The following is a 72,089-nucleotide window of genomic DNA, read 5'->3' on the forward strand; positions in this document are numbered from 1 at the left end:
ATCTAACTAAGTAAACCACAGGAAATACAGAAAACAAAGGATTCTACAGGAATTAAATCAGGAAAACCCAGACTTTGGGAAAAGCTACAGGAAAAAAAAAAACTGATTATTAAGCAAATAATTTCAAGGGAATAAAAGAGAATGAGAGAGAATGGGAAACCTCCAGATTAAAAGAAACTTAGGAGACATGGCAAGCAATTGCAATGTATGGACCTTATTTTGATTTGGATTCAAACAAATACAGTATACATTTTTTTTTTAAAGACAATTGGGGAAATGTGTATATTGACCAGATGATAATAACTTTGATAAGAAGTTATTGTTAATTTTGAGGTAGAATAATGGTATTATGATTTTTTTTAAAAAAAGAATCCTTATCTTTTAGTGATACATGCTGAAATATAAAGATATATATATATGGAGTGATAAATCTTTGATTTCCTTCAAAATAATCCAGAGGGTTTTGGTGAAATGGGTGGTAGTGTAGAATACCAGATTGGCTGCAAGTTGATAATTCTTTAAGCTGGGTCATAGGTACATGTGAGTTCATTATACTACTTACATTATTTTTGTATATGATTGAAAACGTCCACAACGAAACTATAAAAAATTTGTAAGATAATTACTGGAAGAATGGGCATAGAATGTTTAACTTCCAATCATTAGGGGGGTAAAAAGTGAATAAGAAAATAATTAATTGAATAAAAACCAGGAAAAGGTAGAAAAGGGAAGGGAAAACCTTAGAATACATTTTAAGTAGAAAACACAAAATAAAATGGCAGTAATATGTTCAAGTATGTCAGTAATGATAATAAACAGAAAAGGCTTAAATTCACCTGCTAAAAGACAGATTGGGTAAAAAAATAAAATTTAGCTGTATACTCTTTTACAAGGAAAACCCATAAAACAGAACAAAAGGAAGAAAATGAAGAGAAAAACCAGTCTACTAGTTGTTTGTTAATGGGTTATAAGTATCACAACTGTATTGAAGGCTAATAGGAATGAAAGGGGTTGTTTAAAGGCATGTTTCCCACAGATCAGCACCATAAATATAGATAGGTGCTTGCATAATATACTTCTAAGGATTACACTGGCACAGATTGTTGACAACAGAAGGGTACATGGGAAAAATCTACACATTGTGTACTAGGGACTATAATTAAGAGGAATACCATACTCTATAAAAGTTTCACTCATTAAGTTTATTCGTCAGAAACTTAAATCCTTCAGAGTGTGCCTACGCCAGCTAAGTCCTGAAACCCAGAGGCAACAGCCTCTTCAAGAACATCAACAAGATATGTCCCCTTTGCTCATAAAGTTGGCAGCCCTTTTCAACATGAACAGGTTAGGGTGGTCTCTGCCTCGATATTCCTGAAGAACAGGAAAATGAGTAAACTAGAGGAAGGGGTAGCAACAGACAAGATGAAATTTAACAAAGGATTATGAATACTGAATCTTTACATAATTTTCTTTTCCTTAGTTGCTAGGGTATTAGAATAGTTAGAAGGAAAAAATTGAAATGGTGGAACTGTAATCCATTTCATCCTTTGAAATTTGTTATATAGCTACTTGTTAAATTGTAATTTGAAAGCTGCACCTTTTTTGTGTATATGTTAGATTTCACAATAAGGAAATGACTGAAACTATGGTACTATAGCTCATAATAACTTTGGAAATTTCCTATATATCTATTAGTTAAATCATACTTTGAAAGATGTTACCTTTTTGTATATAGTTATATTTCATAATAAGGAAATAACTGAAAATGTGGAGTTGTAACCCATATCCTTTGAAATTTGTTCTCTAACTACTTGTTAATTGCGTTTGGAAAGTTATCACTTTTATGTGTATATCGTACAAAAAAAATGATAAATATAGAAACAATCTACTAGACTTGACAAATGATGATATATAGAAATTAGGTAAAACAGTTCAATAAAATAAGAGCTGAGAAGTATCTAATGGTATTAGGAAGAAAATGATCACTGGTTGACCTTGACAAGAACAATTTCAGTGGCAATTTCAATGGCAGTGGGGGCTGAAATCAGAAGGCATTGCTGTGAGCAGTGATTGGAAGAAAAAGAAATGGAAAGGAAGAGGAGGTAGCAGAAAAAGCAAGTGAAGGGAAAGCATTCCCAGTTAGGGAAGGCTGCTCACTTATTTATCATTGATTTATTTACTGAGTCTGTACAAATGCTGATGGGATAAAGCCAGAGAGGAGGGAGAAGTAGAAAAAATGGGAGCAAGAAGAAAAATCAATCCAGGAGAGGGGAGAAGGCTCAAGACGATGAGACCCAGAGCACCAGGGGAGACATTAGCAGGAGACAAGAAGGAAACACTTTGTTTTACTTTATTTCTGATTTATTAACTTGTCATTACACAGACAATACATGAACATCAAACATTACAGTTAAAGCTAATGCACTCCACCAAACTACAGTTAACAGTTTGGTTACTATCCTTCCAGACCTTTTCTATACATTTGTATAATACACAAATATGTACTTAGAGAAGTACAGTATATCGTGTTGTGTGTGTATTATGTGTGAATGTGTGTGGTGTGTTTTTTAGCTTCAGTGGTATATGTATTTTGTATATTGTCTTCAACTTTTCTTTTCAAACCTTTAAGAAACATTATTTCTTAGAGATCTTTTCATGTCAGTAAATGTAGGACTCTCATTCTTTTCCATATTAGTATGTATATCATACTCCATCTTCTTAATGAATATTTTGGCTGTCCCAATTTTATGCTGTTTTGATTAAGGTGCAATTGACATCACTGTAATAAGCCACCTTGTGAACACATGTGGGATTCTTTAGGGTATATATTAAATATCAGAATTGCTGAGTTACAGGGCATGCAAATTAAAAATTTTAATGGATACTATTTAATTGCCTTTAAAAGTGGTTGTGCCAATCTATAGGCTCAACAGCAATGTAGGATTCTGTTTTCCCACACTCTTACCAGCACTTGGTTTGGAAAGTTTTAATATTTGCCAATTGCTCTGAGATTTATGTTTTAATGTGCATTTCCCTTATTTTGCTGATTGCACATCTCTTCATAACTTATCTATGATACTGTTTAGCTCATGTGCATCTTCACAGGAAGAGGATGTTCAACCTTTCAATTTCTAAAAGGGATATGTGACCCAAAAAGTTTGACTCACTGTTAGTTTAGCTGGAACTAACTTGTGAGTTAGAGATCTAAATTTATTTTTTCCCAAATGGTTATGTGGTTGGTCCCAATACTATTTGTTGAATAATTTCTTCTTCCCCTATTGATTTGAAATGCCACTTTTATCATTTACTAAATATACATTTGTGTCTGTTTCTGGATTCTCAGCTCTATTAGAGATTTATTTTTGGCCTCAGGCACCTATGTTATTCTTAACTTGATTCTTTGAATGGTAGCTGATTTTGTCAGCCAAGAGCATGAGCATGTTGCTTATGAGACTATATAATTCACCACACACAAATCCTATTCTAGTTTGGTTTTATTTAAATCAGTTCTGTTATCTACAAACTTAGAATATTAAAAAATGTGCAAATGTCTCCATCAGAAAAGACAGTTCCTCTTTTTTAGGGGACATCTACCAGCTCAATGTAGAGGTACAGTGGACCTAACCTCTGGTCCCCAGGAGGTACACTGCACCTCTACATTGAGCCTGTGAGATGTCCCCTCAAAAAAGCAGAGACCCCATGTTGGCCCAGTGGGAGGTTTTTCACCAGTTCCTCTCTTTCCTTGTCTCTCTTTCTTTTTCCTTTAAAGTTTTAAAATTTTTATTGTAGTAACATATATTGCCCTCTCTTTCTAAAAGTATTATTTGATGTTAAAAGTTTTTGGTAATTTAAAGTGGTTTCTTGGCAATGCCATAGGGTTTTTCATGTATGGCAATATTACTGTTGGTTTATGTGAACCTAACTTCATTCAACAAGTGATGTGAGGTCTACAAGCTATGACACATACTCAGTAAACAACATGGCACTTCAGCTTTTACTTTTATACTGGACCACGAGCTCCTGGAGGGCACAAATCATGTTCCAGTTACCTCTCTATCCCCAAAGATCTAGTACAGGGTACAGAACCTGAATGGAAATAGAATTGAATTGCATTTCACAATGTTTCCATAAAATAAATAAAATTCAAATTTCTAAAAAACGTCACTTTAGGAGCTTTACAAAGTTACACTATTTGTATTTTTCTGTCCATTCAAGTCTGCCACCTGATCAAATGAATATATATATATTTAATTTTTCAAGTAGGAAATCTAGAATTAGACACGGACCTGGTGTTATTTCATGCCCAAGTGTGGGGAAAAATGTTCCCTTGCTGTCTGTGGACTTCTTCAGGTATGATCTATCTATAGATGCATTGCGTGCCTGTGAAATGACAGCAAGAACTGTGATCTGGAGAACATTTTGGAATGCAGTGGGCAAGAATACTTTATGGTTATTAATTAGAGATCTTTCAGGCATGTGAAAGAATGATATGAAAAGGTGAACTAAACTTTTCTAGTGTGGCATTTGCCTCGTTCTAACATTCAGTTATTTTAATGATCGAATTTAGCTCACCTATATTTCCCCCTTCAAAGGGTAATTATGACTTCTTTGGGCAATCATTGTGTTAGTCCATAAACTCAGACCCTTTGCTTTATAGCTGGACCCATGAATCAGACTGTGGGAAAACTCCCAAAACTGCTTAATCTAGATTCCCTGGTGAGGAATAGGGGAAAAAAAAGAAAAAAAGCTGACTCACCATCCAGGTATGTTAAACAAATTCAGCAACCAAGTGGACTATGCCAGTGCAAAATACCAGCTTCTTACTTTACTCTCCCCAATCCTGAAAGGCTTTTTCTTTTTTATGATGATTCCATAAAAAGGAAAAAAAGAAAAAGAGCAAGAAATGTTTGTGAACCTTTAACTTGCTTTTTATAGTGCCTAACTTAGCATCTGTGAGCCCAGCATATCACACTAATTGTACCCCACTAGGGAAATAATTACAATAGCACTTTTACAGTAATCCTTTCACTGAGAAAGGGAATACAAGCATTTAAAGAGTGGATCTTGCTATAGAAATTTTGTGACCTGCTGCAGAAATATATGAGACAGAGACGCATTCTAGAATGTCAAAAAGGGGAAAAGAGGATGTAAATGTATATCGCTAAATAATGAACAATTAGTATTGCTAGAAAATAGAAATATAGATCACCAGGAGGCTTGACGTAGAAGGAGTTGGGGTGAGGTCGGGCCAGTTCTGCTTAGGCAGGGGACTTAAGGGGAAAAAAGAAGTCTGCTGGATTGACCTGTGTCAAAGAAGGGAAGGCCAGCAAATGGAAGACCTAGATAACCTCTTCTGATGTGGGCTTATTATCTGCAATGGGGCCAGACCTCATTTTATCCTTCCTAGGGAACAAGGAATAGCTCTGAAGGATAGGCTATAATCCTAGTCACCATAAAAGGGCTAAATTTGGTTTACCTTTAGGGCCCAATTTAGAGGCATAATGTGAAAGCCAAAGCTTCTCTATTACCCCCATTGTTTTGCTAAATTCTTGAAATACCTTTAAAGGAAATAAAAACTTTCATTTTATAAGGATATATGGCTGTTGGAAGGAAAACACTGACCCAAAGATTCAAGTATGAGTTGGGGCTCTCTCCTCTTTCCTCGGAGGAGCATAAAAGAGCAGGGACCTGATGCTGGAAAGGGAGTGCGCTTTGTGGAGGGAAAAATCTATGTACAGAAAGACCCAAAGACAAGCTTCCATTAAGTACTTCACAAGATTGCCCTATAACTGACTATTCATTATTTCTCTTCTAGTTCATTGTTTCTCCTAAATTATTTCTCAGCTTCCAGTTTTGGCCCCCTTTTTTCTCCCTCCCATCTGCCACTGGAGTGACTTCATTTTTCTGAAAGATAATCACACTGCTTCATTCTTGCTTTTTGAATAGATGCCAAGCTACTAAGGTGGGTGGGGTAGTCATTGCCGGCTTTTCCTCCTCCAGTGAACAACTCTGGGGTTGCCCTAAGGAACCTCTTTGTTCCTGCTCTTCTCTAAGCCTTGGAGCAGTTTTTCTTGCTTGGAATGCCCTTCTCCTTGGCTAACTCTTGTGTCCTTCCACTAAGGCAACACCCCTTTGAGGAAATCTTCCCTGAAAAAGCCGTCCTTGCTTGTATATACTAACAAGTATCTATTGTTGCATTGTATCCGTTTGTCTGTGTCCTCATCTAGACTGTGAATCTTGAGGCTGGAATTTAACAGGATCATTGAAGAGGACAGTCATGTCACAAAATGCCTGTCACTGAGCTATGAAGTTTCCTTTAAAAAAATACTTGACTCATACCATCATAAAAATGTTAACACAATACTACCTGATATTCTATTTTAGTTACTACACAAATAAATTTCTTTGAAGAGTAGGGGTATTCTGGTTAATCTTATTGTCTTCATTTTTGTTTTTTTAAAATGGTCCAGCAGTGACTAGATTTGGAACTTGGAGAAATGCCACAATCTCTGACGTGAGGATTCTTTGTGCACAATGGCAGTTGTGATCACCAGCCACTGGGGGCTTGATGGTAAGGTACTCTTGTCTCAATACTTCTACTAATTATTCCAGAACATTGGAAAAAGAATTTGAAATACACAGCTATTTTGGACATGCGCTTATTAATTAAAAGCATAATTAATGCTCCCCTCCCCCTTTATTTTGGGGGTATGGCAAGCAGTAATATCACTACCTAAAATAAATCCTTTGAGGTAACTTAGGTTTGTATTGTGGACCCCATCAGAAACAAAATTTTCTATGATTTCCTGGTTGGCTAAATTGAACCAGCAGAAAGTGCATGTCACACCTTGGTCTATGGGCATTGCACACAGATGGCTTTCTTAAAAGACTGTGCACAAAAATTGGGTTCTCAGTTAAGATTCCAGCTATGTGGAGCAGAAGACTCTAAAATCTCCAGGGTAGAACTGAAAAATCTTGTAAGATCTAAAATGAACTAATTAATTGGGAGAATGCTTGATTTGTTTCCAAGTGCAATAGATCTGATGCTGAAAAACTTAATAGCTTCCACATGCTTATTACGTTTGTCCCTGACTTGTGTGGGGGTGTGACTCATGGGAGCAGGTTTGGATATGAAGTCTTCCTTCCACAGCTTTTTTTTTTTCCTTTTTCCCCAGAGAGGAGGGGTTGGGTCCAAAGGGAGGGAAGGGGTGATGGGAGAGCAAAGGACAAGCACTCTAATAATTTTACATTTGTTTTTGAACATTGCACCATGAGTTGAGTATCTGCTTATGCCAGTAAACTGAAAAGTTTATTCTTAAACAGCTGTTTAATATTCCATGTTATGGATGTACTTGTTCTGAGTTAGCACCTTATTTTTGGACACCCAAGTTTCAATTTTTCAAACATCCTACTTACAGTAACCTAGTTACTTACAGTAACTTGTAAGTAACTAGGTTAAATTCTTGTAAGTAAATAGGTTAAATTCTTGGAAATATTACTGAATTAAAAGTAACTAGGTTAAATTCTTGGAAATATTACTGAATTAAATATTAACATTTAAGGCTCTTGATACATACATATTGCCGAATTTCCAGAAGTACACAAGAGAACCTACTTATCTAGGAAGAGTCCTGTTATTTACAAGACACAACAATTTGTTGAAAATATTAATTTGCATTTCTTAAGTTACTAGAAGTTGAATCTTCAGAAACTGCCATTTATTTCTTCTATAAACTATCCATGTTTTGTCCCCTTTTCTATTGTGGTGTTAGCTTTTGTTTTGTTTTAATGGCAGTAATTGCCATTACTATTTCAGACTTTAACATACTAATCATTTCGTTGGTGACTATTTTTATGCTTATAAAATGTTTCTCTACCACCTGAACCAAAATTTATGTTATTTTCACAAAAATTCCAAACCTTTCTTAATACTAACTTTTCTCTGCCTGTGTTAAAATTCCCTGCAATTCCCGAGGGGCATACGCAGAGAACCTTTTGGTTAACATTCCAACAAAGTTTCACATATCTCACCTCTATTTAAATTATCACTCCACATCCTTAGGGTTGTTTACTCAAGCCTATGAACTTATTTTAATTGTTTATGCTATTCATTAAAATTAAAAGTTTGTCTACTAACCAATATATCCTGCAGCACAACTAGAATATAAAATAGCTGGTAATTTTCCATTCATGCCCCAATTTTATGCCCTTTGTTTGTGGCTAATCTGAGTAAGTTTTTATTTCAAATAAAGTAAACTATTTATCCTCCTTTAATTGAGAGCTAACAATCCAGTCTCATTAACTCCTGCTTGGCTAACTGGCTTATAGATACAGAGCATGTTAATTTCTACAGACATCTTTCTGAATTCAAGATCTGGTAGACAAGGATTTCCTACTTAAGCGTCATCAACATAACAAGAATATTGAGTACAAATATTGTGCACCAATCCTGCATTCCTTTAAATTAGTTTACTTTGAAAATTTAAAAACTATTAAGAAGTCATTAATAATATAGGTTTTCATTTATGGAATCTTTTGAACTGTGAAAATACAAATCTCATCAAATTAAATTTTGAACACATATAGAGCCAAATATTTCAACAAAACTGCAGTTTAATTTCAGAAAATGTGTTAAAATATATATTTATACATCAATTTCTGACATACACTTAATGTGTTAGTATACACAAAATGATGCTTGCTCTTGAAACTGTATTTATGAAATGTACATTTTAATTTAAATACTCAGTATACACTGCACTTTATCTGCATGTTGCATTTATTAAATACATTAAAATCTGCAATGTAACAAAACGTTTTCTGCATATGAAATTCAAAACACCATTTTAAATGAACAAAAGATGGCTCACTTCATTTTTTTTTTTTTACAACTAGTGTACAGAACACTAGCTCAGTTCCACCACATACCACCTGTTCGTTCTTTTTTATTTGACATTGTTCACAGACTATTACATATTACAATAAGAGTGCTGGATAAAAACATGAGGTATGAGAGTGGTTCAAAGATTATAGATCATGCAGATCATGCTAGACAGCAAAGAAAACTGTGACCAAGAAAACACTAAATAAAAATACATAAAGAATGTGCATTATAAAAAAAAAACTCCATTACACAGCTTTGCTTCTTTGGTTACAAAGTAGGTTGAACAATTTCACAGCTTTTTATTCCCACCCGAAAAAAAAAGTAATACGAAATGTTGAAAAGCAGAGGAATCGTGGCAATTTCTCCATTAGAAAGTAGAAACAAATGAACAAAGTTTTCTTCATCAAAATAGCCAAATTATTTATTATATCACAATAACTGGTGACTACCTGTACAGTTGCACTATGGTCTTCATACTTACACTATACAAAATTTACATTCAAGCTGGGTCTTTACTACTGAAAATAAATACCAAAGGTTAATTGCCATTAGTGTTAGAAATATGCCAGGATTCTTTTGTTCAATTATTGCCCAAACGTTTTACCTATTAAACGCAATCCTGTCTTTCAATTCCTTTACTGATACTTATATTTATTTTAAAAAATTAAAAAAGTTCTGTGACATTGTTCATGTACATTATGAAAATAGCAGCCCTGTAATAAATAAAACACAAATAAATGAAAATTTATGTAGGCAAATGTTATTGATATTGAGAGAAAAGTGGCTCTTTAGATGAACTGTTATTGATAATGTGATAGGAAGGCTCAGGGTAATCCATGGATAACAGGAAACATGGGTGAGCCACCAAAGCTCTTAAAGACCCCACTCATGCGCACCAGGAAAACTGCAGATTTTGCTCACTTTAATAAACCCCATCTATATTATTCTCCTTGTGTACTGATAACATAGAACTGGACATCAACAGCGCTGCATGACATCTCAAAGAGAGGAAAAACTCTTGTAGAATGATTGTCTAATACTGAAAAGGCCAAACACACAACCGAAGCATGGCTACTTGCTTTCGTATAAAGTGGAAAGAACACCAGTGGCACACAAGGATAGATTGCTTTCAGTTTTTTCTTAATGAGGCAAGAAAGCTTTATGCTGAGGAGACATTCGGCTGCTGTGGAGGTTGCGTTGGCTGCGGAGGCTGTGCTATCACTGCTTGCTGTTGAGAAGTGCTACCAGGATTGGCCTGTTGGACTGGGAGTTGGGATAACTGATCATTGTTTGAAAGAGATTTTAACAGTGCATTTTCTCGTTCAAGTAAAGAGTTTCTTTCAACTAATTCTTTTATTTGTTCCTTTAGAACTTCCACTTCTTCTCTTACTGCATACATCAAATGGCTTTTCACCAGATCCTGTGAAAAACAAAATTAGGAATGTCAAAAAAGAGTGAAAGGAAAAGGTGAAGCTACTTGGTTTTAGCCTACTTGGTGCCTTGTAAACACGAGGCATTTTAAAATTGGTTTTCCTGCTCTTGTTTTTTAAACATTTCTGGTATATTTTAGCTAGTCCTATAGGAGATGGGGTGGTAAAAATCCAGTTTCCAACTACAGCAGCAAGCCCAGGGTTTTCTTTTCAAAATTTGGAGTGATTTCCAAAAGTACTAGCTCCCTAAATTATCAATTGTATGAGTTTAGAATTCAGAAAGTTTAAAATCACATGCTTTGATATTAGAGCAAGAGAACAAGGTAAAAGAAATCCAGTGGAAGGCTGTCTGTGATATTAAACTAGCCATAATACTGCTTTATAGATAGTGACTTGCAATTTACAACTTTAAAACCTTAAGATTTATTATTTTTAAACAGTTTGAGACTAACATACCAGTACTTAACAATAAAACTTTTAAAAATGAGATTTAGTTGAAGATGATAGGATATTGAGAATTTTTAGTCTAGAAATACCAACTGAGTAAATATTCCCCCACTTAAACATCTCACATTACATACATTACCACTGATAAGGTAGCCATTTTTTTCATATACATAATTAAAATGCAATATATTTTAAAAATATTTCAGCATCAAATATAGTTTAAAGATAAAAGAGAGTTAAAATGAAAACTACTCTGGAAATTGTCATCCTTTGGTCATTTACAGGCAGTTTTACTAACATTAGTAAATGGACATTTCTATTGATTCTGATTCTGATTTCTGCTTTTACTATCAATTAACTGGAAAAGTGTTTCTTATATTTTTTTTGTTCCCTTAAAGATATTCTGGTCATTTTATATAAAATATTTTCAAGCTTATTAGAAGTGTAGATAGATTATAAATTTGGTCATCTTTGGTTTGAAGAAATTAGGCATGTATTTCCTAGAATTGATTTTAAAAAAAATGCTTCATACAACCATCTATTAAATGAGAGGACTATTAACTTTTACTTACCATTGCTTGTTCTATTTTGTTGTCAATGGCTACAACACCTCCCCCAGATGCACTGGAAAAAATTAGAATATTTCATTAAATTATTCCACAAAATTTTACCTCCCTACCACATCTTAAAATGATGTAAAGACATTTGTATTTTACTTAAACCAAATATTATATTACTTTTAAATTTCTTATTAAGTTTTTTTCTGACAATTTCAATACTTAGATCTCTCAGCTATTAGTCTATTCTAACAATTTCAATATTCAGATCTCTCATTTTAAAATGAGGATCTTGGTAAACAGAAGACTTCAAATCCTTTGTAGTTACAACAATTCTAATTTGCTTTATGACATTTACTTCTTTGAAAGTAACACCACTTTTATTCAGGAGTTCTCAATCCAGTGGTCTTAAAAGGATACATTTTGAATGGGTAGTATGCTCTCCACTGTTAAAACTTATTAACCAACTATATGTTCTAATTGTCTTTCATGTGGAAATCCTAGTGACTGTTTATTACATTACAATTCAGATGACTTTCTTCTAATAAAATAGTATATTTTAATATCTAGTTGAAAAAATTTTTTTAGAACTGGCTTCTAAAAACAATGCAGAAGGCTTTCAGGCAAACATTTGCAGGGTTGGTTAACAGGGAGTTCAACATTCTGACAGTCCCACATGCTTTGACTGCAGGTTATTTGCTGGCAAAAATCACCTAGTAAAGGATGTAACCTAGCTTAGTTTTTCCTAGAAATAATTGGAAGCAGTTTCTGGGTGGGTACATCCCAAGTTCAAATATCACCTTAGTATTTGTACGACAATGAGCACAGAAGGTTGAATAATTGTCCTCTTTGGTAGTTTATATTCTCCCATGCATTAATGAAGGTATTAAGAGTAAAAAGAATCTCTGTTCTCTTCTTGGTGTTTGTAAATTGGGAAGAACAGACACTAGGGTCCTTTGTTTTTTGTTACTAAAAAAAATAAATCCAATAAATTAATATATTCTATAAATACAAAAAGAGGTTGTTAATTTTATATAAAACTTTACTAGTACTAATTAGCCTTTTTAAAGTGTACCCCACCTAAGAAGATTTAGGTACTAAAATACCAGAAGACTATTTCACTTTAGATAGTGTAGACCCTCCATGCTGTATAAAAATGGGGTCAGGAATATCCCGTCTGATGTGGTACCTTTCATATCGTTATCCAAGGTTATAATCCTGGTTCTGCTACTCACTATCTGTATGACCATCAGCAAATCACCTACTTAATCCCTGGACCTCAGTTTCCTCATCTGTAAAATGAAGGAGTTGGTGCAAATACTTCAGCGGACTTTTCCACTTCAAAGCTTGTTTAATAATTAACCACATTAATTACACTTTCTACTTCTGAAATATCTTAATATGAAAAAGGGCTCTGTATTCTTAGTCAAATGGAAGGGATATAGATCACTAACAAATACATATTAGGATTTAAATGCTTTTGGAGAGCTATGCAGAGCAAAGTATGACCATATGTAACTATAAACTTTAGAAGAACTATATAAAATAAGGCTTCTGTGTAAAGTTCAGAGACAGATACCATGTGGCTATCTACCAAATATGGGCCACAATTTGTCAAGAAACAGTGATAGCCATTAGATTATCTCAGTCATTAAGATTACACAGTTTGCTTGAGAATCCTAGATTCTATTTTCTGTATTTTTATTTTCATATCAAGGAAAGACTGAATTAGTTGAAGTCATTTCCTGACATAAAATATACTTAATTCTTTCATATTTTCTTTTTTAAATAAAAACACCTGAAATTCTAACTTTATGACAAGTATTGTACACAAGAATAACAAAAAAAACCTTTAAATAGTAACTTATTACTTCATTTTTTTAGATAGTTAAATAAAATCAATTTTCCAAATCATTCCATTCCCACAGGTACGCTATTCTTTGTATGCTGATCTAATGAACTCTAGTCCTGACTCTGACTTTTTACAGCTACAGAAGATTAGATTTGCAATGATAAATGGATCATGTTGAAGATATGTATCCCTTAAAATGTATTACTATTTCAACTTTAAAATTCAGTTTTATTGAGATATATTCACATACCATACAATCATCCAAATACTATTTCAACTTTATTGAGAACTGTACTCAGCGTTAAATCAGTCACAGATATATAACTATTATCACTACAGTGCCCTTTGACTATTTTGAAGGCATTATTCAAGAATTCTAGAACCTTCTGCAGTGGTTCTCAAACTTTAGCAGGCACCAGAATCACCTCGAGATCTTTTATAATATATTGCTGGGCTTCACCTCAGAGTTTCTGATTCAGTAGATATGGGGTAGAACCCAGGAATCTGCATTTCTAACAAGTTCCCAGGTGATGTTGATTCCTTTGACTGAGGGACTATACATTGAGAACCACTGGTTTACAGAAATGAAAGCTATACAAGAAAAATTCTTTAATTCTATTTAAAAAATTCTTTAGCCTGGTATACAAAACTCTTAATGACTTTAATCTCTGTCTTCTATGGTCTTGTCTCTTTTCACGCCCCATCTGGCCTACTGCATTATGGTCTTATATAACTATTTGCAGTTTGCAGAACATATATTCTCTCAGATTTCCATGGTGTTGCAGAAACTGCTCCTTCAGCTAGAAATGTTCACAGTTCCAATTCATCTGACTATCTTCCACTCATCCTTTAAGATGCTCCAGGTACTCTCTTCTGAGGTGCTTTCTGATTTCCTAAAATAGAGCCAATTGCACCATTCTTCCTGTGGCTCACCAATCTTCACAAACCTTTTATAGTACATAACCAGGGAGACAAATTCTGGCTTCTTCCATATATTCATGTGAATTCTGGGAAATTATTTAACCTTTTAGGTCTCATTTATTTTTCATCTAAAATAAGGATAAGACTCCCTAATTCATAAAATTCCTGTGAGGATAAAGAGAGATTTACATAATACTCAGCATAGTGCCTGGCACACTGAGCACTCAATACACGATAGTGATTATTTTTACTATTATATTACTACCACTGTTAGCCCTTTTAGACTGAACTTCCTGAGGGACCGTTTGATAAGTTCTTCATTTCTATGTAGTTAACACATAGGCGCTCAAATGCATACTGAAAGAGTCAAAATAACAGTAATAACAGTTCCCGATTTGAAACAGTTACTGGTTTATACCAGAAAGCCATTAAAAAATGCTGAAAATCAACAGTTCTTAAAGTGTGGTCCCTGGGCTAGCAGCATCAGTATCACCTGGAAACTTGTTAGACAAGTAAATATTTGGCTCTTCCCAAATCTACTGAATTAGACACTTTGGGGATGGGGCCCAGGAAATCTATTTTAATAAATTCTCCAAGTTACTGTAAATAGAAACTAAAGTTTGAGAAACACTACTTTAAACAAACCTGATTTACAATAAAGATACCAATATGGTAGTCTTAAATAAGCAAACAAGAGGGCAGGTATTCTAGTTCAAGATCCCAGAATATAGTTTAAGAGCATTGCTTCAATGGGAGTAACAAGTTGTTTTCTATTCTATTTAAAGTCAACACAGCTGTTTGGGCTTCATGCTTTTTTAAAAATCAGAAAAATCACCTGAAGTAGAATGAATAATTTTTCTCCAAGTCTGCTTCCTTGACTCAATTATTGTAACTGTATGATACATTGTTTCCTTTTTTCTTATTGCAGTCACTATATCTTGATGGTTGACCTGTTTCCCTACTCAAGCTCCTTAAGGGAAGGCTTCCTGCTTGTACTCACAAGATAGAGTATATATACTAGCATACAAACAGGTACCCCATAATCATGGTAGTATGAAAAAAACATACACCCCTAGATTAACAGGCGTGTGTACGTACTCAAACGGAAATAAGCCAATGTTAAAGCAATTGTATTAATTACTGCATATAAAAATCATAAAATAGTGGCAATGTGCTTAGAAGCTCCTTTTTTAACTAATGTTAAAATGTAAGCACTAAATTTTTTTTTTTTTTAAATAACTTTCCATTTACTATGGGTCACTCTTTTAGAACAAAATAAAACCTCAATAAGCATTTGTTAGATGAACTAAAAATTTGTGGGTACGGACAGAAATATAGACCTGTGGAAAGAAAGTAAGAAAAATGGTATTACTTCTATATGATGAATTTTTGTTTACTGGATTTGAGGCCTCCAAGAGAAACAAATGAGCTTGCAATAAAGGAAAATATAATCACATTCACAGGAAAAGAAAATTCACTTCACATATCAATGCTACAGCTAGATAGGTATCAATGCTATAGTAAGTTAGCTTGGCTTAATTCATCCCACCTGGCTCTACCGCAGCTTTTCTTTCCGGGCCTCCTTACTCTTATCACAAGAGGCCCAATATAAACCTCTGACTTAAGTTCTCTAGATTTTCATCCTTCTTAACTGGCTAACTGCTCTTTTCATGCTCTCAGCTCAGCGACTTTGTGCAAATCCTCCCCAGTATTTTCTCCTCTAAAAATTAAAATTCTTAAGCATCTAAAATGATGTTTAGAAGGCAAAGTCAGGTTAACTTGATCTCACATTTAAAAAAAAAACTCCTTATGATAAATCAGCTTTTCTCTTATCTGTAATAATATGGACAGAGACATTATGACTCCTTAAAATGAACTTGTTTAAAAATAAAAATAGTGCTATTTCACAATGGACAAAAATGACTACCTACTTTACAGCAGGCACACATCTCAGTGAGTTCCTCACAACAAGCCTGAATAACAGTCCCATTTTACAGCTGAGGAAACTGAGGCCAAGTAACTTGCTCAGAGACACAAAGCTAGTGACAGGATTCAAACCTTGACCTAAAGTCAAAACACACGCTTTTCTACTCCTAATGAAAGGAAGAAAGCAACTATGTATAATGACCTCAAATAAATCCAGAGTTATGTATATTACGAAGAGAGCTTTAAGCACCAAATGTTAGTTGTGGAACCATAAGCATGGATTCAAAGATTAAACCATTTTCACAATATGCCATTTATCTTATCTAGCCATTCCCAGAAAAGGTTCAGCTCTGAGAACAAGGGAGGTAAATTCTTGGAAAACACACTTGCTCAATGATCTTTAGACAGCCAGTATAGTTTGCCTATTTGCTAAGAACTAAGCTGTTCTTTTGGTTTGTTAGAAAGAAGAGGGTATCTTAAAATTATGTTATATTTAAGCAAAATATCGTTTAAAAAAAAAAATGTACTTTGCTTTTACTCAAAGACTCTTTTAACTTTTGGGATCAAGTCACATCACAATTTTTAATTCACTAAAGAAACTCCCCAAGTTACTGATTCAAATCTTTTATAGTAAGAACAAACTCCTTTGACTGAGTTGGTAAATCTGATAAATCACCCCACCAATCATGTATTATTTTCAGAAAAAAACCTTCAACCCTCATTCTCCAAAATAGGCTCTATAAGAGCATTACTACCAAATGCATTAATTTTAACCTGAGTAACATTTTGCCTCTTCTCTAAGAAATGTGTGTTTTGGAAAAAAAATTAAGAAGACATAAATTGCTGATTGCAAAAGAATAAATCTAATGAATCTACAGCTCAGCAAGCCTGTGCAGGTCAAATATAATTAAAATCCACCACTCTTCTGTAGGAGGGTACTGAAAATATTTATAACTTAACACTAACTTTAAGAACAATTTTCCCTCCAAAAGAGCCTAAATAGATAAAATTCATGTAGACTTAAATAAAAATTTTCAACAATTTAAAACTATAGTATAAATACCATGTAGTAATAGTGTTAAAAGGAATTTTATAACTAGGTAAACAAATATGTACATAATACAATAAGCCACAATGATTTAATTACCATATTCATCCTAAACATCAACCCAAACTTTTCTGTATCAATCATTATTTTTAAAACAAAATCTTCTGGCCAAATGTAAACCTCCATGATCAAGAATAAAACATTAGATGAAGTTAATAGCAAATTAAGCTAAAAGCTTAAAATTTTATGTATTCTAAATATTGGCCATAAGTTCTACCAATTTAAAAACAAATAAATTGCTTAATTTCATGATTTTAAAAATCCCACAAAAATGCCCTGTGGTGATTTTTAAGCTATTATTCATCCTAAGAAAGCAGGTAAAAGGCTACTTACAAAACTGTTTTATTATTTTCTCAAGTAACTAGTGGTGTGAAGAAAACTTTTACTAAGGAACTATTAAAAACCCAACAAAATATTTATACAATGATTATAACTGTTGTTAGCATCTACTACAAAAAACTTACCCATCACCCTCAGCATATTTTACATTTATCTAGCTAATTTTCCATCAAATTTCTGGTCAGATACAGACCAATGGTATAGAAGAAAGTCCAGAAATAAACCCTTACATTTATGGTCAACTGACTTTCAACAAAATTGTTAGGGCAAATCAACGAGAGAGAGAATAGCGTTTTTCACAACTGATGCTGGAACACCTGGATATATCCATGTGTATAAAAAAAAAAAAAAATGAACTTGGACCTTTACCTTACAACTTAATAAGAAGAAAAGCAACCCAATTTTAAAATTAGGCAAAATATTTGAATAGATAGCTCACCAAAGAATAATAAAAACAAAACAAAACAAAAAAATTTCTGGTCAGAAAAAAATGTTTTAAAAGAGAAAATAAGACACATGCTGTGAATTGTACCAACTTGCTGGTTGTGATACTGGTTAGGAGAAACTGGGTGAAGGGTCATGGGACCTGACTCTTCTCTTTTTTTAAAACATCTTGTACTATGTAATTATTTCCAAGTAAAAGTTAAAAACAAAAAAACAAACAAAAAAACATGCAATAGTAAAAAGTCAATTCAAAGAGTATACACAAAAAGGTATGCAATGAATAAGTCCCTCTAAGAACAGCGACAACCATATCATTTGTATTAAGGTCTTAAAAAAGCCCATTACAAAGAATTTCTTTAATACTTTGGAGCAGGAGAGGACTTTCTCACCATATGCCTCAAAATATATAAAAATCAAAAACTTCTTCAATATAAAGTACTAGACATCTGTAATAACAGAAGATCTTTAGAAAAATGGGTAGAATTCACACTGACAGATCACACAGGTAAAAAATATAAACATGAAAAAAACTCAACACTTCACCCACAATATACAGATTAAATATACAGATTAAAACTACAATGTAACACCATTTTCCAAAACAGACCGGCAGACATATTAAAATTTAATACACTGTTAGTTAGGCTGTGGGAAAACAGTCCTTTGTATACAGTGCTGGTACAAGTGGTATAATCATTATCACCCTTACAGAGACCACTTAGGTTATATCTAACACAGTTACGCACCCACACACACCTTTATTTCTTTTTAAAAATTTAAAAAAATGGTTGATTTAAAAAATTTTATCATACAAGTTGTGGTTTTACAGGAAAATTATGCCCAAAATACAGGGCATCCATACACCACTCTATTATTACCACCTTGCAATAGTTCTTTATTCACTGTGAGCCAGCAATCCTACACCTGGGAATTTATTCTAGGTATTTTTACAAAAATAGGAAATAATATATTTAAATAAGGCTACTCGTTGCAGCACTGTTTATAACAGCAAGGCACCTATCAACATGGAACTGGTTAAAAGAATCACGGTATAGCCATCCATTTAATTGAATACTATGCATCTATAAAAAAACATGAGGATGAGATGGGAGCAATGTATCTTTGCGGTCTTTAAAAAAGGTAGAGGTACAGAAGTGTGTATAACATTTTATCTTCTGCATGAAAAAAGGAAGTAGGATGATAAAGTATATTGTATTTGCTTGTGTATGTGTAAGAAATTGTGAAAGGATACAAGCACACATAAACTAAGAAAGTGGCGATCTGTTTGGGAAGGCAGGAAGATGGGGGAGAGCGATAAAATCGAGACTACTTTCAATGCACTATGTAGAATATTGAAAAACACATTCCGAGATGAAAATAACTCATGTAGGATTTATTTTCCTGTAGTGTGTGAACTGACGTGAACAAATGACAGGAAAAGTAACCACAGGAAAAGGGAGAAAGGAGTGAAAAAGATGCAGCAACTTCACTTTCTCTAGGAACTATTTAATTCTGGCGGATAAGACAAATCAACATAAATGATCCCCACCCTCTCTACCCAGCCCTTTAAGGAGTACATTTCCAGCTATAAATATTTGTAATTTATAAAATTTATTTCCTTGGTTAAGAGTGAATTATACTACCTAAGAATATGGTGTAAATAATGTTTATAAGTCCTGGTACAGTGATCTCTATTCATTTAAAGTGATTCTGGTAGGGAAATAGTAAAAATTTATGGTAAATATCTATGATACAAAATGCCACGTAAACTTACACAATAAAAAATGTTACATTAAAAACGCATCCAAAGAAGGTTCAGATAAGATTAATATTACCTCCTTTTTCCAGAGCTCTTATACATTTCCAAGTTATGATACTGGGAGGGAACATTTTAATATTTATAATAAAATCTAACATAATTATAGTCCTTTTACATCCACTCTAAAGAAAAAATTTAAAAACTAGCTGAACTAAAATTCTTTCTATTAAAGTACTCAAGATAGGAGATATAAACATTTAGTCTGGGAAAACTGGAGCCTGCTACAAAAGTGAAATCTGCAAAGAAATTTTACCATTACAATTCAAATTTCCAAATAAACCATGAAAATTTAGTTAATATCCTATTATTTCAAGTTAAATACTTAACTGTTACAAGAACATGAAATCTTATCTACTAAAATAAATGAATTTATGCACTAGCTAGTTATTTCATATTAGGCTAACATTAGGCAAGGTTTGATAGGATAAAAAGATTATTTCCTTCCTCTGAGTCATAAATGAAATAAGAAAAGGGTGTGAGAAAGGGGTAGGAGGTGGATGGCATTTTCCCCAATGTTGGAGTGTTTACATTTACAGCAAGCTCTCTTGAAAGAGATTTCATTGTACTGTTTACACAGCAGCAATTAGGTAATTTGATGATAGCATAATTCATCACTGGAGAGTGAATGATACATACCCACTGGTTTAAGCCCAAATTATAAAGCTGACACTATAGTGCTAAATATTCTAAATTACTTCCTGGAGACTGTGAAAATAGGATATGACTGACAATTACCTAGACTTGGATGTATGCTGGTACCTCAGACGAAAAAAAGGGGAAAGGATTAAAAACGATTCCAAATTTTATCAACTGATTTCTAGCTCAGAAAACCTGACAAGAATCTAAATAATATAGTTATACTGAAAAGGAATAAAGGGCAGTGTAGTCCCATATATTTATTCTAGATATACTAAAACCAATCCTTTAGTCTGCCAGGACAGAAGCTGATGGCTAACCAGATTCTAAAAAATTTAGAACTAAGTGACTACAGTAACCTTAATCTAGTAAAATGTCTGTTTTTCAATACTGATTTTAAAGGCATGTTTCCTAGAAAGAACAAATTTTAAATATAAAAGGAAAGATAAATTCAATAAAAATTCTTAATATGAATGAAGACATTAAAACCAGACACAAGTTCAAATTACTTCAATGGGGTTAGGAAAAGAATAAAGATTAAGAAAAAGGCTTGCAGAGAAAGGACTATGTTTAGCAGCCATTTGGGAGTAGAGATCAGTTCTCTTTAAAAAGGTTAACAAAAGCATTCCTTCCTTTTGACTATAAGGAAATAATAGCACTTTAACCATCCAAGGAATATAGGAGAATTTCATGGTATAATTGTATGAAAATGAAAAAAATTGAAGAATATGATAAAAAGGAAGTCAAGGGAAATAAAAACAAAAACATAAAACATTAAGATTTGCAGTTCATTTCAGAAACCAACAAGCACTGAATAAATTTTCACCCAGCAGGACTATTATAAAAATAATCTTATTTATATGCTAAATGTAACATTTCTAAAAATAATTCATAATTCTTCAGCAATGACAAACAAGTGGGCCAAAAAAAAAAAAATCAATAACTTCCTCTATATTCTCCCCTCCCCCATTCCGAATGCCTACTCAACTTTTAAACTGGACATCCTACCATTCTTGTACAGCTCAGTTCAAATGTTTTCTATTCTGTAAAGGTTTCTCTAACCCTCCCAGAAAAAACAGGGTCACTATATAGGGAGCCATGCTCCACACTACCCTTACGGCACTAACCATGTATGCTGTGTTTAATGACTGAGTCTACCCCCTACCAGACAAACCTCTACTGTGCCATGCAAAATCTACCTCTATAACAAGGCTGGAAGCTGTCCATTGAAGAATGCATATGCTGCAGTAGCCTGGACTCACAAGCTGGAACTTGGAGTTTGAGTTCTAAATATGCTACTTGCTACTTTGACTCGAGGGGCTCTCTCCCTTGCTATAACATGAGGTATTTGTATTGGATCACCTTCAAAGCCACTTCCTGACCTTAATGGCAAAACTAACTTTTAAAGCTGTCCTTGGTCTCTAATGGACATGGGTAATGCTATCATTTCAAAGCAACTCAAAACAGATAATTGTGGAAATATCTCTTAATCTCATTCCCCATTTTCAGTCTAAGCTAAACTTGCCTAAGTAAGGAGGAAGGAGGGATAACAGGACATTGCAAAATGCTTGGTCATAAGCATGAAAAAGCTGTATTTGGGGAGAGGAGGGGCAAGATGGCGGCACAGAGAGGAGTGGAAGCTAAGCAGTCCCCCTGGAACAACTACAAAAAACCAGAAACAACTAGTAAATAATCCAGAATAACTGCGGGGAGACAAAGGAGACCATCCACTCATCATACACCAACCTGAATTGGGAGGAATGCCTGAGAACACAGCATAAAATCTGTAAGTAAAACCTGCGGAACCAGGTCGGGAGACCCCCTCCCCCATAGCCCGAGCTGCGGAGCCTCGTGGTGACAGAGAGAAGCTCTCTCCCAGCAAGCGAATACAGCTCAGCTGAGCTCCAACTGGGGTTTTAAGTAGCGAGTGTGAACTGTTCACTACAGGTACACAGCCCCAAAAAACAGACAGAGGCTTTGGGTGACGACTGACCTGGGAGAGCCAGAGGGTCGCCTTGACTGGGTCTGAAGGGGACTATCTGTTTCTTTTTCGGCTCAGTGGAGAAAGCCCCAGTCATTTTAAGTTTCCAGGGCTGTGAATCAGGGAAGGGCGGAGACAGCACAAGCAGAGAGCAAGACTATTGAAATGCTAATGACCTCCACCTGAGGGATCTGTCTTCTCTAGGAGGAAAGGGGTGGGGCCCTTTCCATTCAGAACCAGACCCCAGAGCCTGGGGGAACACAGCCATACCTCCTCACACCAGTCAAGAATTATAGGCTGACAGGCGCCACCTGCTGGGCAGAAAAGCACAGTGACCCGAGGCATCAAAGGGTGGAGCAATTTTCTAAGACACACCCGCAGGGAAACCAGATACTGAATATTTCTTCCCTCTGGGACCTGAGCCTGTTCTGGTCTGGGAAAACCTGATTTGGATAACCAAGGAAACCATGCCTAGACAACAGAAAATAACAACCTACACTAAGAAAAACAAAGTTATGGCCCAGGCAAAGGAACAAACGTAGACTTCAACTGAGATACAGGAATTTAAACAACTAATGCTAAATCAATTCAAAAAGTTTAGAGAAGATATTGCAAAAGAGATAGAGGCTGTAAAGGAAGCACTGGACATGTATACGGCAGAAATCAAAAGTTCAAAAAACCTACTAGTAGAATCTATGGAAATGAAAGGCACAACACAAGAGATGAAAGACACAATGGAAACATAGAACATCAGATCTCAAGAGGCAGAAGAAAACACTCAGGAACTGGAGAACAAAACACCTGAAAGCCTACACGCAAAGGAGCAGATGGAGAAAAGAATGAAAAAATATGAGCAACGTCTCCGGGAACTCAAGGATGAAACAAAGTACAATAATGTACGTATCATTGGTGTCCCAGAAGGAGAAGAGAAGGGAAAGGGGGCAGAAGCAATAATAGAATGAAAAAATATGAGCAACGTCTCCGGGAACTCAAGGATGAAACAAAGTACAATAATGTACGTATCATTGGTGTCCCAGAAGGAGAAGAGAAGGGAAAGGGGGCAGAAGCAATAATAGGGGAAATAATTAATGAAAATTTCCCATCTCTCATGAAAGACATAAAATTACAGATTCAAGAAGCGCAGCGTACTCCAAACAGAAGAGATATGAATAGGTCTACACCAAGACACTTAATAATCAGATTATCAAATGTCAAAGACAAAGAGAGAATCCTGAAAGCAGCAAGAGAAAAGCAATCCATTACATACAAAGGAAGCTTAATAAGACTATGTGTGGATCTCTCAGCAGAAACCATGGAGGCAAGAAGGAAGTGGTGTGATATATTTAAGATACTGAAAGAGAAAAACCACCAGCCAAGAATCCTGTATCCAGCAAAGCTGTCCTTCAAATATGAGGGAGAGCGCAAAATATTTTCTGACAAACAGACAATGAGAGACTTTGTGAACAAGACACCTGCCCTACAGGAAATACTAAAGGGAGCACTACAGGGTGATGGAAGACAGGAGTGTGTGGTTTGGAACACAATTTTGGGAGATGGTAGCACAACAATGACATCAATAAGCAATTGCCCTGAGAGAGAGAGAGAGAGAGAATTACTGGACATCATTCCGGAGAATGCTGGAGCCTGCAGTGACTATCTCATCCTAAGGGATATGTACCTTTGTCTGTGACTAGGGTATTTTACAACTGTAGATAACTGATAACAGTGTGAATAATTTTTGTCTATAGATATGCAAATAACTTCTGTCTCCTGGAGAAAGGACCCTGCCCAAACTCTGAAATTCATTGCATTCATTTGTGGATTTATTTCAACATTCCTTCACTTCATATTAATTTGTGTTTCTTTGACTTCTTCTTTGAAGCTATTTTAACATCAGCCTGGTTCCCTCATTTAATAAATTAAATAAAATCTATGACATATGTACATTAAAAAAAAAAAAAAAGCTGTATTTGGAGATAAGACAAAATAGTTTCTACAATGAAAGTATAGAGAATCTCTAAGTGATTAAAGGGATAATGATGGAAAGGGACCCATCTATGACAAAGGAAATGCCAAGGATGATCTGGGTATTTAGCTTGGAGCAATTAAGAGTGGAGAAATGGTTACTGTGTCTTAGAAAAAAGGCTAGATTTTTTGTGTGTGGAGGGGAGGCAGGGAATGAGTGACAGAGGAACATGGGATTATAGATGAGAAAATGAGAAATTTAAGTTTCAGTTGGGACTCTCGAATTTTAAGACATCTGGGATGTATGCAAATCCTAGTGAAGAAATAAGAAGGTTGCTAGAAATGGTATCTAGAGCTCCAGAGAAATCTCTGGCCTAGAAGTCTAGACTTGAGAGTTGTCAGATGTGGTATATGGTTCAAATTGTGGGTAAAGCTATCACTTCAACAGTGAGAAGACAAGTGTGCCCACAACACTGGGAAACACCAACATGGAAGAAGTTGGGCTTGGGAAGAAACCACTCTTCTTGGGAAAGCTGCTGGTTCTTTTCATCAGGCAAACTTATTCCTTTTGTTGTTTGCCTCCTTTCTCAAACATTCAACATACTATTTCTTTCAACTGAAGAGCCATTCTTTAATAAATCGTCTCAATTCCATTTCCTCAATGAGGCCTGACCAAAGTTGAAATGACATTATCCCCTTGTATACCAAATGCCAAATACCAGAGAACACATAAACATTTTTGTTCATCTTATAGGTAATCTTCTTATTTATGCCTATTTTTTTTTGAAGGTTCAGAGATGTTATTTAAAAAAGCTTTATAGGAAAAGCATTCTATGGACATCATATTTGACAGTAAAATTATATCAGTCTCATCATTAGTTTTACTTGACCAAAACCCAGCACCAAGGTTACTGACTAATCTTTCTTGGATACCTTATGTCCCTTCCAAATCTGTCCCACAAATCCAGGGAAACTAGTAAATAAAAACAAAGATTGTCAAGGGACTATTTCAAACTAGGGCTAAACCCAGAAGAATAAGAGTATCATGAGGTTTTAAAAGAGGTAGTGGTTTCATTCTGATTTAGACTAAAGAGGTAAGAAATAAAGCCAACACCAAGCATGGTCATTACCCCTTAATGAAATGGACAGAATATACAAAGGGGAAAAAATCTGGTCCTTAGTTTACTTTTAATAAATCAATGTTTCACATCTGGGATGTTATAAAAATCTGTATTGGCCTGGGTTTCTGATCTTCAATAAATATAAAGAAAGCATGGTGAACATATGTCCTGAAGACTAAGAAAGCTGTCTAGGTCATCAGCTTACAACCATTTGGCTCAACTCACTTTCGCTCTCTGCTTCATTCTAAGGGCAGAGAGCTTACTGCTCAGCAGTTGCCTGAGCAAAAAGCTCAATTCTGAAAGAATAATAAAGTGGTTTAAGAACACAGTCTTTGGAACTAGACAAACTAGTTTCAAAGCCTGACTCCACCAATTACTAGTGGTAATTACTACTGGATCCACCAATTACTATTGGAAATTACTAGTGGATCCTAGCAGGTTAACACACTTAAACCAGTTTCCTCATCTGTAATGGGGTCATGGTTGTACCACCTTAAAAAAGGGCTGCTGTGGAGATTTATGAGGCTGCATATACAAAAGTAAACATCGCCACCCTCCACTTTTTTTTTTTTTTTAACAAAAGTAAAAAACAAAAACAAAAACACCCAAGCAATTAGTTCCTATTACTTGGATCAATCGGGGACTTGGGCACTATTTCATAAGGTCTATTATTCCAGTGTATCTTAAGTTACAAATTAATGAAGAGTTAAGGGCCCGAGGCAGTGAGGTACAAATGAAAATCCACTGTGATTAGTATTAGGCATTACCTGGCTTCATATTTATGTCTAACCCTAAAGAATAAAACAATGCTAACTACTGCTTCATATTTACTTGATTACCTACTCAATATAATGTTAAAGACGTAATGCAGTTATAAAATATATGCCAATAAAAATTTGCTTAAGATTTTAAATTTACATCGATATTTACTGAGCACAGCATTCCTGTGGACTGAACATTAATAAAGTTCTTAGTGATCTTTAGGACCTCAATGTTTGTTTGGACTAAAAACAATCTTGACTTATTGTGGGAAAATTTTAATTCATTCAACAAAAAAATTTCCAAAAATGTGTTTAACTAAAAACATGCCTTCTGTTAGTATTAAGTGAAATTTCAAAAATAAATATTACTAAAAGCAATTTAAAACAGTGAAGCAAAGTGTTGCTTTGCTTTGAAACCACATAGCTTTAGAATTATCTGCTTCAAAAAGGGATTCTGATGTAGGTCAATAAAGTAAAGTATCATTACTATAAAATTTAAAGGGTCTTACAGTTCTTTCACTCAAGCAGAACCGTACTCAAGTAGGTACATTTTCAGTAATAAAAAATTTTTGTACCTAAATCCATAGTACTAAATTTTCCCAGGCAATAACAATGCTTTAATTTAGCCATAGAGAGTGACAGAATTTTATGTTTGTACACATCAGCTTATATAAAATCTTGTTAAGAATTCTAAACTTATATCATGACTTGAAATTTGTTAAAGTCAATTTAGATTCTAGAGATGAGATTTGTTATCTGAAATGGGACACTTCACCCAAGTTCTCTTTAGCCCTCTTTATTCCTTCCAAAAGGCTCCGCCCCTCTGATTCTTCCCTAATTTTACTTTTGTTGTCTTTAAATAGTTCTTCTCTATTGAACTAAACCTTAAAGGCAGGAACTGTGTCCATTTCAAAGGTCTACATGAAACTAACACCCATAACTTATGATCACAAACCAGAACCCATATTCTTGATTATGACAGCTATGAAAACACAGAACTAGAGAATTCACTCAATTCAATCCCTCCACAGAATATTCTTATATTCTTCTATATGAACCTAAACTAAATGCAATAACAATCATCGCTGATTTTTCTGATTTACATTTTGGAATCTCTATTGTACAGGCAGGGTTTATGAAACATTTAAAGATAGAATGGCAAGGTAAACATCACTGGAGGCACTCATAAACTCTGAGTGGTGGCAATAAACAAAAGGGCTTTGGCTCCACAGTCATAACCTGGTTTGAATTCCAGCTCTATCACTTTTAAGATGTGACTTTAGGCCCGTTATTCAGCCTCTCTAAAGGGTAACAACAGGACCAAATACTAGGATTCAGTGAGATAATGCATTCATGCCTGGCACATGAAAAACACCTAATGTATTACCTATGCAATTTGTATTAATCATGTTAAAGTGGCCAAAAGCTAAATATCGTGACATGAACAAGGAACATTAGCTCAGAAATTAGGTGACCTGGGTTCTGCAACTGATGCTGTTTCTAATTGAATGTAATAATTACTAAATTTTGTGATGTCATATGCAAGGAATTTTCATGTACTTAAACATTTATTAGGTGCTGGGCATACAGTGTAAACAGACAATCTCAGAGTTTATGAGTTTACAATTTACTGTAGGAGACAGACAAATTAACAGGAGAGATAAATGCCAAGACAGGGCAAGATCTCAGAGGGAATTTTGGGGCAACAAATTAAGATCTGGGGTCAAGAAAGAATGTTTTAGTAGAGGAGGTGCCACAATTGGGTGAAAAAGAAAAGGACACACACACAAAAGTGTTCCAAGTAAAAGGAATAGTAGGTGCAATGCTTCATAAACCATGTTAGTCACATTAGAAAACTTGAATAAGGTAGACCAGTTACAAGATTGTTGCATTTACACATAAGAAAGGATAGTAACCTGCATGGGGATGAGAAAGATGGATAGAAATGTTTGGGAGGTAGCGCTGGCAGTACTTTGTGATTAACTGGCCATGAGGGATTAGGGAAGTTTGACTCTAAGGAGAGATGCCTAGGCTAGAGGTGACAGGTTTGAGAGCCTTGAGCATATAGATGACTTCCTAGTGCATGCAGGTGAGATTCAAAGCCATCTATAAGTTCTTAGCATGATGAACAATGTGAGAAGAGGGTCTGAATAGTACCCTGAGGACACTAATAACATTTAAAAGGACAGAAAGGAAAAGCCTGCCAAGGGAGGCAGGAAAAAAACAGGAGGGGATCAAAACGCAGATGTCAAAATCAGCCCTGAATGCAAAATCTATCACATTAGCTTTGTACAAATGAATAAATATTTGGAACAGTAAAAACTATTAAAAAGTTTCTTATTCACCATAATTGCAACTATTAATATGCGTGCATAAGTCCTCAAAGTCTGGAAGAGACTATGAAAACAATGAGGAAGTAACTGTGTTAAAAAACTTGGATTAGGAATGAGTGTCCTTATTCTATTTTCCAAACTTTCCATAGTTTTAATTTTGGAAAGGCAAATATATTACCACTAAAGAAGCTGGGGTATAAATGTATCATTCTTAATGACAATTTGAGATAGAATTGTCATATTCAAATGACCTATCAAGTTGTTTGTACATTTAACTATGGCACTGAAGAAACTACACTTTTACTTGATCTGCAGACTATTTCAATTTAATAGAGGAGTCAACAAATTCTTAAGGTTTTACTTGTTTTTGTCTTTAGCAGTCATATTATTCTGTAATTAACTTTAAGCCACATTTAGACACACAGGAACTTTGTTACAAACACTTAAAAATAGGGAAAAGGTTATAAGGTTTGGAGCTTATCTGAGACTAACAGAATTATTCATAACTAAAGATAAATGGGAAATTCTGAAAATCCGGGGAAACTGGAGGGGATATTATTTGTGATTCGCCCTCACCCAAGAAACACTACAACTCAAAGTAGGCTTTAAAAAGTGCGTTCCAGAGCTTGAAATTTATAAGTCCTAAATATTAAATTAAAGGATGAGTTCATTAGTGATTACACTTAGCATAATACTATTCTAGTAAGTACTAAGATTTTTCTAAAACCAATATATAATAGATATACAATATTATGCTTATAATCATAAGCATTAAATCTGAGCAGAATTTTCTAATGCAATAAATGCTCAATTTTAGATATTTAGCAACTCATAAAATTGTCACTGCTACTTAAGTTCAAAGTAAATCAAATTTATGTATCCATGTATTTATTCAATATAAAAGTGTGTCATCTTATTCTTCACGTTTTCCGATCTTACTCTCCATACCAGCAAACTGACTGTTGAGTCCAGATTTCAGTTAGAAAGCTGGATTCAAATCCTCCCTCCACCACCGCATCTGAGCAAGTTACTTAACCTCTCTAAGCTTTCCATTTCCTTCTGTAAACTGAGGATATTGATAGTTATCTATATAATATGGCTGTTGCAAAAATTGAGTGAGATAACACAAAAAAGTACTTAGCACGGTGCCTGACACATAGTAACCACTTAATAGCAAAAACACAACTACTTTGTGGAGAAATTCAATGAACACATGAGCACAGAACACATGACAGTATGAAATTCTTGAAACTGAAAGTGGCTAGATTCTGATTTATTTAATCAGCCTAATGGTCTTGAACAAATACTAGTAAGAGATACAGGATCAGTGATCATTATCACATAATGATATGTACTCATTAAAAATTTGCTTTCATTAGTCACATAATGACTTGTCCTTGAGACACAAAACATTGACTAGTAGTGTTACCTAACAATTTTTGAAAAAATGTGACAAATGCTAATACTTCACCAAAAACTGAACATACAGAAAATTCTACCCCAAATTCCAGGGGTTCATGATCCCTTGGAGCCCACCCACTGACTACTAAACATGGATAATTCATGCTAAAGAAATTAGAAATTATTTTGCTGATTATCAAAGCTATGCAGATTTACTGTGGAAAATGAAGAAAAGAGAAAAGTGTATGAATAAGGGACAACTGTTAATAGTTCGTTGTATTTCCTTCTAGACTACAACTGACCACAATTTCCGGTTTAAGAAACTTAAGTTCACAGATGTAATGAAATACTGTATCAGAAACAATTTAGAACAACATTATTCAAAAGATACAATGGGTGTGGCTGTGGAAGAGAGAGAATAACATGTCTCTGGTTAAGGATAAAGTTGGAAATAAATACAGTGGCCTATCAGCCATACATTTAGGCTTTTTTTCTTGAAAATAATTTCAAATAATCTTTGCTAACTTGCAGAATATGTGTACCACAGTTTAATATTTTTTGAAAATATTAATTCTACAACTGTATGACCTTTGACATATAACTTAACCAGGCTCTTTTTTTCCATCTGCAAAACATGATCTTCAGATTGGAGATTTAAGAATTTCACCCTGATTTAAATTTTATGATTCCAAGAGTCCTCCTACAAAATACAGATGTGTTTAAAACAAAGCAAAATAAGAAGGTACACAAAACAAGTTAAAATTTTTTTTTCTAAACAGCAAACAGTTCTGAAAGGAAATGTTTTAATTTTCAGGGCATACAAAAAGGTATACTGAATTCTAATACACTGTTTTCATTTGATATTGGTATTTTAGGTATTCTCAATGTAGGAATTGAGAAAATTTTCTTGGCTTTATTTTAGAGACACTTAAAAGAAAAGTGCTTTTAAGAAAAATAAAATCCCCAAAGCAATAAAATTAATTTAGACTATATTTTATGAAGAAAATGGAGGTACCTTTTTTTTTTTTTTAAATAAAAGTTAAACTTAAAAGATTGATATATTACTTCTCAAACATCTCCTGGGATAATAACTAGAAAGTATTTGGGGCCCTTTACTATATTATAGCATCTATAGCAGATGCAATAGCAATATTTAAATCATCCTAACTATAGTTCAGATTTCACTTTCTGTTTTAAACTGATATATTTATTAAACACCACTGCAAAGATATGGCCTTCAACTTCATAAGACTTTCAAAGGATTATATACCTCCAAGTACTGAAAACTTATTTTCTAAGTTTATGCTATATTTAATACTATATCTTAGTTATACAATGTGCTCATTTTGTTCATAAATATTCATCTCAATACAACAACATCAGGTATAATACATAAAATCTAATCCATTAAGTCTTACCAATTTATGACCTGATGAGACACTCTTGTGGACAACATTCAGTCCTTAGAAGCTAGAATAACCCTTCAACCATGTGAGGGCATCACAACTTTTAAACTTTCGGCTTTCGATCATTATTATGTCACATTCCTCCTCCGATGCTGAATTCTAAAAAAAATTCTAGCAAAGAGTTTAAGTAAATAAGTGTTTTAATCAAATAGCCTTCAAAAATCTTTTATAGCAAAGTGTTATGTTTTACCATGATTACACAACTGATATTTTGTACTTAAGTATTTATTTAATGTTGAATTTCATATTTGATCTGGATACTTCAAACTTTAAATTTCAATATGGACTTTCAGGCCATCAGAAATACTTGTTAGTAAAGAGTCAGGTAGAAATGGAACCAATTAAAGGTTTAAGATCATGATCCAGAAATTATGATTTAACACCATAACCTGCTATAGACAACTGCAGTCCTGGAGAATGGCACTTGAGTTCTGTAGTTAGGACCACATCCATATATGAGTTTCTGAGCTTACAGCATAGTTGGCTGGATAAGTAATGATCTATATTGATTTAAATGCTCAAGACAACATTCAATTTTTTTAACTACATCTTAGTCTGTCCCACAACCCCAATTTTAAAACCAGAAAGCATGATGGTAGGAATAAAATTCTGTTATATGCTTTATGTAATAAACATAACAATGTATCATATTGAGCATTGGTCCTCATCTATGTATGGACACAGAAGAAAATTGGGATAGAAGATTTAATAATGGCAAAAATTACTTCAGGAAGAATACCATCGTGAATTTACTAAGTTTTTACAAAAAGGCTTTCAACTGGGCATTTATTTTAATCCCTGAAGGATAACACTGTTCATTAATAACATTTTTTGTTTGGTAAGAATACATATTTATATTTTTAGTTGCCAGTAATCCAGGGAAAGGCACCTATTTATTTGTGGGCATATTTTTGCAACTTAACCCCCTAAATAAAATGACATAATGGGGTAAGGAGGTCATGGAAAGAAGGGGGGTATTACTGAGGAAGATATATTAAGTATATATGTACGAAGCTATGGAAAACTCAATGATAGCATTGTAAAGGAAACTCTGCTGCTATCTTAAGAGATATTTAATCCAAATGTAGGGGTCTGGGCTTATACTGTATAGATTTTGACTTCTAATCGAACTTTTCTATTGCACATGGCCATTTAAAAGTCTCCCACACAATCAAGAACTATTAGGATTTTTTTCAATTTACAAATATCTTTCCAAATGTAATCTCATAACAAACACATTTGACTTCAATAAAAACATACAGATTTACTTTGTCTTTTGTCAAAGTATAGCCTTATAATGTAATCACCTGGTGAAGGCAAAAATCCATATTTATGAGGAAAAATAATAGTTTCAAGTTATAGTCATTTCATCACCGCCATTACCAAATATTTTTAGAAAGTTTTTATGCAACTCTGTCTCCTACCAACCAAAATACTACCATAATTTTTAGAAATGTTTATTTGGATCATTTACTCTTTTGTGGGACAAGTCCCATGAAACAATACAATACAATCCCATATTTAGTAAGGTAAATACTTCCTGAAATATAGCTCTACAATGCTGGTAATGTGCTTGTCCACAGGCTTTGATGAACCGATCATTTAAAGGGCACACTGACTAACCCTTTACTAAAGGGTATGCCAACAAACAGTATTATGATAAATGCCTGGAAAGCCTTTTGAAGATTGAATTAAACCAGCCATATAAAGTAAATTCAGTTATTTTACTATGAAGCTTATAGAAAAAAAATTTAAAAGGGTGTGTGCAGTATCCTAAAATGTATGGTAAATTTACGACTTAAGAGCTGTATACATTTAAAAAGTACAAAATTTCTATGTCAAAATTTTCCCGAGCATGCATTTTCAAAATTAATTGTTACCAAGCACAGAGGTCACTTTTGAAGAATTTTAATAATTAAATTTCAACATGAAAGAAATCCTCATTAAAAATCTGAAATAAAACTGGGTAACTGAAGTACTTACGCATGAAGAGAACTAAGATTAATTAGAAATTCTTTAACTTAATTTAAAATGAGAACTCTTCCTAAAAATGAAAATTTACTTAGAAAGCTGCACTAATATAGCAATCACAATCTTGACTCTTGGCAAAATTGCCAAAATAAATAAATAAATAACAATTCCTGAACATTTCCTACAGTTATTTCTTTTCATTCGTTTTCAGTTTGTGAGGAAAAAAATGAGAATGTGCTATTAAAAGTTCTTGTAGTATATAGTTCAGCAAGAACTAGGCTTAAGCTTACCATTATTTAATTAACTTCCTTTGTCAAAATGTATATGAACAGTACAAAACAGAGAAGCGGGGGCGGGGAGCAAAAGGGTAGATGATTTACAGTTTCCAAGTAATTAATGTGAAAAATGATATGGTAAATAAAATTATCAAACATGTCTACAAGCATCCCTTAAGGAACCTGCTATTTAAATGAATGTGCTTAGTTCAGTCTGATATAAAATTTTACTTTCAAGTATAAACCACATTTATTTTGAAATATTTCAAAAATTCTCTAACACTATTCTCTAATTTAGCCATATTTTCATCCTGTTTTTCAAAAAAATTCAGGATGCTGTGTTGGGACATCCCAGCAACAACAAATCAATGCTTGCTCCTCTGAAGGGCAGAGATGCTTATTTTTTAGTGGAGAAAGAAGGAAAAATGGAGAAAACCTGTATACCCCCAATAAATTATACAGTCTTTCCACAGATTATGTATTGGGGAAATGAGGCTAGAAATATCAAAGGTAATTTTTGAAAACAATTAATCCAAATGTACCTACCTAACAGAATAAGAACATTGGAAAGACAGTATGTTCTGACAAATTCAAATATAAAAAGACAATTACAGAAACTTCATTAAGTCTGTGGTTGATCTAAATAATAATTTAAGACACAAATACTAGTTATGCTAAAAACTAATTATTTAAAAAGGTACTTAACATATTATGCCTTATATCAAATGCTCCTAATGGCGGAAGATAAGCAAATTATATAGATTTGAGAATTTAACACAGCTTTGAGAAACAGCTCTAACAAGCTGTTTTTTTGAAAATCATGTCTATCCACAAATGATTTATACACCCCATCCTTTCAAAAGGAGTAGAAACAGTTTGTAAATGATACAAAGGGCAGTTTATAAATGATACAAAGGAGGAAACGGAATTGAAATTGGGGGTGAGGGAGAAGATAAAAATGGAAAAACAAAATAAGCGGAGGTCAGTTATATATCACTCAAATATATGCCATAAGGACCCATATACTTTATTAAAACTTACTAATAACAGCCAACAAAAGGAAGGACATAGAACTACCCTTAAAATTAAGACCACCAGCACATACTACGTGTTTGAGTCTCATTTCTTGAAACAAAGTGTTATGACCACCCTAGAAATACATTTAGCAACAGCTGCTGCAAATAAACAATGAAATTTTCTGAAGACTAATGGTTAACAGTCACTGTGAAAGAAGGGATGGAATCTGTCAGACGTACAACTCTCTCCCTCCTTGGTCCTCTTGTGCAGAACTAGGGAAAGCATACCTTCTTTATCTTGATACTACCAAGAAAATATATAGAAAGGTATGTTTGGGCTTCTAGAACAAAAGTTACATCGATTCTGAACACCATGCTCTCGGTAGAAAGATCTAACTACCACGGATGCCGCCGTTTAGCATCAATACTCAAGAAGTTTAAAAAAAAATCCTATCTCTGGCCTTATAAGCCTGCATGCATACTTAAATTTATTGAGGACACCACTATTTCTGGGCCAAATATCACAGAATTAAAAACTGTAAGCACGTTCCTAATCCTTTAGTATTTATAACCAAGAATTTCAAACTCTGAAAACAATCAGAAAATAAACTGGCATGAAAATGCTATTTCTTGAGGATCTTTACCCGTGGATACACATTCTAAATTACTACCAGCCATTTAAATTTATTTCTATCAAATATGAAAAGTATTTTACAAGTAGCCATCTGAAGCCTGAATATGGAGGTTAATTTTTGGTAAGCTAAGTCATTTAAAAGCTCTGTATCAATGACAAAAATCTAATATATGCCCTAATTTGAGTGATTTTGGTTAGTAATGTGTGCATGCGTGCATACACATGCCCACATATCAAGAGTGTCAGTCATTTCTCTCATCTATCTGTTCCATATCTTAATAAAAACAAAACATATTAAAATAATTTCATTTAATATTTTGTCTTCCCAAAAGACTGCCAAATTACCTGCAATTTTAAATACACTGAAGATGCGTGAGTTTAAATTGTCAAGGACTAGAATGGGAAGGGAAAAAAAATCAACTGAAAAAACACCTGTTCTATGTTTGTTCTGGTTCAACAATTTCAGGTTATACATCATGTTCCTTCTCTTCTGAACAAGTTCAGTAAGAGTTTTTTCTTAAAAAGCTTTGGTACAGTTCTAGATTTTACAGAAAACATAAATTGGGTTTAGCAAATTATCTAGCTTACATACACACAATTTTCTGCTCCAGTCACAGCTCTGGTTTACTTAAAACCCATTTGGTGAAGTAAAAACTTGTACTAACTGCTCCTGCCTTTTTAAACTGTTTCCCAACTTATTAGAAAATAATTTTCCATTGCCAATTTTTAAGTCTGACCATGTGCTGAAAATACATGTCAGCATGTCAGTGTCCCATTTCAGGTAACTACAAAAAAGCTAGGAGAGGAGAAAAAATGTTTAGGATTCACTGAAACACTACTTCAAACAATGAGGTACAGGTCTATGGTTGAAAATCTAGCAAGAGACGAGCAGCCTTAGAGAACAATAAGAATAAAAACAAGAGGATAAAACAAAATATAATGGATTGTAATTACGTAATTTGTAAACAATAGTGATATAAAAACATCTTCAAATGACACTACTTTTTTAAACTCAAGATAATTAAAATCCTAACTTAATGTATGTATAAAAATAACAGCACAGACAAAACCAGTACATGAATACACCTCAATTTCTATTCTAAGGAATATATCCATGTTAATTTTAGGCAGTACTCCCTTGCCTGTCCCCCCTCCCAGGATACAGAGTAGCCAGGCGATTTTTTTCTTAGTATTTTATCCAGAATGTCAGAATTTCTCTTATTGTGGATATTTAAATTTTAAACAATCCTATAGGAGACTAACACAAGTGAAGTACTTAATTTATTGAATTTGATCATTCTACATCCTTTTAGAAACATGCTGAAGTATTTGGAGTAAATGGGGATGGTATCTGTAACTAACTCTTCAGTGGTTCATAAAATAACGTCAGGATGATAAACTATAAATGACAACATAGTAACAAATGGGGAATCATGGTAAGAAGATTATGGAAGTTCTCTGTACAATTCCTGAAAGTTTTCTTTAGTTTGATAAAGATCAAACATTTTCCCTTCTTTTTGGTTAGTTGGATCTTCTAAACTCTAAGACCACACCCTCTTTAGACTTTCTCCAGTTCTCTAAATGTTTTATCATTATCAGAGATCAAGGCAGCTGGATTACAGTTCAGATATTTCTGGTATTTCCCTCTGGTTACTCGAATATACTAGAAAGTAAAAAGAAATATCTATAAAATGACTCAGTAATCATAATTATTTGTTAAATCTTAACTTCTTGGTTACAGTGATGATGTATTTACCTATCTCTTTTTCCATATTAAGACCAAGTTCATTAAAAGCAAGTATTGCATTTTACTAATTTTATTTCTCCCACTGATTTATTTATAGAAGATAATCAATAAACTTTTGTTGGATCAAATGCATTTCTCTCTGGTATTCTTTTTATTATGATCTATCATAAAAAAACCATATTTTAGGGCTTTAGTCTTTTGGTTGCAAAAGGTGATCTCTCAGAGGACCACTTAAAGTAGCAACAAGAAAGCCCCTTAAATGTCAAGTATCTATAATTTGGGACAAATAGATATTGCGAAAGAGACTACTTTATAATATGACCAAGCATTTAATACTTCACTGAAATTCTCAAGTTCCTATTCAGAACACTGTAAGGATGGGTGTTAGTTTTGTGTGGACTTCCTTCATCATTTGTTAAAACTCCAATGTCTACATTCAGCTACATTCTACCACTGCATTTTATTCCTCCATACTGCTCTTATCTCTTCATCAACAAGAATGTGACATACACTTTGACAGTATCAATTACACAACCATGCACTGTGGCTTTTAAAAAAATTTGGGCCCTGTCTTTCCTATGGTCCCATGACCACCTAGACTGATGCCCATGTATGCATAGTCCAGAATTTTTTATTTACCTTCTTAAGTTCTTCAGTCAGTCAGTTTATAACTTGGGAGTTATTTTTCTGTGCAAGTTACCTTACCTCTACCTTGAACTTAGGAATGAAGAACTCTCCAATTAAGATACTGATGATGGTACCTTGTTATTAATGGGGACTTCTTACCACCATCATCTATGGCAATTCTTATTCCCAAATAACTTCTGGTCACTCCTTTTCTTCTGAGAGAAGACCCACTGGTTTCCCTATTTAGTACTACCACTTATTGCCTCTGATCTGGGATTCTTTCCTAATAGAGCAGAACTGTTTGTTAGCCTACCATTCCTTAAGCATACATACCATTCTTTGAGGTTTTTTTGATAATCACAGCCAATAATAACAAAACAGAAGTAAAGGAATTCAATTCCAATGCTTTCACTTGCCTCTTTTTTCTTTCATTTAGAACTGAAGTGGAGGGAATAAAACTCCACAGAATGGGAATTTTAAGAGTAACTGAATCTAAACCTCAGCATACAAAGTCAACATCCGGGATTAAAGTCACTAAGATGGCTTTACTATCTCTAGTGATGACAAGGCTATTTCCCAAGGGGGCTCATTTACTTTCAGAAAGTAAGCCCAAGGCTGCCTGTTGAAACACCCACCTGGCTGTCCAGGTAAAGTATAAAGAAAGTAGGTTTTTTAGTTACTTTGTATGTAAAGTAGCTATCCTGTAGAAATGGAGTACAACAGACCCGTCACCATCTTTTCCTGTGTAATGTTCATCTATAAACATTACCTGAATGCTGTCATTCACTAACAGCTATCATTTCCCTGCTTTACTAAGTACCTGAACATTTCATAGGCCTGTCCTCAGGTTTTCATGTAAATCTGTGATCCAGATGGTGAGAATATATATATATAAAGCTTTCATCATATCCTCAAAGGATCTTGATAATCTGGACACCCCTGCTCCCTTTACTGCCCAGGTAAGACTCTAGATTAAGTTACTGACAAAAACATTTATACACAGTGGCATAAGAGAGTCCTGTGGGGAGTAGCAACTGTAGTAAGCAAAGTGAGAAAAGCTGGAGATTTAGAGGGCAATTTAGTAAACTGCCACCTCCACATTAACAAAACTATATTTATTTCATATTTATTGAAATATGTTCAATAAAGAAACAGTCCTACATTACAGACTGACATAGGCAACATAATGACTAAATACAAGGTGGAATCCTGGATTGAATTCTGGAAAAGAAAAAAGGACAACAGTGGAAAATACGGTAAAATGTGAGTAAGGTCCATAGTCTAACAGTATTGTACCAATGTAATATCCTTGTTTTGATAACTGTATTATGGTTTTGTAAGATGTTAACATTAGGGAAAGGTAGGTGAAGGGTATACAGGAATCCTCAGCATTATTTCAGCAACTTTTTTTGAAGTCCAAAATTATTTTAAAATAAAAAAGAAAAGAAAGAGAGAAATAGTCCTAAAAAGGGACAGTTCATTAAAAACCTGTGTTCTGATTTTCAGCATCTTGGATTATCCTCCATGGATCAAAATTTAATCAGATAATAAATTATGAGGTATTAGGTACAAATTATTAGGAAATATATTTAAAGTGGTTAGAAAACAATTTGGATTCTTATCCTGAAGGCACTTCCAATATAATTATAAGGTAAGAACACTTAACAAGTAACTAACAATATAACAAGTAACCAACTATAGTGATTCTTTAAAATCATAAAGTTCAGATCTACAACTATGCAGAACCATACAGATGAATTTCAAGGAACCATGTAGATGAATTTCAAAATAATATTGAATGGTGCACTTTTCTGATATAAATTACACTTCAATCAAATGTTTTTAAAGTCATTTGGCTGAACATTCAAAAACGACATCAGCTAAATTCTGAAACTAAGCCTTACCATTTGGGCTAACAAGTAATGGTGAGTGTCTGTGGCAGACTTCTAGAAAGACGAGCAAAATGAAACAAACTGCCTTACTGAGTATCCATGGTATTTGTTATAGGCAGCTTAGTTCTAATTTACTCCTAGCTTTGAAAATGAAATCTTTTAGAGAGTAATGATAGGAAATATTGGAAGTCTTTTCTAACACAAAATACTTGAGGTTATTTAAACAAGAACACATATTTTAATCTAAAAATTTTTAAATTAGATATAAATAAATATGTGAAAAATCACTGTAAAAAAACTTAACAGAAATCAACTATCTAGTAAGAGACTTACCATGAACTTACTTGGACATTCATTGTAAACTAATAATCCATGTCTATTACTTATACATTTTTCTTTAAATTTTGATGCTATCATAAGGAAGGACAAGCAAACTCAAGGGGATGGTGCACTTAGCAACTGTTGCCCTCACTTATTAGCTACGTTTATGCCTTTTCTTCATTAGGGTAGAAACACCCTAAGTATTTATTAATGAGGTTAAATTCTTACCAGTTACACAAATTTTTTTTTTTAGCCTACCTGAGCTAAAGGTCTTCCCTTTAGTAATTCTTTACCCTGGTTTTTAGAAAAGGGTAAAACTATTTGCTATAGACTTTTACTCTGAGCTTTTGCAGACAAAGGATCTCCAACTGAAGCCTGTTGCCCAGTGATTTTCAGGATAGGTTTCTAAATGATTTCTATCAATTTAACAATGGAATGCCAAGAACTAAGTTTTAAAAAGCTGTTCATCAAAGAAGAGAAACAGGATGTCAAATTTTACAGTTACTACTTTGAAATGCCAACAGTCTAGAATATTGTTAAAAACTGACTTTTTCATAACTAGTTAACCGCCTAGAAAATTAACTATGGAAGCTACATTTCTCATTTTAATAAAGATAGTCTACAGCAAAAAGTTTGGGCTTTCTAAGAAAGGGCTGTATTACTTTTGAGCTATCAGTATTTACTGTCCTTTTATTTGAAGATGGTTCCAGCTTATTGATTTCCTGAGGACTCTGCAAGTGACAAATAAGGAAGACAGAAAACTGATGGCACGTATAAGAAAAGGGAAAGAAGGCTTGATAGCAGCTTCAAATTTAGTGCAATAATTGAATGAAGCACCAGATACCAATGAAATTAGAGACTATCTAAATACAGGTAGAAATAGGGAAGGAACCAAAAGACCCATTAGAGAACTTTAAGTCATTACAAGAAAGGTATATCAGTTTTTTGTATTTTATCAAGACACTCTGCTAAGTTGAAAGAGCCCTGGGGGAAAAAAAAAGAGATTCCAGTCTTCGAAGTAAGGCAAACCTAGGGATCTTCACTTATCTAGGGACAGGCTTAATGAAAATTGACAAGGGGCTTAACGGCTGCCCATACTGAAAAGGATTTCCAAAATTACATAAAGAAGACCCTGAAATTGGTATTTATCAACACTGGTAGACAACGTTATACCCCCAAATAAGATGAAGGCAGTAGATAACGTAAGGGATTCACAGTTCTGAATGGTTCTATTTAACAATGGAATCATCCCTGCAAAATAATTATTTGCCAAATTAGTAGTGAAATAAAGAACAATCCAAAATTTTTAATAGTCAAAACTAACAAGGCTACTACTGTATTACATTTCTAAAAAGACTGCTGATTTTCCTTTTTCTAAGGGAAAAGAATGAAGTACACCAGAAAGTACTTGCACTCTGGCTTCGTTTGGTAAACCATTTAAGTGCCAAAACCTTCATGATGTTTCATGCCATAATTTACATTTATATCTTAATTTATATTGTTATGGAGGAACTATTGAAAAACTGCTTTTATAAACATGGTATGACATAATTTAAAACTTCCTGTTCAAGTAACTGTTTTAAGACATTTTTGGTTAAGGGACACATCACCAAAAAGATACCTTGTTAGAACAATTTTCAGAGTGACACACATAAGCAGATCAAGCCTAAGAATTAAAAGACTGTCACCATTTTAGGCAATGAAGACCATGTCTTAATTTGACATGTACATGCACTTAGCAATACTCTTCTCTAAATGCACTACCAGGCAGTTAAAGGTATCTAACAAAGCTTTGTGTGAAATTTAAAAAGAACTTTTGCACTTAACTTGTAGTAATTAAGCCAAGAATGATGGAGTGTAATAAATATTCAGCAAAATAACTGAACAGAGAGAGCATACACTACATAAAATGTGCATTAAGCAGAAAGATAAACCAAAGTATCTTTTGCCGTAAATGAACTCCAGGACTTCATTCTATGTTTTAAAAAGTTAAGATAAAATCTGTACATTTCTGTAAGAAAGCAAACTGTTTTAGTGGTTTACAAATCAGTAACACATAGCTAGTTAATTATCTCAAACAAACTTGATGTTCAAGTTTCTTACCAAGGATTAAACAATGACTACTTTGATACTTGGTCCTGTCCCTTCTTAAATTTTTTAATTTGAAATAATATTTTGCATTGAGTCACTAAGGCTTCTACAGAGAAACTGTATAGAATAACACAAAAATTAAAATAACTGTAGATTGGTTTATTTAATGAGTATTTTTCTACATCAAAATAAATATGGGTAAGTGGATATTTCATATCCTATGTAAATCCTTGAAAAAAAACAAAATAAAGTGCACAAAATGCAGTAAAAAGAAACATCTGTTTATATTCTACACAAAATAGATCTTTTTTTTTTTTTTTTGGTTTATTTTGCTGCTTTATCCCATGTTAGAAACCATGTGATTCCCCGCTACCCCCAAACTCAATAAATCAGTTTTGATGATGAGAGACTAGTACAGTGCAAAGCAATTCATGCATACACTTTTGCATGTATGCATTCCATACGTAAGTATTCATACCTATCCCAGAGGTTCTTTGATTCCTGAAACTTGTTCAAATGGAACGCTTGGTAGAAAGCAGTTGAAGGATTCCTGTGAGATCCAAGAATCAAATGGAAATGAGGTTGAGAATGTACAGTAAAATCACTAGTTTCCAAAAAAAGACGGAAGATTTTAGATTTCTAACACAGTCTAAGTGCTTTAATAAAAGACAATAACATAAGCTTGTTTAAACACTTTGCAAGAAATGAAAAACTGGGCAAAATCCAACAGCTACCCATAACAGTTCAGGATCGGTTTTAAAAGAAAAGAGTAATTTAGATAAAATTAACTAACTAGCAATCAATTTTATTTGCTATTTGTGCATAAATGTATATATGTATGAATATGACTAGTTCATATACTAATCAATACTACTTTGTATCAGATATCTTTATAAATTCCTATATGTTTAACAATTTAACAAAACTGTTCTTGGGTTGTATATTCATGTAAATAAATTAAGCTATGCCTTCACGACGTAAACATTTTTCATACCTCTCTTATAAGAGGAATAGGCTTTATAAGGAACAATGAAGAGTCCTTTCCTGGATTAGACTTGATACAATTCTACCTTCAGAATCCATTTTTTATGTGTGGTTTCTCTGAGCTAGGGCAAAAAAAAAAAATGCTGCTGCAATTGTTATGGTGGTTCCTAACTACTTGCATTAATACAGTGCCCCTTTAAGGGGTAAGAGCCTATTCACCGTAACCATCTCCTATTTCTACTATGGAGCACAGGGGACACTTTCCCTAAGGCTACCACCATAGACTCTTTAACTGATGGGCTCATCTGGTCAAGCTCCCAGTATGCACGATTCATTTCATATCTCTGGTGTGTTTTCTTGGGGGACTAACTTTTGACAAACCTGCTCCCTAATGGTTTCCCCTCCCTCTCAATATATTCCCAGAGCCACCCCCACAACCACTGCAACTATGGCACCAGATCTATGTCAGGGAGCTAACAAACACTTGCCATATCACTTCTGAAATTCTTGACCCATGCTGTAGTAGAATAACAGCATAGCTAAGGACAAAAATGCACTTTTCTAAGTGCTTTACATTTATTAACTCAATTCTCAAACAGTCCTAAGGGGTAGGTGCTGTTACTATTCCCATCTTACAGATGAGGAAACTGGGTCAAAAAGAGGTAACTTGACTGACGACACAGAGCTAGTAGGTAGCAATCTGGTCCCAAAGTTGATGTTTGTATACTGCTAATACTTACCATTTAGAAGAGTTAAATTTTAATCTCTTTAAGTCTGCCTCTTTATCAGTTAAATGATGATATATCTAGCCTTGCAGGATGGATGAAGAATTGAGAAAATACATAAAGCTTCGGGCACAGAGTCAATGCTGAATAAATGACAGCTATTATTTTATCATCAAAATAAGGTTCAGATATAACATGGCAATTCTGAGGCCACAGTTAAGTGCTTAAGGCCTCTACAGTATTCATACAGTAAGAAGGAAAAATATTTCCAAGGTCTACTGGACTAAGAAGTATCAACCATCACCAAACCAACCAAATCCTCAATCGAACTCCATGATCAAAAAACTCAGATTAAGACTCATTAAGTTGTGTATCTACAGGATTTTTAAAAATTATTTTTCAGAAAGCATTTTAAATTTTAACCAGTGGGTACCTCTCAGATAATCCAAAACTAGGAAAGGCAACCCAGATATAGGTGACAGTGTGCCACTGCAGCAGAGTATCACTGAAAAATTATGAGTCTTCAATGGCACTTCTCTTTGCTTGTCTTACTACTTCAACTCCTTTCTATTCCTTTAACCCTTTCTCTACCTTTCTCAAAGGTACTGATAAGACCTGCTAATAGTGTGAAAAGCTTAAAACGCTGCTAACTACTAGTTATTTAACAGCTTGCATCCTTTAAGGATATATTTATTAGGCCACTTTTATCACTATACATAGAAATCAGTACCAAAAAAAAAAGAAAAAAAAAAAAAGAAAAAAAGGAAAGAAAGAAAATCTTGAAACCAACTGGAAACTTAATTTGCTTTTTTTTACCAAGCCTGCCTAGGACCATACAGGATCTAGTTTGCCATCCATACAGGTCTATTTGGAGACCTCGGATTTAAAATAAATGGAGTGACTCAAAAAGGAAGCCATAAATACAACAGAATATCAAAGAGCAAACTTGGAAGTTATTCTCCAAGTCTGGAATTAAAAACTCATTAAAGGAAGAATATTAACAATATACTTACAAGGGTGCAAAGGTTAGCAGTTAATAATCACTTTTTCTAAATATATTCAAAATGAAGAGACATATGGAATTATATAATCTGTGTACCTTAGAAAAATTTAAATAGACTATATTCTAAAGATACAAACTAAGCTTATAGTAAAATATGAAATTTTTGGTTTTCTGGAATACTTCAAATAGGATGTTATTCATAAGCTGAGGGATTTTTCAGCAAGTAGCAACAATAATTACTCTCAAAACACTGATTTACAGAAACAGATTAAGGGAGTTAAATCTGTGAAACCTAGCTGATCAAGAACTTCAACGGGGTGGAGAGGGAAAGAGCCACTCAGAAATACTGAGGGGCCTGATCAAAGACTCCTGTTTTGGAATGGCACAAAACTGAGGAAATTAAGAGCCTAGGGAAAACTGTGACGGGATCACTTCAAGGTTATAGTCTATGAAACCCGAAGGAACCAACAGGGAACTGACATGTTCAAAACTTACTAGAAAGAAATATTGAATTGTATGTAGCTTTGGTCACAAATTCTCTCCTATCCAAGAAATAAAATCTGCAACCAATTTTCTAACAACATATCTGACATCAATATAAACTACCAATTTAAGTACAGGGCCAATGAAGCAATTCTTAGGAAGACTGAGCTGAGTAGTTTATTCCGAATTTATTCTGGCCACCTAAATGAAATGCTGTTTACCTATCTGTAGAAATTTTCAAAACCAATGAACAGAATATATTCTTCTCTCCCTGAATTTATATACTAAATAGTCTGTTCATGTTCATTTCTAAGTCCCTGAGAGTAACATCAGAAAGTGACTCAGAGCATGTGACAGATTTTAGCAAGAAAACTATCTTTATAGGATAACTACCTATAACAGGCAGAGAAACCCCCAAACTAGCTACAAAAAATTGCAGAAGCTTAAAAAATGAGATATATGAGCCCTGAACTCACTGAATACTCTCTCTTATTCATGTCAAAACTCAACTTCAGAGATCTCTAAATAGAAACCAGGGAAATACAATAAGCAGAGGATCAACAAGGGCTAACAATCTCCAGCATTTATTATCTGGGGATTTTAAATTACTGAAAATATCCTTTAGGTAACAACAGATCAACAGCTACAGTAGCTTTTCCTTTTGCCCATCTCACAGCCTGTCAAGCAATAAAACAAAACTTCTGATGCTGAAAATAGCCAATAGCACCAAAGCACTGGCTTTAGAGTCAGAAGGCTGGAGTTTGAATCCATGCTTTGCTACTTAATGGCTGTGTGACTCAAATTCTCAGAGACTCAGTTCCATTAATCTATGAAAAAAGAGGAAGAAAACACATTCCTAATAAGCTGCTGAATCAATCAAATGAGACTACATATACACAGGGCCTTGCACAATTAAACTTTGTATATTTAATATATGGTTACAGTTTCCAAATTATGCTATATGTAAACCAATTTTTGGTAGAGTATCTTAGTATGCACCAAATATCTTATCATCATTAAGATAATACTGAGGAAAGACAATACTTAAAGAAAACATAATACTTAAACTTAGAGCTAGGTATACCAAATTATGTAATGCATTCCAATGGATGAGAATTCTGACTTTTGGGACTCAGTGCCTCCCCAAGTATTTCCTATATACAATTTTATCATATATTTTAATTTAAAACACAGTACTCACGGAACAGGGTACTGAAATTGTCCCAAGATACATACTGCTTTTTAAAGCTTCAAGAAACACCTTTAACAGAAGTCATAAACTTACGATAAAATCTAAATTCCTTACCATGACATTCAAACCCTTCACTCTTATTCCTGTCAAATTATTTACATCATTTTCCAAGTCTTGACATATCCTTACTCTTCCATATTGACAAAGTGTCTTCTCCCTCTGCTTGGAAAACCATTCCCTTCTCTTATCAGTGACCTAATCTGAATGACCCTTTTAAGACAGTTCAAGCTTTAGCCTCAAAAAAATGCACAATTAATAATGGTTTGCTTCTCAGGACAAAAACTGGGTGGCAGGGAGGCTTCTCAATTTATACTCTTTTGTATATTTTGAATTGTATAAATGTATTACCTATATGAGAATAAATTTATTTTTAAATGGAAAAAGTCAGTCTAACCACTACCTCCCCACCTCAATCTGATCTGATGTCCTAAATAGTTTCTATTAACACCTAATATTTACACCATCACAGTCCACAAAACAGTTATTCATTTGATAATCATTTTCACATAGCCTGAGATCTTGAAAGGCAGAAGAGTCTTATTTCTGTATCCCAGTGCTTACCACTCAGAAAGCACAAAGAAATGTAAAAGATTAATATGCTATTTCTTTAAGTTTTTTTTTGGTCATTCAACCTACTAAATAAGTATATGCAAACTTCATTTTTTTGTGTCACATAGTAGTCCAATGACAAGAAAATGGTTTGACAGGAGAAAGGTTTAAGCTGGGAGCCTTCTCATGAAGCATGTCTAAATATATGAAATCATTTTAGGGCTAAAAAGAACATTAAAATCTGACCAAGTCTTAAATTCTAATTTTACTAATAAGGAAAACTGAGAGAGGTTAAATGATTTGACCATAGAAACCAACTAAGTGGTGGAACACAATCTCCTATACTTCTTACTACATCATGACTTCTCTAGCCTAAAACAATGACTCCTTTTCTCTGAGTTCATCCAGAGCATACAACCTACACTTTACCACATAAAGTACTCCTTTCAGATCAAAACTGAAGACTTGTGGTATGATCTGTATCATTTCAAGGAGTAATCTGGAAAAGTAATTTATTCTGAAATATTTATGTTTCTGTGATGTATGGTTGCCATACACATTGTTTTGTGTTATGGTTTGTTCACAAATTACTTGTATACCTCATTTAATTCTCTGAAATTTTCCATCCAAGGTTATTATTATTCCCATTTTTGCATACGGAGAAATATAAGACTTTAAGCGATGAGCAACTGCTCAAGGTTAAATGCCTCAATATATGCAGCCCAGTTGGATTTCAGCCCAGGCTGACTCCACTTTTTGTCCTTAATGGTCACTCTTATGATATGCTAATATAGAATTAGACATATTATTTTGTTTGATTAAAAGAATCCCCCTCACCTCATATTTTTGTTTTGTTTCCAAGGCTAGGTAAATCTTATACCAAGCAAGGATTTATTTTGGTTTAACATATAAAATTATTTAGTAAAACTGGATTCTAATTCTACTTTAGATATTAGTGGGCTTTAAACTTTGCTTTGAGAATCCTTTTCAGATTAAACAAACTACTTATATAAATAATGAAGAAGGATAGCTTAAAACATTAAGTCAGCATTTTAAAATAAGCCAGAACTATTTACAATAATCGGCACATTAAACACAAAGTCTCTCTTCTACACAGCAATACTCTTAGGCAAATTTTGGTGAAAACTTATGAAAAAGGAGACTTTATATAAAATAATTTAATATTGGGACTTCACTCATTTGGTTTGCCTACTCTGATTAGTACAAAATAGGGACACTTTTTTACTGAACAGTATATGTCCTAGATGAACACTAACAAAATTATTAAGCCAAAGATCTGCAGAATTTTCACATAGCTATCACACACTGTATAACAAAGGATGAGAGTTCATTCTTTTTAAACAAGTATTATTTTGAGTACAAAGAAATAAAACTAAATATTTAAATCTGATTTGGGGCTTTGAATTTAAGAAGCAAGTGATCCAGACAGGCATAGCTGGAATTTAATTCATGAGACTTAAAACTAGAAATTATGCATATATTTATTAGAGATAAGCCAGCCAATCAATATTACCACCCCAAACTGAAGTGTATACATTAAAATATATTCCAAAAGTTATGAAATGATATATAGGAAAGATACAAATTGTCTACTGTACCTAAATCTTTGTGGGGAGAACTCAACATTTGCCCTAAGCAGATTGAGGAATGTGGTATGTTCAAGAATTGCAATGGGAAAAACCTAAGTTATATCTATAATTCAGGCACACATATTCTTTTGTGAATGCAGTAATAGTATTAGGCAATCTAAAACAGCAGCCTCATATCCCAAGTCCACTGGTTTAGGATAAAGGAAAACCATAAGCTTAAAGGATTTATTCCAATTCAGGAGTTTCGTTAGACATGTCTCTTAAATACTGTCAACCATCAAGACTTCTTATTAAAACTCTGTTCTTCCCACAAATATGGACTTACTTAGGAAACATCACTCAGCCTACATCTAACCAAAAAGACCTGCTTTGTAAAGTTGCTCTTTCTCCTCACACTTAAGCACTTAAAGAATAATGCAATTAAGAAGTAAAGAGTATAAGAGTGTCTGTTCAGGAAAAGAAATATACTGGTCTAAAACAATTATTAAGAGAAGTAATTAGACCACTGTTCCTCACTATTAACAAGTGTTCCTATTCCTTCTGAGGCCATATTTCATGTCATTTCACTATATTTTCTTCCATCTTGGTCATATGACACCTCCCCTGGCCTTAACTCTTGCCCTTTTAGGAAAGAAAAGTCAAGATCCTTTTACACTCCCCTACTAACCATTCCTCTATTAGGAAAGTGATTCATTTTGTTTTGCTTACCATCTGATTGGTAGGGCTGCTCCTCCACACTGAGACCATGATTCTTCCAATCTCTTCTAATGCAGAAAAAAACTAAACTCCATTCGAAACTAACAAGTACCAGATCCATAAATCCAGTATCATGTTTTGCTATTGCCACCACAATTCTTGAAGAATAGACTGGCACTGCATTTACTCTCAGGAACTAGAAAACATGCATATCCTATTACCAGTACTGTATAAGTGACTCTTTATTAAGGCAATTTAGTTCAAGATTTGTGAACTCGTACCCCTTTTCTCCTACAGGGAAAAAACAAGTGTTACTAAAATAGTTACTTGGAATCTATTATCCATTCACATGCAAACCTTGTATTTTCTAAAACTTTTAAAGCAATATTGGCTTATATGATTTAGGTCACTCAAAATTTTAAACTAGTTGTCAATGAATAACAAAGGCCATATCCCTACTGCTAGAGCTCTTGGTTTGGGGAATTTCAGGTGCTTTTCGAAGTCATCAGCCTTTTTGGAAATCTGCAATTTCCCTTACTTAAGAGCCATATTCATCACTAAAGGATATTTTAGTAATCAGCATGACATCCCTGCTGAATACATCAATATCAGTTTTTAAACTAAATAATGTCATACATATATAGGACTTTAGATTTTCATTAACTAACTCCTTGGTAAGAGTACTCTCAGAGGCTTAGATAAGGCATAAGATAGTATACAGTGTGTGATTTAGAGCAATCGTAAAGTTGGAAGGGCAAAAATTACCTCCACAGTTCAATACAAAGAAATGTTAAGCTCCCCAGAAACAGATTCAAGTAAGGAACTGCCATTGCTAAAGATTAAATGCACTAAGACTTTTTTTTTTTTTTTTTTAACAGCAAAGTTAACAGTGACATGAATTTCTGTTTTGACTCCTAGTATACACTGGCATAATCGTTTTAGGTAAACTTCAAGAAAAAGTAAAAATACATGAGCAGCAGAACCCCATTTAAAACCATATATACAAACACATATAAAATTATACAAGCAAAATTTATATTTACAGCATATAACAGGACACACCACTTAACATTCACAATTTATAATTCTTTATCAGTCGTCATTAACTACTCGAATAATGCCATTAACAAAATATAGGGATAGTTTGCCACTAAGAGATCCTTACAATCAGGTTTTCAAGTCTTTCGGCTGCAGTTGACAGTTCACAATTGCAGCCATTCATTAGAGTTCCTGGAATGCGGCCTACAGAGTTCACATTGGTCAGCTATCTATGGAAAACGATCTGTACTCTGTTCCTTTTCCAAAGGGCCAGTAATATTTTGCACCTCCCCCCATTTACAGAAAAGGAGTCTGCTAAGTGTGTAGGTAGTTTAAACAATCTTCATAACATTCACTGTAAAAGTGGTTACACATTTTTCTAGGAACTGGATTCTCAACCATCATAATATACTCCAGTATACACAAAATCAGTTTGAGGAGTCTCAATGACTGACCATAAGCCTTTCTAATTAGGATGGCTAGAATGATATCACATGAACTTTATGGTTATTAATGATAAAGGGTCAATAGGCAATACTTAGTGAAAAGAACAAGACATTTTCTTATTTAGAATCATACAACCATCAGCCTTTTTAAAGGTATGATAATATTAAACGTGTTATTATACGCTTGGTTCTTTCATATACATGGTCTCAAAAATAGGCCAATGTGTTGGCCTAGTATTGGGTATGGGAAAGAAACTGAGACGTTAGCTTTCAATATCTATCAACCTTGACGACCTCAATATCTTTTTGTTAATCTCCCATTTCCCTTCCCTTTCTCAAAAAAAAAAAAAAAAAAAAAAGAAAAGAAAAGAAAAAAAATACTGTTTTCATTAACAGTATTTTAATTTCATTAAATTTAAATTTTTAAAGCAAACATCTTATTTACAAACATTTCCTTAGGACCTGGAATTTGTCAACCTATTCTCAATGTTTAAGTCAAAATTATTTGATCTCTCACCACAATTTATTTTACATTTGAATGAGTGCAAATAAAAACTGGATGCAGATTTTAAGAAGCAACCCCAAATCACCATATTAGGATTTTTAGTTGGATAGTATTACCCCCTCAAACATACTCATTTCAGTAATTTAAATATATGCCTGGAAAAACTGTTATTTAATTTCAAGCGTAAAACTTTAAATTGCCCTCTCTTGTACAAAGGCTTTCCATTAAAAAAAAGAAGAAAATACTATTTCTACTTAATGGATTTATTCCTTCACCAGGTGTGTTGGTCCAGTGACAAGAGTCAAATGTGTAAGATTACATCTTAGAAGTTAGCAAGTTAAATTAAAAACCAATAAAAGACCATAACAAAAATTAAGAATGCACATTTGATGAGATGTGCCCCATTTAAAATACCATTGTACAGATATCAAAACCCTGCACCCGATTAATTTGTTGCAACTGATAAGAACTCTGATACAGTAGTATCTGTAGTTAAAACAGTCACATGCTTGGAAATGAAATTCTTGAGATTATCAACTCTTTTAATAAAGGAAGTAAAGAAACAAATGCAATTTTGAGGTCATACCCTAAAGAATACATCCCAGAGTTTCCATTTGTCAACAGATCTCTTTGCTTCAAGCCATATCATCATATTCAAGTTCTGGGGAATGTAATTACATATGCTGTAAACTGAGAGGAGGGAAAATGTATGCTTCCTTCATGGCTGGCTGTGTCTAAGAGGGAGGTAGTAGGGAGACTGGGAAACCAGCCATTGTTTCTTGAAGAGATGTGGAGGCAGTGCACAGGAGCAGAAAGATAAGTAAACAGTTATTTACCAATTTATTAAAAAAAAAAAAAAAAAAAAAAAAATTTGGATTCTGGGAGCCAGAAAAAGGGAAGATGCCTGTTGACTATTACCAGAGGTGAAAAAATAATCTCAATCTGTGTGTGAAGAGTGCAATGTGGGAGCAACTATAAAAATAATGAGGGATTTTTCTGAGTGGCTTGTGGAATCAGTTTCTTTACATGGTAGTCCCATCCATATAAGATTTCTCAATGACTAGCTAGCTGAGCTCACTTATGGATATGTGGTATTCTCTAATAGTTCTCAAATGGATGAAAGACTCCCCACAAGCAAGTCACCTACAAAAAAAGATGAACTTTGAATTACAAAAAGCAGAAAAGATTAAAGAATTTAGTGAGCATTTTTTAAACCAACATATGCATATTACAAAAATCCAAGGCTAATTAGAAATAGAAAGCAAAGAAAAGGATGTGAAGGAACTCGGAAGAAACATAGGAAGAAAAAGTTCTAACAGATCTTATTGTATTCTTCTACATACCAATTATTCTAGGAATCCATAAAAAGTTCTGACCTTTTTTAAAACACCTAAAATAACCCTCTCAAGACAAAAACCCCAGCAAATAAATGTCTAACAGTAAAGTACCTGAAACTTACTTTGAAATCTTCAAATGTAATTGTAAAGCTTTGTAACAACTCAGTTTTTAAAAATTTGCATTAAGTCAACTACCAAATTTTGAGGTGACCTTTCCTCACCACCACTAAAAATCATCACTAAACCATAACCAAAAATCAACTGTTGTACAACTGGTGTGTCAATACACCAATTATCACTTAAACCATTAAAAGCATCCCTTAAATAAAGGGAGCCAACTGTTGACATTTACACTTACTATAAAATTACTCTAACTTCAAGAACTACAGCTTTCACTACTGCTAAGAGTCTATTTTACACCTCCCTTTCCTATAGTAAAAAGAATGATGGAAGATAAGAATATCTTTCCAAAATATATATACATATTTAAAAACCAAACAAACCACAGACATCACTGTGAAACCTCCTAACCTATCCGTTTTTATTAAAAGACTGAGTGAAATATGCTCTTCGAAGGTGGATTTGACATTTCATTATCTCTCCAGCCTTTCCAGATAGACTGGAGAAGATTCCTTATGTGGATCTTTTGCGACTAGAGTTTATTCTTGTTTTCCAGAATGGGAAACTTTTCTAAATAAGCTCATGTCTCAGCCTCAAAACTCACACTGACAAAACTCTCTGCCATCAGTGTAAAAGTGTGACTGATACCTGAGGGATGACCCTACCGAGCATGATACTTCTAAATTGTGAGATTAACCTAAAAACCACCTTTTGAATAAGCAATGTTACATCCCTACCCACTTAAAGTGCTTTTTAAAAACAACTGTGACAAGACCAATTCTCCCATTACACACCTTTTAATCAGCAATCTAAAACTAATGTCTTTCCAAGAACTAGTAAATCAACCTTATTAAACACAAACTAAATTTTATATTTAAAAATGCTAAAAGTCTCAAATTGAAAAAAGAAATCTCCCGAAGCTGCATTCTAAGCTACAACATTTGGCCAAGATATCCATCAAATATTTAAAATAAAGATTTCCATACCTGTCTTCATCACCATCAACAGGAATAGCTATGCTGAATACAGAGGTGGAGAGACTGTTCATAGGTGTTAACTGAAGGGGGTTTGCCAGGGCATCTGCAACAGGAGGCTTCACAACAGGCTTATTTTCAGCAATGAGAGAAAGTGGTGGTTGAGGTAGGGGTTCCGATTTTCTTCTAGTATCGTCAATTTGCCCGACTAAAGGCTGGGTCTGGGTCTGAAACTGGCTTAGGTCGGGCTGTGGTAGAGTCGGGGCGCTGGGTGTGCCTTGCGCCAGGGGCAGCCCAACGTGCTGGATTATGCCGGCGCTCCTGCTGACTGGCGTGTGGCTGCTCAGCTGCTGCGACTGGCCCAGAGGCGCGGGTACATTTGGCATAGTAACAGAAGTGGTAGACACACTAGGCACGCTTGGAGTGGGCACGGCTGCAGGCACGTTTGGAACTCCGGGCACCACGGCGTGAGGGCCACCAGGCACGGCTGACACCTGACCACTGCCACCCATCTGCGGCTGAGGCACGGACTGGGGCTGCCCAGCCCCGGCAGGGACCATGCCCGATGGCACCACCCCTCCCAGAGCAGCCTGAGGCACTCCGGCCGGCTGACAAGATGCGGCCTGTCCCCCTTGCACTGGACCCGGCCCGGGGACCATGGCTTCACCAGGCTGGGAAGGCGTGCCCATTATCTGCGCGCCCACCGAGGAGGCAGTCGGGCCGGTGCCCACGGGAAGGCTGACTGCCGTGGCGGGGCTCGCTCCTGCGCCGGTGGACGAGGGCTGCGCGGGGCTGGGCGGCTGCAGGCCGGCCATGTGCTGCTGTAGGTAGTCACTCGGGCCGGAGGGCTGGACGGGCAGCAAATGCCCCGGAGGCATCTGAGGCTGGGGATACGCAAACTGCTGGGGCTGCCGGGTCGCAGAAGCGCTGGCGGCCGGGCCCGGCTGCGCAGGCAGGGACATGCTGGGCTGCGCCACGGTTACATTCGTCGGCGGCAAACCCTGTGCGCTTGGCCCAGAAGAGGCGACGCCGGGCCCGGTTCCCAAAGGCTGAGTTGGCTGCGGAGTCGCCATCATTTGCTGCGGCCCGGTCGCGGCTCCAGGGAACGGCAGCAGAGGAGTCGAGCTTTGAGCCACAGCCCCACCTACGGGCGGCGGCGGCGGCTGCCCAACGCCAAAACTCTGCGGCTGGGCCGGAGCGGGCTGGCTCATTTTCTCCAACGGGGGTAGCTGTGACACAGCAGTCAAGGAGCTGTCAGTTCCCGAGTCGGGCCCGTGCGCCCCCTGCATGGCGGCCACCACCACCACCACCGATCCCCCGGTGGCGCCCAGGCCGCTATCCCGCTCCGCAGTCTGGTCAAAAGTATTGCTATGTCTAATGCAATCCCCGGACCTGGTCAGGACGCTGCTATCTGAATCCCGCTCATAGTATTCCATACACGTCCATCGGCCGCGTCTATAGGGCTCCCCGCTCCCGTGGTCCAGTTTGATCACGCGAAAACGGGAACTACAAGTGGCAGGGGGCTGCGATGGGGTTGCCGACCCTGGCCCAGCAGACGAGCCCGCGACCGGGGGGCCGCCCGGTGCTCCTGAGGCGGGGGCCGAGGTGGCGGCCCCTGTCAGGGTATTAACCAGCGCTCCGGCCACGCTCCGGGCCGAAACGGATCCTCCTGTGTTGGCGGGGGCAGCTGCCGCGGCCGCCAACTGCCCATCCAGAAGGAGGTTTGGGGAGACAGTCCCGGGAGTCTCCGCATCCCCAACATTGTTAAGCGTCTCTTCAGAGGAGCTGCGCTCGCAGACCTCCTCAGGGCCGTAATCCGTGGCCCGGGAAACGTCGAATATCTCAGAGGAGACGTCCTCTGTGCGTGATTCGTCCGGATCGTCTAGGCTCTCGGTGTCCTCGGTGATACTAGTGGCCACCTGGGCTGTGGTGACACTAGTGATCTGGAAGCAGCTCTTCTTCTTGGCCGGCATCTTGGACATAGTGAGGAAGGCTGGAGGGCAGAGAAGCACGTCGGCTCCTCTGGGATCCCGCCGGAAACCAAGAAGAGCAGAGCACAGCCCCTAAAGACAAAGTCCGAGTCCGCGCTGGGGTCTAAGGCCCGCCGCTCTAAGAGTCAAGAGCTTATCCGGGTGCCCGTCGCTCCGTGAGACATCTTCCTCCCCGTTTCCTTCTCTGTCTGCCTCTTCGGCTCTGCCCCCGTCACACTCCCGCGGCGGCTCCTCCTTCCTTTTCGTCTCCCGCAGCGGCGGCGCCTCAATTCAATCCCCTCAGAGACAGCGAGAGCGCGATCCCAGGGGCGGGCCGGCTGCTTCCTCTCCCAGTCTCCCGGCTGCCGTGGTCAGTTCAGCTCCGCGCTCGGCGCGGTCTGCAGGCCTTGGTTGGGGGTGGGAGTGAGAGGGCGAAGAGGAGGCGGCGGCTGCGTGAGGGGCGGTGCTGCGCCGCTCGGGTTCCTCAGGCCGGTGCCGGCGTCAGCTCCAGGCTCTCCGACTCAGAGGGAAAAAGGGGGAGGAGTGGCTAGTCCGAAGCCGGGGAGTCGCGGACCGGCGGCGGGGCTGTGGCGCGGGCAGGCGGCCCTCCCTCCCCGGCTTTAGCCGGAGCTCAGCCCCAGAGACATGTCGACTGCCCCTGGCGGAAACCCGCTCCGGGGGAGGGGAAAGCCGGCTCGGTCCTCCCTTTACAGCAGGAGCTACCCCCGCGGACGGCGGTGGCGGCGGCGGCCTCGGCCCCCCCTCGCGGCTCTTGAGAGAGTGAGGGGCGGCGGACGGCTGGCCGGAGAGCGGAGGCGCTCCGGTGGTGTGAGGTAGCGGCGGTGGCTTCTTCGGTTCCTCCTTGGTATGCTCGGTTCGCAGACCCTGGAGAAACTGAAATTCAAACTGCTGAAGCGGCAGCTGCAGCTCCCTCCCCTCAGCAAAGATGGGGCTGAAATGGCCGCGCCAGGGATGCTGGGAGCAGCAGCAGCCCCGCTACTGCCGCGACTGCCGACTAAAATGCCGCCGCTGCCGCAGCCACCGCCAGCGCCGCAGGCGCCGCCGTCCCGTGACGCACCGGCGTCTTGACGTCACCGTCCCGCCCCCTCCGGTTTCCTGCAGCTTCGCGTGGAAGCCTGAGGGGGGAGGCGGTGGGCGGGGCAAAAGGTTAAAAAAGGGGAGCGGTTTATTTATTTAAAATTTTTTAAATTTAAATTTTGCTTTGAAGGTTCTTCAAGAGTTGAAGAGCTAAAATCTGTTTTAAATGCCAAACTTAGAGAAGCGCTAATCGAATGTTTTCGTATCGGTTTGTTCCGAGGCACTGCAAGACTGGAGGTCATGTGCTGTGTTTAATATTTAAGCAAAATCTTAATGTAACAAGGGCGATAGGAATGGGGGTTGGGGGAATTTAAAGGCAAGAAAAAAGGAAGGTAGCTGGAGGGACCGAATCACTTAAAAAGACTTTCCTGAAGATAAATTTTGACTACTACAGTCAGAAAAAGAACATGTTGAGAGAAATGGGGATGATTAAACAAGAACAGCAAGCTAGATTGAGTCAGAGAAATGATTTTTCGGCCAGAAATTGTCTCCAACAATGGCATCAGGGGATGGTTACTTGCCCAGGGTGAGGTCAGTTTAAAAAAAATTAGGGTTACCTAATTTTCCTGAATTTACTATAGTTCCAGTATTGAAGAGCTCATTAAAATTCTTGAGACTGTTTTTACTTTCAGCACGAAATCAGCTTATAGAGTCCATAAATGTAGAACCTACTGCGTTAAATAGTTACAGTTCTTCCTTTTGTTTATTCGAAAACTCTTAGTTGCAGCCAGAGTGTTGTATGGTTTGGATTGGACCGGGAACAACCATAACTAAGTCGGAGAGAACCCTTTCATGTGCCAGTAAGGACGGCAGCTATGAAACTGCGGGTGAATTTATCATCTTGTAGCTACTTTCTGGTAAAGGAAAATGGTAAAGCCATTCTTCTGAACAGTCAAGAAGGGGGAAACCGCTCTTGAACTTGACATACGAATGAAATTGGCCTTTAGGCAAAATGTAAGTTTTGCCAGAAATATAGATTTTATATCTACTGCAGCTTTAGTAATTACATCATGATGACTCAGATAAATCAGTTGATCTCCAACCTTTGAAGAATAGAAATACTTTTTTTTATCCCAAAGGATGTTTTGAATATTAAGATTTACAGAGAAGTTTTACGCCCTTAGTTGTAAATAATTTATAGAGATAAACCTTTTAACCTTAGTAGAAACCATGTCCTCCAAACCCAATTGACTGAGGTCAGGATGTAAAGTAAGACCACATAATAACATCCCTGTTTCTTAAGGGAGTGGGAGGGAGTAAAGGAACAAAGTGTAACATTATGCTGCTATTGTGTCAGAGATAGATAATGGAATGTTTCATTTCTAAATCTGTAATTTCAGTAATTGTTGGAGACAGTTTTCCATCAATAAGTTAGATCAGCTGGTTAAATCCATTATGAATTTATAAAAGCTTAATTTAATTTTGGATTGATTTACTAGATTGGTAAAAGTAGAGGTGTTGAGTGTGAGGTTTTGGAAAAATAAGTATCATATGCCTGCTTGGGCCATTATGTTATCTTATTAAATGGGCTATATTCCTGGTAAGGATTGGGTTAAAGATGTTAAAAGACATCTTAGGGGAAAAAAATAAGATTTATAAAATTAAAACGTTTTATTTAGATGTTTAAGGATTTGTGTGTGTTTAAACTAATCAGACAGCTCTCTTCAAAGTACTGTAATGTTTTTCAAAACTTTTAAAGTCTCTAGCTTCATTTATATATTTGCTCTTTAAAAGTATAGAGGATTTATTGCATAAAACTGTTATGAAGAAATAGGAATTCTAGTTGAAAATAAATTTGAAATCATTGTGCAAAAGACAAAGATGGTATACTATCATCAAGTTATAAAAAATCTATATAATTCATAATTGGTTCGCAAAGGATTAAAAGCCTTCAAGTAACTAATTAAAATGATAGAAAGCAGAATATAAATGCAAATACATATGCTCCATGTGTGGAGAATTGATAATAAGTAACATGGTAGCCTAGAATTATGACTCAACTTACTGGAACTGTAGAGATCACTGGAGTCCAAAACCTCAAGACTAGGGGCCATAATGCAACTATCCTGGCTCCATGTCTGCACCCAGAAATCATAGATGGAGGCTGTGGAAACCCTGTATTATGCTCCCAGATTCCTAGCTTGACTGTCTTGCCTCAAAAACTTCAAATTAAAGCAAAGAATGGAAAGCTCATTTAAGTATAACAATGCAGAAAGGGCAAAAAACAAACAACAGCAACAACAACAACAAAAAACACTTAGGAACTAAGGATTATGTCCGATGAAGAAAACACGACTGCAACAAGATCTTTTCATCATTCATAAGCATTATACCTTCAAATTCTGCAAGGTTATTATTTAATGACATCAGTAACAGATGGTGTATTGTTTCATAATTACAAGATACTGAAATGTGAATTGCAGATAACCAAGAAAACCCAACTTTTTTTTTCTTCCAATGAATGCATATTATAGTTAAATAATATGATACATTTATTTAAACATTCTTGGATAAGAAAAAAGAAAATCATACTTTTAGTAGAAAGTGAGAAACTGCCTAGGCTAAGAGAAGTAACCCTTTAGAATTAATGTTATCTGTCAGTCACAAAAATTGAGTATTAGGAATTATACAACCTATACCTGAGCCAAAAAGTTTTTCTGAGATTTAGGAATAGCTTATGCAAAATTTTCTGTGTTTTTATCACTGAATTGTTATGAAAATACAAAACAGAGGAATAGTTTTAGGGTTTCATTTGCTAGGAATAAATATCAGTTGTCTAAACAAGTAGTACTTGATTTATTACTATGATATTCCTGGAGTTCCATTTCTGAAACAATATATTAATAATCCCTTGCAGTGAAACCATTGTGAATGTTGTCTAAAAAGGAAAATAAATTGCAGTGGAAAGAGGACTAAGGCTAATGAAATTCCATGAACACCTTCATAAAGAAAAACATAATCTAATTGAGTTTCATAAACTTATTTGAGGGTGAGGAGTTTAAGATTTTCACATCTAAAAAAAACTTCTGTTAGATATCTTTTAGCATTTGAGATATTATGAACAAATAAAGTCTTTTTCTTTAATGGTGAAGATTTTCTTGAGTCCCGAAGATTTTTGAAGTTCAGACAAAATTAGCAATTTGGTGGAAGAAAGTGTGCATTTTGAACTAATGCTAAGTGTAACGTCTTAATAAAAACCTGTTTTATTTTATTATAGAGTTTAATTTGGAATCTAAAAAATGAGTTCAGTAGTTCTAACATCTAGGTTAAATAATGCAATTGTAGGGACACACAAATAGAAACTCTATTAACAATATTACTTTTTAAAATATGTTATATATGCCTACTCAGGATAAAATTAAAGAAACCTACATTGCCTAGTTGGAGAAAACTTGAGATCAAGAGTTAGCCACAATTTTGCTATAACCTTGTTTTGTGAACTGCTGAAAAGTGTATTAATCTGTCAGTTTCCCAATTACTGGAAAGAAGCAACAATGGAGTAAAAGGGCACTGATGGCTTGGGAAATTACAGGCTTCCAGGGGTTGGAATCCCAGAAGCTACAGCCCAACGTGAGGATGTAACCAAACATGGAACCCAGCCACCATTTCAGTACAAGCCAAGATTGGAAAAGGAGTTAAGCAGAAAGGATTTGTGGAAAGTCCTATTGTCTGACGGCTTTGACCCCTGTGTGCTTCATGCGAAGCCAACGGAATTTCTGCGAGATCTTTATAGACAGAGCCATTGCCAGTCTGGACTGGAGGAGACAGACAAGAAACAAATTGAAGGAAAAATTTCTTCAAAGACAGAGCCATGGAGGTTGAGGTCTGGAGTCAAGAGGCCTCGGGCTAGGAGAGCAGAGCAGCCCACACGCATGGAAAGGGTGAGTTTGCCCTGGAGGTCGAGGGTGGGCCTTCCATCTCGATGCTCAGGAAATGTTCTGCCGTCCCAAGCCCCAAAAAGGTTGGAGCACATTCCCAGGGAATTGGGGAGAGCCTGGCTGCCACCACACTGTTCTGAAGGGGTTGAGTGTGTGCCCCAGAGATGGAAGGAAATCCGGGTGCTGCCCTGATGTTTGAGGAGGGTGGGTCTGAGAAGGTGGTCTCTCCAATGTGTGGATATGTTGGAACACTCACCCAAGTGTTTGGAGAGGAAAGGGCTGCCACAAAGGCCCTTAGGAAGGATTAGACTCCCCCTCTCTCAAGCCCCAAGGATGCGACGTCGTTCTGTAAATGACTCTCAGACTTTGAAATCTAATGGAGTTTGTCCTGAGGGTTTTAGGAACTGTTTTGGTCCTGTTAACCCTGTTTTCCTTACTGTTTCTCCTTATGGCAATGGGAATGTTTATCCTATGAATGTTGCTCCTTTGTATATTGGAAGCACATAACTTGTTCTACGTTCACAGATCCACAACTAAAGGAAAATTATGCCTTAGCACCGACCACACCTATAATTGATTTTGATAGAATTTTGTGCTTAACTATTGTGACTGAAATGATTTAAGTTTCTGTGATATTGTTGTGGGATGAATGTATTTTTGTATATGGAGAGATAATGTCATTTTGGTGTCCAGGGGGTGGAATGTGCCAGTTTGAGTATATTGTGTCCCCCAAAGGCCATTATCTTTGATGTAATCTTGTGTGGGCAGATGCTATCAGTGTTGATTACATTGTACTTCTTTGAGTGTTTCTTCAGAATGCACCCCACCCAGCTGTGGGTGATGACTCTGATTGGATAATTTCCATGGAGGTGTTGCTCTGCCCATTCGGGGTGGGTCTAAATTGATCAGTGGAGCCATATAAATGAGCTGACATAACAGAAGGAACTCAGTGCAGCTGTGAGTGACATTTTGAAGAGGCGCTACAGCCAAGAGGGACACTTTGAAGAAAGCACAAGAGCTGCAGATGAGAGACAGTTTGAAGACGGCCGTTGAAAGCAGACTCTTGCTCCGGAGAAGCTGAGAGAGGACAAATATCCCAAGTGCAATTAAGAGTGACATTTTTAAGGAACTGCAGCCTAGAGAGGAATGTCCTGGGAGAAAGCCATTTTGAAACCAGAACTTTGGAGCAGACTCCAGGCACATGCCTTCTCAGCTAACAGGTTTTCTGGATGCCATTGGCCATCCTCCAGTGAAGGTACCCGATTGCTGATGTGTTACCTTGGACACTTTATGGCCTTAAGACTGTAACAGTGTAACCAAATAAACCCCCTTTTATAAAAGCCAATCCATCTCTGGTGTTTTGCATTCCAGCAGCATTAGCAAACTAGGACACCTGGTAACATATTTCATGTCTATGAGTTTACATATTATAATTAGTTCATATCAGTGAGACCCTGCAATATTTGTCCTTATTTGTCTCTCTTATTTCACTCAATATAGTGCCCTCAAGGTTTCTTCATCAACCCATTTTTTTAAGACAGTTTTCTTCACACACCATACATTCTGTCCTAAGTAAACAATTGATGGTCCCCTGTACAGTCACATATTTATGTATTCAGCACCATCGCCACTATCTATATCAGGATATCTCCATTTCTTCCACAAAGAAGGAGGAAGGGTCAAAGATGGTAGAGAGACAAAAGAAAAAGAAAACAGAAAGAGAGAGAAAGAAAAAAAATATCACAGCTAGAAAGCAACAAAAGGAAAGATAGCTTTAACCTAAAGTAGAATAAAGAGTCATACAACATCACCAATGCCAGGAATCCCATACCCTTCCCCTATGCACCCCCCATGCATTTAGCTTTGATATATTGCCTTTGTTATATTAAAGGAAGCATAATACAATGTTTCTGTTTAAGTCTCTAGTTTGCATTGATTGTATTTCCCCCAATCCCATCCTATTTTTAACACCTTGCAAGGTTGACATTCATTTGTTCTACCTCATGTAAAAACATATTTCTACCTTTTATTACAATCATTGAGCACTCTAGGTTTCATTGAGTTATACAGTCCCAGTCTTTATCTTTTGTCTTTCGTTCTGGTGTCCCACATGTTCCTAACCTTCCTCTTTCAACCATACTCACAGTCATCTTTGTTCAGTGTACTTACATTGCTGTGCTACTATCTCCCAAAATTGTTTTCCAAACCTCTCACTCCTGTTTTTTCCTTTCTGTCTGCAGTGCTTCCTTTAGTGTGTCCTGTAGAGCAGGTATCTTGTTCACAAACTCTGTCATTGTCTGTTTGTCAGAGAATATTTTATGCTATCCCTCATATTTGAAGGACAGTTTTGCCGGATATAGGATTCTTGGTTGGTGGTTTTTCTCTTTCAGTATCTTAAATATATCACCCTACTTCCTTCCTGCCTCCATGGTTTCTATTGAGAAATCTGCACATAGTCTTATCAAGCTTCCTTTTTATGTGATGGATTGCTTTTCTCTTGCTGCTTTCAGGATTCTCTCTTTATCTTTGACATTTGATAATCTGATTATTAAGTATCTTGGCATAGGCCTATTCAGATCTATTCTGTTTGAGGTACACTGCACTTCTTAGAGCCATAATTTTATGTCTTTCATAAGAGATGGAAAATTTTCATTCATTATTTCCTCTATTATTGCTTCTGCCCCTTTTGCCCCTTCTTCTCCTTCTGGGACACCAATGACATGTACATTCCTGCATTTCATTTTGTCTTTAAGTTTCCGGAGATGTTGCTCATATTTTTCATTCTTTTCTCAATCTGTTCTTTTGTGTGTTGGCTTTCAGGTGCATTGTTCTCCAGTTCCTCACTGTTTTCTTCTGCCTCTTGAGCTCTGCTGTTTTATGTGCCCATTGTGTCTTTCATCTCTTGTGTTGTGCCTTTCATTTCCATAGATTCTGCCAATGGTTTTTTCGAACTTTCGATTTCTACCTTATGTACGCCCAGTGTTTTCATTATACGCTTCCTCTTTTGCCATATCTTCCCTAAACTTTTTGAATTCATTTAGTATTAGTAAATGGAATTAGTAAATTCCTGTATCTCAGTTGAAGTGTAAGTTTGTTTCTTTGACAGGTCCGTGACTTCATTTTTCTTAGTGTGGGTTGTAGTTTTCTGTTGTCTAGGCATCTGATTTCCTTGGTTATCCCAATCAGGTTTTCCCAGCCCAGAACAGGCTCAGGTCTCAAAAGGAGGAAACTATGACATTTCCCTGAGGGTGTGTCTTAGAAGATTGGTACACCCTGTGAGGAGTGAAGTCACTGTGCTTTTCTGCCCAGCAGGTGGCTCCTGTCAGCCTGTAGCTCCTGACTGGTGTAAGGAGGTGTGGCCCATGGCTGTTTTCCCCCAGGCTCTGGGGTCTGGTTCTGAATGGAAGGTGGGTAGTAGAGCTTGGCATCACCCTCTTCCTCTTAGGGAAAATACATCCCCTAGGGAGAGGTCATTCACATTTGAATAGACTCTCTGCCTGTGCTGTCTCCACCCTTGTCTGGGTCAGAGTGCTGGGAACTGAACATGGCTGAGGCTTTCTCCACTGAGCTGAAAAAGGGACAGAAAGCCCCCTTCAGGGCCAGTCCGCGGCCACCCTCCAGCTCTGCAAGGTCAGTTGTCATCAAAAGCCTCTGTCTGCTTGTTTGGGATTTGTAGCTTGTATTGAGCATTCCATGCTTATTAATTAAAACCCCAGTTGGAGCTCAGCTGAGTTATATTTGCTTGCTGGAAGAGTGCTGCTCTCTAGCACCATGAGGCTTTGCAGTTTGGGCCGTGGGGGGAGGGGGCTCCCAGCTTGGATCTGCAGTTTTTTACTTACGGATTTTATGCTGTGATCTCATGCATTCCTCCCAATTCAGGTTGGTGTATGATGAGTGGACAGTCACATTTGTCCCCCTGCAGTTATTCTAGATTATTTTCTAGTTGTTCCTGTTTTTTTTGTTAGTTGTTCCAGGGGGGCAAACTAACTTCCACTCCTCTCTATGCTGCCATCTTCTCTCTCCTTCATTTTTGAAAGAAGTTTTGCTGGATATAGAATTCTTGGGTTGTAGTTGTTTGCTTTGAATACTTTAAATATGTCATCCCACTGCCTTCTTGGCTTCATAGTTTCTGATGAGAAATTGGCAGTTAATCTTATTGCAGTTCCCTTGTATAAGGCACAGTGCTTTTCTCTTGTGACTTTCAGAATTATCTTTTTATGTTTGACATTGAATAGTTTGATTATAACATGATGGGGTGTGAGCATATTTGGGTTTATCCTATTTAGAGTTTGATGACTGTCTTGGATGTGTATATTCATGTATTTCTTTTAAATTTGAGAAGTTTTCAGCCATTATTTCTTTGAATATTCTCTCTGCCCCTTTCTCTCTTCCTTCTCCTTCTGGGATTCTCACAATGTGTATTTTAGTATACTTGATGGTGTCTCACCATCCATGTTCTTCAGGCTCTTTTCACTTTTCTTCATTTGAAGAAAAGAAGAACAAGAAGAAGAAGAGAGGAGAAGGATGAGGAGGAGGAGGAAGAGGAAGAGGAAGAGGAAGAAGAGTAAAAAGGAAAACACTTTGCTTAGTCTTTGCAGATCAACCTGTGCAAGTGCTTCAGGGATTATCAATTCAGTGAATTTAGAGACTAATCAAGGCCAAAGCATGAGACATCCCTGATCCTTTCTGTTCATGCATCTTGTCTTGGGTATGTAGTATGGCCCTATGAATTCCCCCATTTACCTAGATAGGAATGTCTCCAGTTCCCTAGGAAAGTTTCCTCATGGACCTGGGCCCTGCACTATATGTCATACAGCCATCAATCCCTTGGTCCAGGCAGCATGTCTTGACTGATTTCCCATGGGATTTCTGAGGAGAACTCTGTGAGCCACCTTCTACCTGAAGGGTAAGTTCTGGGATGGGCAGCCTATGAGGACATGACCAAACAGATTTGGTCAGACATGCAGGCTCCCAATATCTGCACAAGGATTACTCTGCTTCTTCTAGTACCAGAATCAGGGATCTGCACTAGGAGCATGGGCCAGCTCCATGTCAAACCTATAACGAGTGGAGATATCCAGGGTGCCAGGAGATCCTACTGCTTTTAAGCAGCCTTTTTCTTGATTCAGCCTTTACACTATCATTTCAGTCCTTCAACTGTTTTCTGGAGCTTTGAGAAGGATGTTTGTGCTAGTTCTTCCTGGTTGTTCAAAGTTTCAGTGGAGGGACAGAGCCCTTACCATCTCACTCCACCATCTTGATTGGGGCAGGAACATCTTTCCCACTTATAATTTTAAGTTGACATTTTAACACTTATGAAACAACACTGCAGGACAATGCCAATTTCTGGACTTCTGGTTTATAATAGTTTCCTCTGCATGTTACCATTATTGGTTTATAATGTTTTCAAAAAATGTATGTGAGTGTAGAAACTTATATAAACTGGATTTAGACACAAGGAATAGTCTACATATTCTTGGTTGATAGTCTGAGGGTCATTGTAACCTGGCTAACTGGCTACTTATTTTATTGCTTTATTTCTTTTTATTTATTTAGTTATTTTGATGGGCTACTTTTAACTCATAGGAGCCAAAGATTGAAATTCACAGATAGAATCTTGATAATCTTTTATTCCCTGTTTTTTGTTTTGTTTTGTTTTGTTTTTAATTCCAAAATAGCTAGCTTTTAGTCCTGGAAACAAAACTTTTTTAGCATTTATGTTTAGAATATTTGAAATCCTATTTTAAAAGCATTCTTATTCATTAAAAGCTCAATTACAATTCATGTTTGTATAAGGATTTGGTTACTAGTTAAAATGGCCACATAATAAACTGTTTCTCTGAAAACTACTATTCAACACCCACCCCATCCCTCAACTAGGATATTTGGAGGAGAAGGAAGCTGGTTAGAAATAAAGACAGAAGAAAAAAATGCAAAGCTAAGGTGAAATGTTAACCAAAGAGTTGTTCCAATGTTGGCTATCAAATCCCTAACACTATGGTACACACATTTTGTGGCATGTTCCTATTTTTAAATTATTTTTTTATAAATATTTAAATATTTATAAATTGACTTTATAGATATATTTTCATCTTCAAAATTTTAGAATGTTCAGTTTTTCCTGAACTTTGATACTGGTTTTTCTTCTTTGTATATTCATAGGTTTACTCAAGAACTGATAAAATTCTACATTTTTAGTTTATGAATACTTAATTATTACTTGTTTTATATGTACTCCATCAATACAATTGTTCTACCCTCTAAGAAAAAAGAAAAATCAACCACAAACACCCACAAAAAGCATATTTTCAGGATGAAAGATAAATTATGAAAGATCATTTATATTATCCAAGAATTCATAATTGAATTTCTTTAATCTTGCTTAACTGCTATGCTTACAACAATTTTACTTATAAATATTTCATTAAAATATTTTATTTTGATGTAAGAAAAAAATTCTCCTGGTAGCATCAAGCTTATGTTTTGAACAAAGAACGTCAAGGTAACATCACCAGCTCTTCTTGTTCATTCATTCAACAGATATTTAGAAGCCTACTATATGCTGTCCTCTTTGCTAGACTCAGGGAAAATAGTTGTGAACTAGACAAAGATATATAGATCATGTATTTTAATAGGGGAAACAGTCATCAAGGAAATTAACAAATACATGTAGCAATTCCAAATAGTTATAAGTGTTAAGAAGAAACAAAATTAACCATGGAGGGAGGGGAGGGTACTTCAGATAGGGGTTGAGAAGGCCTGTCTGAGGAGGGATCTTTGAGCCATGGCCATGCTCATCCAGAGCCAGAGGAGGATCCTTCTCAGAAGATAGGCAGGTAGGGCCAGCTACCTGTGGTAGAAGCCAGTGTGCAGTGGGGCGGGAGCTGGGGGCATCTGAGAGGCAGGAGCCACGACATGTGGACCTTATGGTCCAAGTGAAGGTACACGTATTTTATTTTAAAAGTAAGAGAAAGCCATAGGAGAGTTTTTAATGAAAGGATTAACATGTTATGATTTACATTTAAAAGGAAACTTTTTAGCCTTAACCTCTAGTAATTCAGACTATGTTGTGTATTATGTTTAGAAAGATCTAAAAACCTTCTCTTCCATGGCCAAAGATAAGTTTCTATTTATAGTGCTACAATATTTGTGTCATACCAAAATGGTACAAGTATTTAACAATCTTTTTCTTCTTTCTTTCTTCTTTTAACTTTTTATTTTGAAATAATTTCATACTCACAGGAAAGTTGCAAAACTAATACAAAAATAATACAGAGAACTCCAATGTACACTTTACCCAGATACCTAGATTTACCAAATTTTAACATTTTGCCATATTAGTTATATAAGTCTGTCTGTCTGTCTGTCCAACTATCTGTCTATCTATCTATCTATCTATCTATAGAATAATTTTCTAAACATTTCAGAGTAGGTCACACACATCATGCTCCATTTAATACTTCAGGTACATTTCCACACTCAGTACAATTATCAAATTCAAGAAATTTAACATCAATATGCATTCCAGTTCTTTCAATTGTCCCAGTAATGTCCTTTGGGCATTCTCTCCATTATTAGGTCCTGTCCAGGATCACATATCACATTTAATTGTCCTTGTATCTTGCCTTGTTTCTTATACAGAAACTTAATAACTTTGTAGAAAAATAGCCAATTAAGAACCTGTAAGAGAGAAATCTTTTCCTCTATGAAACAGTAAATCTAACATAATGGCAGTGATTTTGATAGCTCAAGAGAAGCTTGAAATGTTCCACTTTTTAAAATTCTGAGCAACAGTGAAAAGAAACCATTTTGTTTAAATGTAATTATTAGGTAAGTGTGATTCTATCAGCTAACCAAGAGAAAAATATCCTTCCAACAAGTAGAGCTAATTCTGAGGCGGTGCAGGGCTAAGCCTCATTTTTCCAATGTAAGAAAACATATACACAGATAAATCTAGGGAAGTTTTGAAGAGTTCAAGTCATCACAGAAGGGCCAAAGTGAGTGGAGGAACCCATATGGAAGAGATTTGGGGCAAGGTCATCTATTTTGATATTGGTGGGTTGCTTAACTTTTAGCAACTAATTTTTTTCTTTGTTCAGGTAAAACTGAACAGTGGGTAGCTTTTACTTTGTTTCATGGCCTATTGCTTTATTAGAAAGAAAATGCTAAGACAGTGTTCCTTAATGAGGTGTGAGAATGGTTGAAAGAGGAAGGCCAAGGGCATGTATGACATCAGAAGGAAAGACAGAAGATAAAGACTGGGATTGTATAATTTAGCAAAACCTAGAATGGTCAATGATGGTGATTAAATGTACACATATAAGAATGTTTTTAAATGAGAGAGAACAAATTAATGTCAACAATGCAAGGTGTTGAAAATTGGATGGTGTAGGAGAAAAATACAATCAATGCAAACTAGAGTCTATAGTTAACAGTAACATTGTAATACGCTTCCATTAATTGTAACAAAGGCAATATACCAAAGCTAAATGTCTATAAGAGGGGGATATAAGGGAGTGACATGGGATTCTTGGTGGTGGTGTTGTTGTCTGACCTTTTCATTTTATTTTATTTTTATTTTTCTTCTATCTTTTGTATTTTTATTCTTCAGGTTTTTTTTCTCCTTTTCCTCTTTCTTTGGGAAGAAATGGAAATATCCTCATACAGATTATAGTAGTGAATGTATAATTATGTGATTATACTTGGAATCACTGATTGTTTACTTAGGCTGGATTGTATGGTGTATGAATAAAACTGTTTAAAAAATAAATTAAAATTTTTTTTAAATTAAGAAAATAAATAGGGATTCAAGTGCTGGAGAAAATGTGGAGAGAGGGTTGTACCTATTCCCTGTTGGTAGGGAGGTAGAATGGCACAGCCCAGCTGGAGGGCAGTGTGGTGGTTCCACAGAAAACTAACCATGAGGTTGCCATATGGTCCTGCAATCCTATTATTGGGTATATACTTGGAAGAACTGAGAACAGGGACATGAGTGGATATTGCACACTGGTGTTTAGGGCAGCAGAATTCACAATTTGCAATGGATGGAGGTGGCCTAAGGGTACATTGACTGATAAATGGAATGGTGAACTGTGGTGTATACATGTAATGGAATATTGAACTTTGGCAAGAAGAAATGAAGTTGTGAGGTATGCATCTAGGTAAATGGACCTTGAGGACAGTATGTTGAGTGAAATAAGCCAGAATCGAAAAGACAAACATTATATAACACTGGACTAATATGGACTAGCTATAATCTGTAAACTCTGAGAATTGAATCTGAGAGCATAGGTTATCAGGGGGAGGCTTATGGTAAAGGTTCCTAGATTGTAAGCTCTTGCAGCAGTCACATCTATTCATGAGTTGTAATGGTTGTCTCTAAATTCTGAGATGCTGAGCTGTTTGTATGTAACCTGGTTGGGCCCTTTAATGTCGGGTATATGTGTGACATCTGAGACTCAGAGCCAGAGTTCAGCGGCTATGAATGTTAGCATTACCCCATAGAGCAAATGTTAAAGGATCTGAAAAAGAGATCAGACTTTAATTAGAGACATGGGTGAAACGGACTGGATTAGAACTAAGGTAAACCAGACTAAAGGGAAAAGGATGATATTGACGATGTTTTAAAACCTCAGCTTCTGTGTGAGACCAAAGGAAGAGATGTTTATTTAGTGCAAAATCTATATTTTCTGTAGCATGCTGTGCCAGTTTGGATGTATTATGTCCCCCCAAAACACCATGTTCTTTGATGCAATCTTGTGGGGGCAGATGCATTTAGTGTTGATTAGATTGGAATCCTTTGATTGAGTGTTTCCATGGAGATGAGACTCAATCAACTGGGAGTGAAAGGTTTGATTGGATAATTTCCATGGAGGTGTTACCCCACCCATTCAGGGTGGGGTTAATTGGGTCACTGGGGTACTTTAAAAGGAGCCACACAGACCCAGACTCTTGCTACAGCCAAGAGGGACACTTTGAAGAATGCACAGGAGCTGAGAGAGGAACTGCAGTTTACAGAGACATTTTGGAGACAGCCTTTGAAAACAGACTTTTGCTCTGGAGAAGCTAAGAGAGGACAAACATCCCAAGAGCAACTGAGAGTGACATTTTGAAGAGAAGCTGAAGCCTAGAGAGGAACATCCTGGGAGAAAGCCATTTTGAAACCAGAGCTCTGGAGCACACACCAGCCATGTGCCTTCCCAGCTAACAGAGGTTTTCCGGACACCACTGGCCATCCTCCAGTGAAGGTACCCGATTGTTGATGCTTTACCTTGGATGATTTATGGCCTTAAGACTGTAACTGTGTAACCAAATAAACCACCTTTTATAAAAGCCAATCCTTTTCTGGTGTTTTGCATTCCAGCAGCATTAGCAAACTAGAACACATGCTATGTAAGTTAACTTGAATGGTCAGTTTATTCAAACACCAAAATTACATGGAACCTTGAATAGGGCTCAAGATCAATAGATCTGGTTAGTTGTACAGGTTAGTGTGAAACCCTGAAACATCCCAGAGTAATTTGGGCAGAGAATAAAAAGTGTTTGCAAAGCCTGCTTAAGGGCCTGGGGAAAAATGTGGAAACATTAAACTTCTCCACTTGGAGAATTCCTGATATTCTTGCAAGCATTGGGGGCTACCATTTTTTTAAATTCAATTTTATTGGAATGTATTCATATACCATACAATCATCCAAAGTGTACAATCAATTGTTCACAGTACCATCATATAGTTGTGCATTCATCACACCAATCTATTTTTTAATATTTTCCTTGTACCAGAAAAAGTGAAAATAAGCATATAAAAATAAAAGCAAAAAAGAACACCCAAATCATCCCCCCACCCTATTTTTCATTAAGTTTTTTGTCCCTATTTTTCTACTCATCCATCCATACACTGGATAAAGGGAGTGTGATCCACAAATCTTTCACAATTTACACTGTCACCCCTTGTGAGCTACATTGCTATACAATTGTCTTCAAGAGTCAAGGCTATGAGGTTGCAGTTTGATACTTTCAGGTGTTTACTTCTAGCCATTCCAATGCATTAAAACCTAAAAAGGTTTATCTATATAGTGCATAAGAATGCCTACCAGAGTAACCTCTCAATTCCGTTTGGAATCTCTCAGCCACTGAAACTTTATTTTGTTTCATTTTGCATCTCCCTTTTGATCAAGAAGATTCTCAATCCCATGATGTCAGGTCCAGATTCATCCCCGGGAGTCATATCCCACGTTGCCAGGGAGATTTACACTCCTCGGTGTCAGATCCCATGTAGGGAGGAGGGCAGTGAGTTCACCCACTGAGTTGGCTTAGCTAGAGAGAGAGGGCCACATCTGAGCAACAAAGAGGTACTCAGGGGGAGACTCTTAGGCACAATTAAAAGCAGGTTTAGCCTCTCCTTTGCAGTGATGAACTTCATAAGGGCAAGTCCCATGATACAGGGCTCAGCACATCAA

General features: G+C 36.1%; 1 protein-coding gene across 3 annotated transcripts; it reads right to left on the reverse strand.

Annotated features, from left to right (window-relative positions):
• Positions 1 to 8,711: 8,711 nt before the first annotated feature.
• Positions 8,712 to 56,681, reverse strand: TSC22D2 (TSC22 domain family member 2). 3 transcript variants are annotated; one of them, XM_037842790.1, is made up of 4 exons: positions 53,700 to 56,681; positions 42,444 to 42,515; positions 11,334 to 11,385; positions 8,712 to 10,304 (listed from the first exon to the last, which is right to left on the reverse strand). In XM_037842790.1, exons 1-4 carry the CDS (start codon positions 55,667 to 55,669, stop codon positions 10,044 to 10,046), a joined length of 2,355 nt encoding a protein of 784 aa, XP_037698718.1. In that variant the 5' UTR covers positions 55,670 to 56,681; the 3' UTR covers positions 8,712 to 10,043. The 3 variants fall into 3 exon arrangements, with proteins under 3 accessions (XP_037698718.1, XP_037698725.1, XP_037698734.1); XM_037842797.1 differs by lacking the exon at positions 42,444 to 42,515 and having other exon boundaries at positions 53,700 to 56,680; XM_037842806.1 differs by lacking the exons at positions 8,712 to 10,304; positions 11,334 to 11,385; positions 42,444 to 42,515 and adding an exon at positions 31,350 to 31,502.
• Positions 56,682 to 72,089: the final 15,408 nt, after the last annotated feature.

This window comes from Choloepus didactylus, chromosome 1 (genome assembly GCF_015220235.1).
Source record: "Choloepus didactylus isolate mChoDid1 chromosome 1, mChoDid1.pri, whole genome shotgun sequence".
Classification (NCBI taxonomy): Eukaryota; Metazoa; Chordata; class Mammalia; order Pilosa; family Megalonychidae; genus Choloepus; species Choloepus didactylus.

Bases quoted from the DNA above. Each gene is read 5' to 3' on its own strand.
- TSC22D2 (XM_037842790.1), bottom strand. From the start codon at position 55,669: ATGTCCAAGATGCCGGCCAAGAAGAAGAGCTGCTTCCAGATCACTAGT. The intron at 11,386-42,443 runs GTATGAATACTT...AATTTTTTCCAG, and splicing joins TCAAAGAACCTCTGGGATAG to TGCATCTGGGGGAGGTGTTG. The intron at 10,305-11,333 runs GTAAGTAAAAGT...TGTTTTTCACAG, and splicing joins ACAAAATAGAACAAGCAATG to GATCTGGTGAAAAGCCATTT.